Raw genomic sequence first — 72,089 nt, 5'->3', positions numbered from 1 at the left:
GATTTTTAACATCAACATAAAAATGGTGCCAATTAATTTTTCTGGTGCTCTGTCCCCTTTAACATTTATCCAACAGCTAATAATTAAGCACTACTATCAGCCACGTACTGGCAAATACTCCAGGTAATAGAGTTACTACCGAGCTTTGCAAAGTAGGGATCTTCAAACTCTCTGGCAAGCACAATCGACGCCCAGTAGATAATTCAGACTATAAATTCAACCCTACGACTTTGTGTTGTTCTACTCTGCTTCCTTCACTTCTCACAAGCTTCTGCGTGTTCCTGCTCCGAAGAGGATGGTCGCAAGGGAAAAATCACTAACACTCCTTTGTAACGTGGGTCCCTCAACACCCCTCACACTGCTCTGGATGTCCTCATCCACCTCAACCAAAATGCAGCTTTAATACCCAAATGCAGCTGAAAACACCCAAATCTATCTCTGTCCCAGCTCATCTCCTGAGCTTCAGACCTACACATCCAGTTCCCTCCTGCTGCCCTACAGAAAGCTCACCCCACACGGATCACAGCTGAACTGACCATCGACTCATACACCTAATTCCACTTCCCAAAAGCATCCCACTGAATGGTGACACCAGCAGCACAGGGTGGCCAGAAAGTTGTTATATCCTCCGCACCATTCTCTCTCTTTCTCACGCTCTCTCTCTCTCTCTCTCACACACACACACACACACACACACACACACACACACATACACACACACACAGTCAGTTACCAGGTCATCACTTCTGATGAGGGAGGCTTTAACTGTAAATAGAGGAGCTGTTACTCGGGATTCATCAGTTAAGTAGTGGGAGTCTGGAGTCAAAGCTATTGGGGTAAATGTGTTTCTTTAATTCTGCGATGCAGTCAAATGTAAGATCCATGTCCAATGTCCATTTCAGAAGCATTAAACTGCAGGGAAGTACATGTGCTATTTAGAATCAAGGACATACTGTATTTCTTCTCTTTTGTTCTCCAGGAGGATGCCCTGTTATACGGTTATATCTCTTGGCCTTCTGTGTGTATTAAACAAGAGATGAGTGGAGCTCCCTTTAGTTTTAGAATATTTTGCTTTCCCATTTTCACTAGTTGAATGTAGGACTTACATGATTGGTCTAATGATGGCAGACATGCGTGAGGACCCAAAAAATACCACTATAGTCAAGATGTGAGTGAAGCCTGGCTATATTTGGGAAAATCTGTAACATGACACGCCAAGAGCTCACAAGAAGATGAGACACCCAAGAATGAATTTAATAGAACACAGATCTCCCCTACTTGTTTTATATAAAGATTTGACTACTTATTACAGATATAGGATACTCTAATGAAGAGAATATGAAACAAACTGAGTAAGAGAAGCTGCACACAGAGCAATAAAACTTGGATGATATTTTTAATATTAAAATAGGAGATGTGGTTAAGGCTTGATCAAAATATAATCCATCTGAGCTAGCCTAGAGGTAAAACCTTTCTCCCATGACACAGATGATATCATAGTTGAATAAAAATATGAACCAGGCACGGTTCTGTCTTGCCCCCCAAGATTTCAGAGGACCACAGAGGAAGACCCTAATGACATTAGCAGACTTCATTTCTAAATAAATCTGTATCAAGCCTTCTCTGCTTGGCCACGCCTTCTCTACTAGCTCCTGCTCGAGTCTAAATTCTGGTCATTTGTCTGTCACCTGTATTTCCTCCATAGTCTTGTAACTTGCCTCCCTGCTTCTGGTCACTCTTCTTTTAAATCAGTTTTCCATGTTTTGTATTCATCATCACAGATTATGACTACACTATGCACTTGCTTGCTTCTCTGCTATCTCTGCTTCCGTTGTTTGTTCTTAAATTCCAGGAGGGCCCATCTGTAACTTGGCAGTGTTACAGAGCTTGAGATAATGTGTTCTGAACGAATAAACAAATGGCAGTATCAGCACAGCCTTTCTGAGATTCAAACCTGGTCCTTGGACAAGGCTCTGGGGAAGGCTCTGTGGCTCAGTTTCAACATCTATAAAACAGGATCACAATATTATTTACCTTAAAGAAAGGTCTAAAGAATGCCAATTTAATCATCATCCATACTGTTGGGTGTGTTAGAAGGAATACCTGAAGTAGGTCACTTTTACCTTTTATCTTTCTGCTTACAGGACTTACTCTGTGGAGAGAACCACTGTAATCAATTTTCTTTCTCAGTTTTTTTTCTGCAAGTTTACATGCTGTTGTCTTTATAATAACAGAAGTACCTAATATTGGCAAAAGCTGAGTACCCTAATAAAAAATAAAAAGTATAGTTTTTAATTTTCTATGCACTATGCTAAATATTCATCTATATCATTCTCAAGAGAAAAGTATGAAGTAGGTACTACTATTATTGACCCATTTTACAGATGAGGAAAGGGATTTAAAAGGAGATATGATTTGCCCAAGATCAACCATTTAGTGTGTAGAGCCATGACTCTGAGCTCAGGTCTGTCTAGGCTAGTAGCCACTGCATTTTACAGCCTGTGCTCTATACCAGCATCTAAAGAAGGTTAAATAGTTTTGAAGTAAGCAGTTTATTTCCTCTTCACAATACTTAATCTTGAAAAATACATAAACTAATTCTATGTATTTTTGGTAGTTTGAAAACTAGTTACTCTTTATCTTCATCTAGTAACAAAAATGACATTATCTAATGTATAATTTCTTTAAATTCAATAGATCTAATGTTTAAACATTTATAAAGTGTTTTAAACATTTTACTAAGCCAATATATCAGAAACACTAGGAAATGCAACCTTTGTGGAAGTAAATAATGTATGCTAATCATCCTTTTCTGTATTTCTCACAGATGGTATCACATTATATGTCAAATTAACCTCATGATTGTGTTTTTATTTTTAATTATGTACATAAACTATATCTTAAGGAAAAAAACAATACTATTTACCTTAAAAGTTATTAGGAGGATTCACAAAACAAAAACTAATACATGCTGGGCTTCCCTGGTGGCGCAGTGGTTGAGAGTCCGCCTGCCGATGCAGGGGACACGGGTTCGTGCCCCGGTCCGGGAAGATCCCACATGCCGCGGAGCAGCTAGGCCCGTGAGCCATGGTCGCTGAGCCTGCGCTCCGCAACAGGAGAGGCCACAACAGTGAGAGGCCCGCGTACCGCAAAAAAAAAAAAAAAAAAAAAACACTAATACATGTAAACCAGTTAAAACAGTGTCTGCCACACTGGAAGAACACAATATGCTATAGCTATTATAGTTTTTTATAATCATTGCTATAATGTTGCTTTTATCATTATGATTATTATTTAACTCCCCTTAAAATAAGTCCCTCTTACTTAAAGTTCAAAATTCATGGCAAGTATATCAAATCCAACGCGATTGGTGCTATGAACTGAACTACGTCCCCCCAAAATTCAAACGCTGAAGCCCTCACCCACAATGTGATTATGTTTGGAAATAGGCCTTCAACGAAGTAATTAAGGGTAAATGAGGTCATAAGAGTGAGGTCCTACTCTGATAAGATTGGGGACTTATAAGAGGAGAAAGAGGTCTCTCCCTCTCTCCGTCTCCCACCACATGTTCATGAGGAAAGGCCACAGGAGGACATAGCCAAGAGCCTGAGCTGACTAACAGAATCAGGGTCATGAATGATTCAGTACACCCACCCTCCTGCTTTACAGAACCACCTAGAATTCTTTCTCTTACTTCCATGTCTGGATGAGAATACCCTTTCCCTTCTTCACTGGCTATTTAATTCAAACTCATGGAAACAACCTAAGTGTCCATCATCGGATGAATGGATAAAGAAGATGTGGCACATATATACAATGGAATATTACTCAGCCATAAAAAGAAACGAAATTGAGCTATTTGTAATGAGGTGGATAGACCTAGAGTCTGTCATACAGAGTGAAGTAAGTCAGAAAGAGAAAGACAAATACCGTATGCTAACACATATGTATGGAATTTAAGAAAAAAAATGTCATGAAGAATCTAGGGGTAAGACAGGAATAAAGACACAGACCTACTGGAGAATGGACTTGAGAATATGGGGACGGGGAAGGGTGAGCTGTGACAAAGCGAGAGAGAGGCATGGACGTATATACACTACCAAACATAAGGTAGATAGCTAGTGGGAAGCAGCCGCATAGCACAAGGAGATCAGCTCGGTGCTTTGTGACCACCTAGAGGGGTGTGATAGGGAGGGTGGGAGGGAGGGAGATGCAAGAGGGAAGAGATATGGGAACATATGTATATGTACAACGGATTCACTTTGTTATAAAGCAGAAACTAACACACCATTGTAAAGCAATTATACTCCAATAAAGATGTAAAAAAAAAAAAGAGAAATGCAAAACAAAAAAATACCTTCAGGTGTTTCCTATTCCAGCAAGACTACCTGAGCTCCTCTAGTCTAGGTTAGGGATCCATCCTCAGTGTGGCAAGTGTGCCCTTTGTTTCAGTTTATCAGGATACTGATGATGAGTAGCACCGCTAGGCATACTGTAGATGATCCCCTCAAATATATACTTAATAAATATGTCATTTAGATATCAACTGGGATATTCCTGATGTTCTGCTGAGAGATTGACATCACAGCAATGCAAAAACAATTAAATAGAATATTAGATATACCTATTATTGAAGTCATCTGGCAATCTTTTCAAGTTGCTTGGCTATTGGTTCCTTTTCATCTGTCTCATTTTTTACTTGCCCAACCCTACCATCAATAGCTGCACCATCCCCACCACCAAATTTCTTTTACTGCTAAGTCCAAGCATCTTAGCTATCTCTTTTTCTTCTTGACTTCTAATTCATGCCTTGAAGATCTCATGTTCCACTCAAATGGAATTTTCCCAGAGACAGATCCCTCACTATTATGATCCCTCACTTATACATTCTGCCTAGAAGATAATTTTGTGGACCTCACTGGAAATGAAAGGCAGAGGTCAGGGGGATTGAATCCTACTTGGTGTCAAGAAAACAGAACAGGAACTTTCAGGACATTGGCAAATGTAGTAGGCAAATATTGGCAAAAAAGAGATAATGTGAAACAAACTGGAGAAGAAAGCATGCAGAGCAAAAGGGGTGCAAGAGAATCCAAGTCTATTGTTAGAGCAGCTGCAAAGGTACAACCACACCAAACCATTTACTTGTTTCTCAACCAACTCCTCCACTTGATCCAAAATGTGAAAAACATTGGAAAATTTTTTGTTATAAACACAACTATAACATTTTATGTTATAGCTACAGCTGATGTATGTCTTTAAGTCAGATGAGATAGAGAAATTAACAAGCAATTGGGGGGGGACAGGAAGATATATTTAAAGTGTTCTCATTACAAACTATATTTATCTACACAATTAGATCAAGAACAACGTTGATGTCCATCCTTTCCTCCCAGTTTTGTCTTTTGTGAGATCCTTTTTTTTTTTTTTAATTTATTTATTTATTTAGGGCTGTGTTGGGTCTTCGTTTCTGTGCGAGGGCTTTCTCTAGTTGTGGCAAGCGGGGGCCACTCTTCATCACGGTGCGCGGGCCTCTCACTATTGGGGTCTCTCTTGTTGCGGAGCACAGGCTCCAGACGCGCAGGCTCGGTAGTTGTGGCTCACGGGCCCAGTTGCTCCGTGGCATGTGGGATCTTCCCGGACCAGGGCTCGAACCTGTGTCCCCTGCATTAGCAGGCAGATTCTCAACCACTGCGCCACCAGGGAAGCCCTTGTGAGATCCTTTTAAACATTCTTGTGTTTCTTTATTCTCTTTATGATCTCATTCATGATATAAGAATAATAAGGACTTAGTATAGTTACAAGAATAATGGAATGTTTTTCACCATTTTAATATCATACACAATGGTACCTCAATGCAGTGTCAATTATTCTAATTGGAACCAAGTTTTCAAATACAGATACATGTAACATTGGGCAACCCACTTTATTTTTCCCATCCTCTGTTTTCATAATAAAAGGAGTAAAAATATTTTCCTTTTTTCAATTTTAAAATATTTTTTCCCTGGATAATCTTTTTAAACATGTGAGTCAATATACTCTTACAGAAGGGATAACAGCTATGACTCAGGGCCATGGAATAAGCTTCCCGTAATAAATTACTATGATTAGAGCTACCAGACAAAGTGCTTCAGCCCCTGTAGCAAATTCTTCCCAGCTCCTTTCATTAATCAGACTGCTTACCTGGCTTTATCATTACAGCCAGGCCTTTCAACTTGGTGCCTGAACCAATTAATACATAATTTAAATCAGAAGCATATTTAACATTCTATCAGAGTACCATGTAGTGACTGGGGTATATTATCCTGTATTAATTCCATAAGTTTGTTTGTAAAAGTAATTGATTATTACTGGCAATAAGTTTTCTGAAGCAAAAGCTACTTTTTTCTTATTCAACATTCCTTTCTGCATACAACAGACAGTATTATCTGCAAAGTTTAATGACAGGTATCTGTGGGATGAAAAATATCTTACTAAATTCACATACACACTGCTTAAATGATTCTTCTTGAGATTTTCAGTCTATCGCATCAACCCCTCAATATTGGTGATAACACAGAATAAAACTTGCAACAATCCAAAACTTACAAAATAGTAAGTTAAACTACGTGGAACTATTACTGATCCCTATTCCCTGATTCCATGAAGAGGTAAAGTATCCTCCACTCATCATTTTTCCCCATGACCTGCAGGGAGATGTGTCCAAAAGATCATCCATAGAGACCCCAAAGACAAGTTATTTGCCAGGAATGAAAATGAAAACAAAAAGGCTTTGTTGAAAATGCGTCAGGCACTGCCAACTGCTGGTAATAGAATCCTTGATCATCCTTATTCTGGTTCTTGTTGTAACCAAATGGCCACTAATAGCTATTTAGAACCCTAGAGTCATATTAACGTGGTTGCCCCTAACCGGGTATTAGACTTCAGTACAGCATAGGCAAACATCACAATACAAAGATAGAGCTGGCATGGAGGAGAGGGAATAGCAAGCAATAGCATGAACCTCTGATTTGAAAATCCAAGGAATGCATTCATCCTGGACACAGTCTGTGCTTATGCTTTATTGAGTGCCTATGGGTGACGGTATGTGTGTGAAAAAGCAATCATTTGCTAACATGCATCGCAAACATTTCATACTCTACTTCACAACTGGCTGCTTTCATAGATCTGGCCCCAAAAGTCCCTTGCAAAGTAGTTGAAAAATATACAAATATGCATACATTTACATACATATGCATACATACATAAATTTATCTTTATACCCTATCAAGTGTTCAGGAATTTCCCATTTGGGGACAAATTCAATAATAGCCCTTGGCTATATTTATTTATCTTGAGACTTTAGTTATAAATACCCCTGCTTAAAATTTCTTAGACTTTAAAAAAAAATAACTAATGTAATGAATTTCTCTTATATGTGAAACAGATACAAAATGCCTGAACATTTGCAAACATTTCTTTTTTTTTTTTATTTTTTTTATTTTTGGTTGTGTTGGGTCTTCGTTTCTGTGCAAGGGCTTCCTCTAGTTGTGGCGAGCTGGGGCCACTTTTCATCACGGTGCGCAGGCCTCTCTTGTTGCGGAGCACAGGCTCCAGATGCTCAGGCTCAGTAGTTGTGGCTCACGGGCCTAATTGCTCCTCGGCATGTGGGATCTTCCCAGACCAGGGCTCGAATCTGTGTCCCCTGCACTGGCGGGCAGATTCTCAACCACTGCACCACCAGGGAAGCCCTGCAAACATTTCTAAGCATGTTTTAATTATGAGAGCACTCAACACGATGAATCGGGCCAAGAGCACTCCATGTTTTTCTTGGTGGGAATACCTCTGTCAAGAAGCCACCACAGCAGCCACTATGGAAAACAGTATGAAGGTTTCTCAAAAAACTAAAAATAGAGCTATAATATGACCCAGCAATTCCACTCCTAGGTATTTATCCAGAAAAAAAATATATATATATATATTAGTTTGAAAAGGTACATACAACCCCAATATTCATAGCAGTATTATGTACAGTAGCCAAATATAGAAGCAACCTAGGTGCCCATCAGCAGATGAATGAATAAAGAAGATGTGATATATATTTATATATATACACAATGGACTACTACTCAACCATTTAAAAAAGAATGAAATTTTGCCATTTGCAACAACATGGATGGACTTGAAGGGTAATATGCTAAGTGAAATAAGTCAGACAAAGACAAATACTGTATGATATCACTTACATGTGGAATCTAAAAAAATAATGCTAACTAGTGAATATAACAAAAAAGAAACAGACTCACAGATATAGAGAACAAACTAGTGGCTACCTGTAGGTAGAGGGAAGGGAGGAGAGGCAAAACAGCGGTAGGGGATTAAGAAGTACAAACTACTATGTATAAAATAAATAAGCTACAAGGATATACTATACAACACAAGGAATATAGCCAATATTTTATAACTATAAATGGAATATAACCTTAAAAATTGTAAATCACTACTCTTTATACCTGAAATTTATATAATATTGTATATCAACTATATCTCAATTTTTGAAAAACCACCAAAAAACAAAAAAGATTTAAAACATAAAATAAAATGGTCATATGATACAATAGGGAAAGTGTAACATGAAGGGGATATGCTGGGGGACCTCTGGGAAATATTTTTCTTAATTTGAAACAAAATATATTGGAGAAAACTATTCTTTCTGCCTTTGGAGTTTGTAACGATGCTAGGAGCTGCTGTATCCCTCTTGAAACAATGAAGTTTATCTGAGGACAACTGCCAACACACAGGATAACAGAACAGAAAGATGGAAAAGTATGGATTCCTGATGATGTTACTGAGCTTCTGAGTCATCCAACATTGGAATCACTTTACCTTGAAGCTTCCAATTATGTGAGCTAATAAATATCTTTATTCTTTAAGCCATTTTGTTATAACAAATTTATTTGCAGTTGAAAGCATCTTATGTGATACAACAGCCAAGGATCTCTGCTCAATATCTTCCAAAGACACTACATTTCCAGAAGAAAAAACACTTATACAACGTTATAAATAAATAAATAAAGTCAAAGTATAAAATGATTCAAACAGAACAATTTCACACTCTTACTTTTTAGCTAAATATCATAATCTAATTGTCTGCATAATTTCATGCCAATACATTAGAATCCTCTCCTGTACTTACATAGTAACTATCAGAATTCATTCACAGTACACAGTACAACATGGAGATTTACACCTCAGGCTCTAGATTCAGGTACATAGGAATTTGGTCCTAGATCTGCCCCTCCCTAGATATGTAAATTGGGCAAACAAAATAACCCCCCTAAGCTTTAGTTCCTTCATCAAAAGAGTGGGAATAATGATAGTACTTATTTCTCTGCATTAATGTTGGCATGATGAGCTAATTCATGGACCTGCCTCAGCACTTATCATATAATAATGGTTCAATAAATGTTGGCTACAAGAAAAACTGTAATAAGTATACAAAAGTCAATATTACAAAGAAAGACAAGTTCAGGTCTTTAGCATATTAAAAATATCAACCTACAAAGCACAGCTATATAATTTTATACTGCTAATGCTATTCAGAAGTAAGAAAAGTCAAAGAAACTCTAGGAGGACTTTGTGACAGAAACCTAAATCTCAGTTTTCTTCTCAAAAGAGCAAGATCAGACTTAGTCAAATGAGGATTATTCAGATAACAGTATGTTAGTTTTTACAGGTAATATGCTCCATCATTTTAAAAAACATATTATATCTAAAACCTATTGTGTAACACAATTTAGTACATAAGAAAAAAGCAAACTCTGCAGCTTTATTAACATAGGAATCAAAGGGGTTGAGTATTAGAAATACTCAGACATTCAAAGGAGGTCTTTCTAACTCTGGAGGTAACCTTTGGTTGCCTATTAGAAACAAAGGTGAAAATCACGGTAACATAAAATTAGTTTTAAAACCAAAGAGAGGGAAAAAAAAGAAATACATTTCGAATAATCAATGCAATATACTTTCCAAAATCTACTAAACTGTAGAGGTGGGGTGCAGGGGTGCAGGGAGAATAGTCTTCTCAATTGTTAAAAATCCTGCACAATGATTATAGGTTGTTGATAGTAAATATGTATGTGTCAGCTAATATCAAAGCAGAAAAAAGCAATTAACAACTTATTAAATTGGAATTTGATTTAGATTTATATTAAGACTAATTATTTGTTTATTTTTTAAAATGGTTTGCTCCAATAATGCCTTAAATCATTCAAGAAATATTTATTGAGCAGCTATCAGATGTGAGGCCATGGACTCAGCATCCAGGCACTGTGGATGAATGAAACATGACCCCACCTCAAGTACACCACAGTCCACTCAGGAGGACATCTGATACGTGCTATACATGGATACGTTCATAGTGCTACAGAAGATACTCACGCAATGAAATTCGAAGATTTAAGATAACTTCAATTTCATCAATAATGACACCTACAATCAAGGCCAAAATAATTGCTCTACCTAATAGTTTATCAACAAACAGAAATGAACACTAATGGATGAACTAAGCAATTAGTTCCTGGGCCATTAACTAGCATCCAGGTCTGTGTATATATCTCCCTCACCAAAACCCTGGGACCAGTTCCCCACATCCATTTAGTTTTCCCAGCGCCTGGTTTGGTGCCCTACTTGCAAGAGGCACTCAATGTTCCTTGAAAGAATTCAGCATAACATTCTAAAAGCTCATTTGTTTCTTATGGAGGCAGTAAACAATAGCCCTGCCATCTAGTTACCCCTCTTACTAAGTAGCAACGCTGTTATATAAGCTCGTTGACTCTGAGTTTCTTCATTTTTAGAATAGGATGATTTAAGCAACCTCCTAGGGTGGTCATGAAGATGAAATAAGATAACATACATGAATTTTTCTGACAAATAGGCACTCAATAAATGCTATTTCCTTTTTTCTTTTTCTTCACTCCTCCCCCCTCCCCCATTCTATATAAGCAAACATGACAAAGTTTTTTTTTCAGTTAATATACACAAAGGACAATTAACAGTACTGAAGTACTTCTGAGCCAGCTTGCGTTACTTTCAATATTTTTACATCAAACACATTAAATGTGGATAGAATTATTTTACACCTCATATTTACTTTATTAAATTACGAATTACAAACTACTTTAGAAATAAGGCAAAACTATTTTGTTGAAGGAAATTATTGTACATGCAAATAGAACTAACATTCTGTTAAGACAATAAGTATTTTTTACAGGGCTTAACCTGATTTTTCCATGGCTCTGAACCTAAGGATGAATATTAATTACAGAAACTCTTTTTAAGGGACTGACATGCCTGAATTCTGAGCTTGAAGCCATCTTACCCCAGTCATTGAAAACAGATGCAGGCTGAGGGTCTAAGAGAAATGAGTGTGTACCTACTCCTGGCAAGTTGTACTCTTTGGGGTCTATTCCAGTGGCAGTGTTTGGACTCAATGTCAGCATGCAGTACCTGCTCTGTGAAGCTAGCTCCAAACTCCCAGGGAGTGTCAGGCATAATCACATCAATGACTTCATGGAGGGGGAAAAAAACAGTGGAAGAATGCTCTTGGCTAATACCGGGCTTAGAGATCTATGAACATTTTTTCACATAATTATCATACAAATTTATAAAGTAAGCACCCATTTACAAAGGTAATAGAAGACTGAGGCTTTGATGTTAAGTAACTTCTCAAGGTTACAAACCTAGGTCTGTCAGATGGCAAAGGTTACATTTCTAACCAAATCTCATTCTTGTTTACCTTCTAGGGTTTTCTAAAACTACTGCCTGTCAGCAAACTGCTTATTACTCATGTACCTGAACATAAATTGGCTACATCACTGCACACACTGCTTAAGTCCACTGACACTTTTTGTGGTAAGACTTTCTAGATGGAGAAAATGGTGCAATGATGTATGTTCTAGCAAGTTCCTATTTAACTAGCTGCTCTAGAACTTGGCCCGTGAGTCTTCCTGCCTCCCTGCCATGTCATGGCACTTGTCTCCTATAACTGTTTACTTGTATGTCTCTGAGGCTAGACAGAGATTTGTGTTCCATTGGTGTCACTACCATGCCATTGAAATTGACATGTGGGGTGAAATCTACTTACCATCCTAAGTGTTTCCCAAGAACATCTTCAGGGCACCATTAGGGCCTTGTCCAAAGGGCAGATGGTGGCTCAAGACAATGGGATTAACATACACCAGCACACTGGAATGTCCTACAGTAATGCCCTCATGGTCCTTGGCAGGTCGCCCAAGGGAAAGTGTTAAATATTAATAATGTTCCAACTGGATGCCACTGAAAGTCACACGGCAAAAGCTCAAAAGAAAATATTGAGTTGACCAAACATTTCGTTCTGGTTTTTCCATAAGATGTTATGGAAAACACGAACGAAGTTTTTGCCCAACCCAATACTTAACCAGGTATCACTCAGGCCCTGCACACACCTTCCCTTAGGTCTCTGGGGGAAAAGCCTCAAGTCAACTAGGGAGGGACTTTTTTTCTTTTAACCAAAGCTAATAACATTTTCTCAACCAACAAACCAATTGCCTGGTCCTTATATATTAGACCTCTGTGTGTGGGGTTGGGGGTGGAGAAGCATATAACCCTCACTGTGTCAACTGCTGAATCTCACTAGCACCCTTCTGAGCATGTTGATCTGCTCTACTGTTGCTCCCCCCAAGGATCCTAGGACCACTCAGTTCATTCTAGTTCAACAAACATAATTTGCTTACCTTCTTTTGGACAAAAACACTGCTAGGAACTGAGAAATCTAAGATACTGTGCAGTTTCTGCTGTTTGGGACATTCCTGCCAAGTAGATGAATGAGTCATTCTAATATAAGATAATAACTGGTGCAAGAAAATTATGCACAGAGCCTGGGAGAAAACTACCTGTAGGACATGAGGTCTAAATGGAGTTCTGAAAAACAGACAGATGAGAGTGAGTCAAACAAAGAAGAGGGACAGGGAACTCCAGAAAGAAGGAACACCATGATCAAGGCACAGTCATTAAAAAAGCATGAAGGGTGCAAAAGAATCAGACTTTCACATCAAAAGAACGCAGTATAGGGGATGGTGAGACATGAGACTGGAGAGGTAGGCAGGAGCAGAGAGAGATGGGCTTTGTCAACCTAAGGAGGTCAGGATCTACTTCATCCTGTGGACGAAGACCAGCCACTGGAACACATTTAAGCAGGAGAGGGGCAAGGTCATATTTGCATTTTCAACAGATCACTCTGGTGGCCAGGAGACCGTTAGGAGGCTATTACAGCAATCGCAGAGACAGATGATAAGCAGGAATTGAGGTAGACAGAGGACAGAATCAATAAATATTTAGGAGGACCTAAGAGGATCTGGTGACTGTCTAGAGGAGGGGTGAGCAAGATGGCAGTGTCCAAATGGGCCACAGTCATGTCACTGACTGAACAGACCACTGCGGGGGGCAGGGGGCAGGGAGGTGTTATTTGGCTGTACAGTAGGCTTGGCCAAGAGGAGGGGAGCCCATGAACATGTTAGTTAAAGGGATATGCAGGCAAAAACATCCAGTCTGCAGCTTTCTACATAAGGCACAGGAGAAACAGTTTTGAGAATAACCTGCACATAGACCAGAGGTTGCAGACTGGCAGACATGGGCCACATCTGGTTTTGTTTGTCCACCTGAGTACTGACTCATGAGAAGTTCAAAAAACTTTTTGATCCACTTTTACATTGTCATTATTTAAAATATAAGACATTTTACATAAAATCTAAATTTATGACCCCTCTTGGGAGATCTGGCAACACTGAGCCTACATTCCATTGTGGCACCAATTGTGGACCTGGGCAAGCTCAGGTCCTTCTACCTGAGCTTCGCCCTGACTGCTGTCTGCCCTCGGCTAAGGTCAGGATCAGCGACTGTTTATCACATGCTTATACCATTGTTTATCTCAGAGCAGAATTAAGAGAAAAGTGAAACATTTGTTGCATTGCTGTTACTGTAAAAGTTAGAATTAATACATTTACATTATCTCCTTGGTTCCTGAAGGATGTGCATTTGTGATTCCTGTTTTGTCAAGACTTCTGCTTAAGAAAATAAATGCTTCAAAATGCATTCCAGTTTTTTAATGAACTGACACTACCTCCCTGCCTGTCGCCGCTGAGTGTCAATATCTATAAATTAGCAGGTGCTGTTCTCACAGTGTTAGTGAATGTTTGGGGATCGACAGGCATAAACGATTTCTTGAAAGTTTGCACAATTGGAACTTAAGAGAACCTATCAAAGCCCTTTATTTACATATATTTACCATCTATATCAAGCTATTTGGGTGTTAACATAAATATACAGATCAGATATTTTGGTCAAATAATATAAATTTAAATAATAAAACTTCATCCTACAGAATATAAAAACAGATAAAGAAAAAAATATAACCTGAGCTAGCGATTGATAACAATGGCAAAATAAGATTTTGGAATATCCGATATATTCAGTGTTTGCTTCCCATTTCACCTTGGAAAAATGTAAGCATGAATGTAATTTGGTGAAATTCATTTTCATATTTAACTAGGGGAATAATCTCATAACTTGCGCCCAGCTGTGTACCATTAGAACTTCATTATCCACTATTAATTGAGACAAAATAATACATGGATACATTATTATCCATGTTGTTCTAATACCGCGTTTTAGTCAAGCAGACCACTATGTGTTTTTACCTTCATTACTTTCTCTTTTACTTTATCCCCAGAGACATATAAACAGTATGTGAAGAGGATCAAAAGACAATCCACAAGAATGGAAAGGAAAAGGGCATAGGTAATCTGCTGTTCTATGCCGTCCCGTCTAAAATTCCCGCTTCCAAATCCGGTCGTGGTGAAACGACTCAAGCAGTTCTCAAGGAACAAGTAGGGTATTCCTCTTATAGTCACATTTTAATCCAGCTCCTTCTTCACTGAAGTCACCCTGGCATGTTTTGACCTCACTTTTTCTCTTCACTTGAATATAGGGTAACAAATTATAACAGGTTTTCATAGTTGTCAGCACAGGAAGGAATATATTTGCAAAGCTTTTTAAAGATAAGTTTGTATGTTTACGTTACATATTTTTTTTCCCAAAAAGAAAGAAAGTCAAAGGATAATCCTGTTACTTGCCATGTTTGGGATGAAGTTATTGGAAGAAAACAGATTATGACTTAGAAATAAAATGAATATATTCATACATGATCCACACAAGATTAATCTTCTCCAAGAAATTCCTAAAACATTGCCAGACAATCACATAAAGCATTCCTAGTCATGTCAGAGATGCTGGACAAGGTCTCTTGTACATTGTTACACTGAGACGTCTAATTAATAAAAAATATCACACAGCACATGCACCTGAACACAGATCAACAAGAAAGGTCCAGAAATAATGAAAATAGCCTGAAAATTCATTTGACCCACCTGCAAATGCTCATGCTTTTATTCTTCCTTTCAAGTAAGGCTCACAGGTCACAATTACCCTTGGCTCCAAGATCACCTCTCTACCTTTTCCAGTTATGCCATTTTTCCTACTCTCTGCCCCCCCAGAACTTCTGGTTGCTTTGGGATTGGTTCATTTCTACTTTCTTAGGAAACCACTAGCCCCACCACAGCTGTTGATAGCTGAGGCTCCTCTCCTCCTGAGACAAATGACCCACCAAAGGATTGGCAAGGTCCAAGTTCATACAGTTAAAGGGAAAGGACCCTAAACAGTTGCCTTCTTTTACTTTTTTTACTGTCCAGACTCATTTTCTGTCCTCATTTGAATAGCCTCTGTGATCCTCCACCTTCCAACATCTATACAGTCTATACTGTGCATCCCTCTTTTGTAATTTATTGCAAAAAAAATATGGTGGGAGACCATTTCAAGTGAAGATAAACGTTTTTGTTAATAAACAAAGATGTCAAAACATCTTTGACAACCTAAATACCTCCATCACTATCCATTTAAATTGAAAAAGAAAATTCAAATCCTGTCAAATAATGCTGAAACCAAAAATAGCTTGAATGCCCCACTGAGGTCTCAGAACATTGATTTCAGCATACACGATTAACTTCAGTTACACTAACCTGTGACTTTCTTTAAAAATGCACTAATCCCAAATCTCTATTAGTGCCATCAGCTTCATGCTTGCTTCAGTTTCTTGAGCATAGAAGGAAAACACTTTTAATGACTTTTGACAGAGGTGCTGTAAGCCATGCATGTCACTGCAGATGGGGTAATGACAATGAGAAGACAATGGCCATGAATTAGTGAATCAATCAGAGTTGACCAAAGAATGAAGAATCCTATCACAATATAAGAAATGGATGTTGTGATTCATCTGGAATGCTTCTCAACAAAAGAGCTTCCTATTCATACACTACTCTCTACTTTTCTATGAGAAGGAATAACAAAGTATAAATCACATTACACAGTTACTTGTTCTAATAAAGCTAAAAGGCACCTAATACATTTTAGAACGCTTTGGAGCACCTTTTCTGTTGTGCCTTTCCTTCTGAAACATACTGGCAATTGCAATGCTAGCAATCTTGTCACTCAAATTAATAATTATAAGGAAGAAAATAACTTAAAACATAAATTCGCCGCATTAGCCATCATGTTTACATGTCTGTTCAATCCAGTAATTGCCATAAAAGCCAATCTTATTTTTAAAGGCCAAAATGTAAAATAATTAAATTGCTATTGTTAACTCTTTTGAGTGAACAGCTTTATTTTATTGCAAATTAAATAAAAAAACAGTCTGCACCATTCAGTCTTGAATGACATCCTGTTGACAAGGCAAGGAAGGAACAGGTGAGTGTTTAGTTGAAAGATTTCTATAACTGAAATGAGCATCTTGCCAACCAGACTGGGCAACCACAAGGAATAGCACCTGAGAAAACAATCCAAAGTTGCCCGGGGGTGGGGGTGGGGTTACAACCGCCCTGGCTTATTTTGGTAAGGAAAAACTCCTGCTTTATTTTTCCTTAACTCAAAAGTGAATTCCTTCCTTTAAAAAAATTAATTTATAGGGCTTCCCTGGTGGCGCAGTGGTTGAGAGTCCACCTGCCGATGCAGGGGACACAGGATCGTGCCCCAGTCCGGGAGGATCCCACATGCCGCGGAGCGGCTGGGCCCGTGAGCCACATGGCCACTGAGCCTGCGCGTCTGGAGCCTGTGCTCCGCAACGGGAGAGGCCACAACAGTGAGAGGCCCACGTACCGCAAAAAAAAAAAAAAAAAAAAAAAAATTAATTTATAAACTAGGACAGACTAGTTTAACTGCAACAGTAACTATTCTAACTCACCACAAATTCAAGGTAAGCATACTTTGTTCACCTTTAATTCCATGGATTTCATAACTTCCTTTCTGAATGTCTTTGAAACAAGAGGAAAATAAACATCATAAAACTCTTTCCATTACAAATTCTAAAATTCAAGTCCTAACTTAAGTCCTAATACTGGTTTGCAGAATTATGCACTGGCCCAGCCAGCACATGGGGTTGCCACTTGGATAGGCAAACACTTCCTCACACTGACGTGGCTCAGCCCTGAGGAGTTACACAGAAGGGATGAGACTATGTTCTGCTGAAATCCCTTCACCAGTGTTTCTTTCCACCACTGAGTCCATATTCAAAACACATAAGAGGACCACATAAACAAGTTGAGACTTACAACTGATGCTGAAGAGAATAGTCAAATGAATCTCACATCAAGAGTATGATAAAATAAGCCTGGGAGAAAATATTTGCAAAAAAAAACACATCTGATAAAGGACTGTTACCCAAAATATACAAAGAACTCTTAACAACAACAATACAATTTAAAAAAATGGTTCCAAGACCTTAACAGACACCTCATAAAAGAAGATATACAGATAGTAAATAAGCATAGGAATAGACGCTCCGTATCATATGTCATCAGGGAAACAATGAGATACTACACACCTATTAGAATGGCCAAACTCCAGAACAATGACAATACCAAATGCAGATGAGGATGTGAAACAACAGAAATTCTTATTCACTGCTGGTGGGAATTCAAAATCGTACAGCAACTTTGGAAGACAGTTTGGCAGCTCCTTACATAACTAAACATACTCTTACCATATGATCCAACAGTCGCACTCCTTGGTGTTTACCCAAAGGAGTTGAAAACTTATATCCACACAAAAACCTGCATATGGATGTTTACATTTATAGCAGCTTTATTTATACTTGCCAAAACTTGGAAACAGCCCAAAATGTCCTTCAGGGGGTGAATGGATACATAAACTATGGTACATCCAGACAATGAAATATTATTCAGTGTTAAAAAGAAATGAACTATCAAGCCATGAAAAGACATGGAGGAACCTTAAAAGCATGTTACTAAGAAAAGAAACCAGTCTGAAAATTGCTACACACTATGTCATTCAAACTCTAAGACATTCTGGAAAAGGCAAAACTATGACAGTCAAAAGACCACTGGTTGCCAGGGGTTGACAGGGGTGGGGAGGGGGAGGAAGGTATGAATAGGAGGAACACAGAGGACTTTTAGGGCAGTGAAAATACTCTGTATAATACTATAATGATGGATATATGTCATTATACATTTGTCCAACAACGCCAAAAGTGAATCCTAATGTAAACTATGGTCTTTGATTATGATATATCGATTTAGGTTCATTGACTCTAACAAATATTTCACTCTGATGGGGGATGTTGATAACGGGGGAGGCTGTGCATGTGTGGGGCAGGGGGTACATGGAAAATCTCTATACTTCCTCTGAATTTTGCTGTGAATCTAAAACTGCTCCCCCAAAATAAAGTCTTTTAAAAATCATACAGAAGTTAAGAAAATCTGCAACTCTATTTTTGAGGCTATAATTGCTGAGTAATTATAGCATAGGAAACATCTATCTAGCACTTTGTCTTGATCTTTTCCTCTCTGCCTTAAATTATTTAAATGAACATTGTTTCTAGCATACTTTTTAAAACTTTGACTCAAAAAACAATGCATTTGACAGCTCTTAACCTTCAGATGCCATCACTGCACAACTGAAACCTTAGATGGCCAAGATATCTCCTGTTTGCTTATTTTGTTCGCTGTGATCGTCCTGGTACTCTGTAGGAAAATCTCCCTCCATTGTATTAGCACAGTAACAACCTTCTTTTGCATTCCAAGGGAAGGTAAGTCACGATAAATAATGTCAACCTTAATTTTCTGGTATTGTACACTAAGTCACAGAGAAACCAAGTGTAAAGTGCTTTGCCGCACTTTCTTCTATTTTCATTAACAGGCACAGAAGTTTTGAGAGCTAGTGAAAATTCTACACACCATGTAGAGTTCACCCCTTCAGTTTACAGAAACAGAAACTGAGGCACAAAGAGAACAAATGGCTTGTCCTAGGTTACTCATACCACTATGGCAGAAGCAAGCACAGATGCTAACTCCAAGCTGCTAGGGTAGGACCTTTTGTTTCCTATCACCCTTATTTACTTGGCTTATGATATAATGGGATGAAAATGATCTTATGGTTGAAGAAAGCCCAGATTGCAACTAACTTTAGGGTCTTAGAACCTTTTGTGTTGAAAGAGACACTGTAAAAAAAAAAATCCATGTGAGAGGAAGCCAAGGTGTAGTTCAGTCCAAGGACTGACACCAAACAGACCTCTATTCCAGTGCAAGAAGGCTCTAGTCATGTGTCATCTCTGTGATCCAGGACTTGCTCATTCCAAGGGAACTTGGTGGCAAGTGACAGAAAGCCCATTCAAGATGGTTTGACAAATGAAAGGGGAATTTATTGGCTTTTGTAACTGAAAAGCCCAATGTTATCTTCAGGCATGGCTGCATCTAGGGGTTGAAACAATGTCATCAGGCACTTCTCTTTATTCCTCCCACTACAGTTCAGCTAAAAACCATGGTCACTGTGTATGAAACAAAAATAAGAAGACTCTGAAAAGAAATAAGGAGAAGGCAGATTGGCTCGGGACCTTGGGACCCAAGGAACGACACGGTGGTAAGTTCTCTGGGCTTTCTTTTGACTTACATATCCTAGATTTGGAGCTGAAGAAGCCAGAAACTCAGAAAACACCAATGGTGCAGACAAAAAGAGGTGCCCCCCAAAACTTCTCTCAGCCAAAGGACCAGGAAAGGGAAGCTTAACAAGACAGGGAACAGCCCTACTCTAGTCATAGAGTATGGAAAAAATGGCAACCCCACCCATAGTCCTGTCAGCAAGACTAAACGGGATCGTTGCTTTCCAAGCTCACCAGGTTTAATGATGAGCTCAACACCCCTACCAGGGTGGAGTTAGAGTGAGTAGGAGATGGAACTTTCATCCCCATTGGGTAATAACAAGGCCCTCCCCCGCGGTGTCATAGGAGGCCACATGGGAAGCCTGGACTTCCATCCCCACCTAATGGTAAGAAGGTGACTCTCCTGCAGTATTGAGTCCCCACCTCACAGTGTCAATAGAAGCCAAGTGGAGAGAGGTAATGAGGAACCTCTCCTCCTCCCAGCTAGGGTGATGCCAGTGTTGGCCTAGGTAGAACCTGAACTCCTACACCAACCTGAAAGTCATGAGGAACCCCTAGTTTCTCCCCCTCCCCCAAGGCGTCAAGGAAAACCAAGTGGAGAACCTACACTTGCACCTTACCTGGCAGTAATGAGGCAGTGACTCCTTCCCCCACTGACATGTTGTCAGAGGAGGCCTCTTAAAATACAAGACTTAAATATGGTCTCTAGAATCTCACAACTAATACCCCAAATGTCCAAGACACAATAAAAAATCACTCATCACACCAAGAACCAGGAAAACCTCAATTTCAATGAGAAAGGCAATCAATCGATGCCAACACTTAATGGCATTTAAGGATTATAAAGTAGCCACCATATCAATAAAAATGTTTCAATGAGCAATTACAAACACAGTTGAAACAAATGAAAAAATAGAAACTCTCAGCAAAGAAATAAAAATTATCAACAAAGAAAGAGGATATATAAGGAAGAACCAAAAAGAAATTTTAGAACTGAAAAATACAGTAACCAAAATTTGAAAATTCAGTGGATAAACTCAACAGCAGAATGACAGATGATGACAGAATGACAGAGATGACAGAGAAAAGAATCAGTAAGCTTGAAGATGGCAAAATAGATGTTACCTATTGTGAACAACAGAGAGAAAAGAAACTCAAAAAGATGAGCAGAGCCCAAGAAACTATGAGACTATAAGAAAAAACAATAAAAAATGGAGTTCCAGGAAGAGAGGGGAATGATACTTCCAAATGAATACTCCAGTTGCAAAGCACTGAGGATCTTCTGAACTTTTTAATATACAATGATGTCATTAAAACAGAACACAAGGTTATGAAAGCATTTTTACGAAGAAATGGGATCTTTATTCAATTTCTCACTTAGAGCACAGTAATAAAACTGAATTTTGGGAGGCATATTGGAAAATCTATGAAGTAATTTCATGTTTTATGGATTCAGGAAACTATAGTAGAAAGATATAGATCATCTATTATATTTACTTTTTTCATTTGCTTTATTAACCACCTAGATCAAAGAACACTAAAAATTCCAAAACAAAACTACATTCAATGTGACTTGTTTTGAGGAAAAATATGAAGCAAGGTCTACCAAATTGATCCTGTTACATTTTGGAAGGGGTCCATGTTAAGATTTAAGTGTACCCAAGAAAACACCTGGTGACCAGTCTCCTGAGAGGTCCTAAGTCTTAGAAAATTTACTTATGAGTAAATGTGTGATCCTACCTCAGCTTTATCAGATCTATAGAGCTGACAAGATTCATCCAAATGACTCATGCTTCTCAAACTCATAAGCAAATTATACGACCTACTTACAGGTATGCAGAGAAGACATTTCTTAACATTGACCAGAGTGTTTATGGCCTTCACTCATAATATTTTGTTCCTGGTATCAGCAAAACTGGGGGAGAAGACTGTTTTAAAAATTGGTGTGTGTGCACAGAACCACGATACTGTGATTCTGCTATCTTCCATTTGCCCCTTTGCCCTCCTGATATAAACTGACCTCTAAGAATTATATCAATAGATGTTGGAACTTCTGACTTCTAGTTGGGGAGCCCTAAATCAGAGGAAAATCAGAGGGAAGGAGGAGACTGAGGTTAGAGTATTTCTTCCCTTGCTCCCTCTCCTGAGGTTGCCTCTCTCTGGCTAGGACCCTCAACAGGAGGTCCTGCATCTCTCAAGCAAGCTAGTCCATAGAACTCTCTTTCCAGGTTCTGATTACCTCTTACTCTCTTCCACCCTTCAAGCCTAGGGGTGGTGAAAATTTCACTGCTAACTCTGGGCACTTGTACCATCTCTTGAAATTCCTGACACCCTACTCACCCTACTTTTTAATAGCCTCTTAGAAAACGTAGCCCTGAATCATCCAGATTTGCGTGTGCTATCTCTTTTCCGCTGGGACCCTGACTGACAGATAACACACAAGGAGATGGCTAATCTCAACAGACATACGGCCCCTGTAAGACCAGAAATAATCACAGCCCCTTAACAGAGCACCTCCCTTGTATGTGTGACCACCTTGTTCTCTGTCCTTCTGTCCCTGCCCCCCACTTAGGATATTGCTGAGCAGACACGCCAACTTCTGGGTCTTGGGACCGTTCTTTTTCATGAGCTTTGTTGACCTTCCTCTCCCAACCTGGATTCGTTCCCAGGGTCTTCCTCAAGAAAGGGTTCAGTGATTACCCTTCTAATACCGAATCATAATCATGTTCTTCCAGGCTTCCCTCTCTGACATTTCCCACATTATTTGGAATGTGAGGTGTTTCTAAACTTTTCAGTCAAATAATTAAACCTCTTGGTTTACTATCATAGGCAACTAATTATTTTCATGTTTTCTGTGGACTTTACTAGGCTAACATTAATCTTAATTTTCTTATTTTAAAATTTAAAGAAGGATACTGTTACCTCATATACTACAAATAAGAACTTAAAACCGGAAAAATTCATATTCTAATTAAAATCCAATGAAATAAATCTTTTCCTAATGAGGGAAAGACTGAATTCCAAAAGAATATTGACAATTGAGATGGTTAGATTAGAAATGCACATTTACAATTATGGATTTTCATAAAACTGAAATGTTTAAGGTCTCCCACGTAATCAATAGGAGAATTCCACCTAGGCCCACAATTTCGGTTGCCACTCAGTAAGTTATAATGTTTGTTCATGAAAGCTTAGACACAATGCATAGAGCTTCTTCAGGCATGTACACAGAGTATTAGGGGAAAATTTAGAATTCATATAGTTAAATTTTTCCTACAAAGATATAATTCCATGTTAAAAATATTAATACACATATTTCTAATTATAAATCATGTAATTCAGATCAAGGGCCAAATGAAATACTGAATTCTAACTACAAATCAAGAACCCAACCCTTTAATAAATTCTGCTTATTTAACCTTTGCTTTTCTTTATACAGTGAGAAGGGCCACTTCTTTTTTCACCCCTAAGATATTTCTGAGTTATACCTATTTGAAACCTTTTCTTGCACAACTTCAGAGGAAATAGCCCCTTAATGTCTCTCAGTAAACCATGACCTCAAGATACTCCTCATTTTCCTCCAACTTTGACTTTCTTCCAGGAATGCTGAGCCTTTTTCTGGACTGTCCCTTGCACCTGCTTGGTTCAAAACTTCCTCTATAACATGGAAAAACGTAATAGCCAAACATTAATTAGCAATCTAGCAATTAAGTGACCTAAATATGCAGAATTGGTCTTATATTGATACATTTAGCCTGACTTGTTTATACACCATAATTGCAAAATAATGTAATGCAAAAACAAAAACAGAAAAGCTTCTGTCCATTTTTCAATAGTAGAAATATTTACCACTTCAACAACTTTTTATTTTCTTTCTCTCATTTTTTTTAAGCCACAGCAAGATATTACTGACATTTAGGGAAAAAATGATCCCTATTGAACAAGGCAGTTATGCTACCATACAGTTTACAACATTAAGATTTATTTTTGCTTGAGGCGAAGTTAAGATTAAAGAGACGAAGTCGCTAACACCACACAGGCTCATAAAACACTAAGCCATTACTATGACCTTAATATGAAACTTAGGATTTGAGACATCAATATTGCTTTATAATAGTCTCATATTAATTTAGGGTTCAGTTGTAGTTTATCATAGCTCAATTTCCCGTTTTCATCTAAACTACCTTGAACTTTGGTTGCACAAAATAATTTTTTATTTCTTTACTAACTGAGTACTTTAAAAGTTCACAGGATCCAAAGGTGAAAGACAATAAACTGTTTAAAATATCCAAAAAAAAATCCACCTCATACCCTAGTTTGTAATCTTGTTCAGTATCTTTGCAGTGAGTAAAGGGATTGCTGTGTGTACTCAAACAATATGATAACACAAGGATATCATGAAAAATTACTTGGTAACTTTTAAAAATTATATCATTTTTTTCTCAAAGTTTTCTAACTTCACATGTTCACCTATTTATCCAAAAATCACAGCTCTGCCATATATTGTGCAATGTAAGGATTAATATAATTAGGTTAATTTCTTAACCACTTAAAGGTTCAGTTTCTTATCTGTAAAATGGGTCTTTGTGATGACTAAATAAATGAAATAACATATGTAAAATGTTTAACATATAGTTTAACTCACTTTTACTCCCCTCATTCCATACCACATGGGGATCTCTAAAAACTGAGCCAAGATTAAATAATAAAGACTTATAATACTAAAATGGGGGGAAAAAACATCGTCACATCTACTCTGTACCAGGATAAATGTTACAAAAGAAATTATAGTTTTATCCTTCAAACTTTAAGACATTTCGCATATTCCTATACATTAATTTATAGAGATAAATCAATAGAGAGAATTGATTTCCACATTAACTACATTTTATTAATCTGAAAAAATTTCAAGTGTCCTTGGGCCAGTCATTTACTATCCCTAGGACTCAATAGCTTATCTATAAAATGAAGCGTCTGAACTAGATCATCTCAGATGTGTTTCCATTCAAAGCTACAGTAAACTAAGTTTCTGTACAAGCTACAAGGGAGATATCCATGGAGTCCTAAATATAAACTATTTAGAGGATTTCTGAATTAGTTAAGGGGAAGGCTGCTCTAACAAAGGAACGCCAAAACAAAATGGCTTAGATAAGATTCAAGTTCCCTTCCCTTCCAGGTAACTGTCCACCCACTCTAGGCTGCAAGGCAGCTTTGCTCCCTAAGACCATTTGGGACGTCTGGTTATTTGTCTTCCACCATCCTCCAGGCTGGTGTTTCCAAGGGGAATTCCTTCCTAGCATTTCTTGGGGAATTATGTATGTTTTTCCAAATCCTGAATTCTGAGAAAAATCATTGAGAAGTCAGGAAAACAGGAAAAAGTATCAAATTTTACCATGAGAATTAAAACTTTTCAACATACAGAATCATTGGTTCAAAGGACACCAAAGGAAGAGTGGTCACTATTGGTCAGTCTTGTTGGTAGTTGTTGTCCTGTTATGAGTCCCTAGCCCTGCCTGCTGCTAATGATGAGTCCTTCACTCATATAAAATAAATATTAATTCATTTATATATATAGTATACTTACAAATCTTATGTGTGATGTTATAAGAGATAAAAGTTTTGGAACTAAAATAAGTCCTTAAATTGGCAATTTCAACACATGATTTAAGCGACAGCTATAAACCTTGCTGGGAGAGCTAAATGTTACATTATTCCCATAACACTCACCTAATGTTTGCTAGCATTTTCCAGTGTCTGAATATTCCCTATAGGCTAAAGTTCTTCAAAAATATATTAACTAAGGAAATGCCAAAAGAAGACTTGAATGTTATTGTAGAATACTGCAACATTAAATTAGAAACAGATCTAAAATCTGAATTAGAAAAAGCAGTTTAATTCCAGAACAAAACCAAACTCAGGGCAAGCAGACCAAATATTTTCATCACTAAAAGAAGGAAATAAGCTTATGTAAAGAATCATGTACCTTAACAGCCAACTTGAAAATGCTTTTGGATATACTTTTAATAATCCAATCAATGTCAACACAAAATGAAGGAAAGATAATTTATAATTGCATTATTTGTCACAAAACAAAGAGAAGACTATCAGATAGGTCAATTAATGCTTTGTGTGTTTTTAAATATTTTTAGATATTAAATATTTGTGGTACTATTTTTTATTTTTTAAATGATTATCCTTTGGAGTTAATATTGTGTTAATGTTCCTTTCCTTTAATGCTTTCTGTTATCAAATGTCAATATCAAGTAAAGTTGTTTCTATATGCTACTGAAGTATATACACTTGCCACAATATATTGGTTCATAGTAGTAATAAACCATGTTTAGCATTATATCATTTTAACAGAACATCTCTGAAACTTTTAGTTCAATCTCATTATTAAAAAACATTCATTACTGGGCTTCCCTGGTGGCACAGTGGTTGAGAGTCCGCCTGCCGATGCGGGGGACACGGGTTCGTGCCCCGGTCCGGGAGGATCCCACATGCCGCGGAGCGGTTGGGCCCGTGAGCCATGGCCGCTGAGCCTGCGTGTCCAGAGCCTGTGCTCCGCAACGGGAGAGGCCACAACAGTAAGAGGCCCGCGAACCGCAAAAAAAAAAAGAAAGAAAAAAAGTATACGGTTTTGTATTTTTTGCAGCATGAAATGAAATAAGGGATATGGTACAGATATTATAAAGAAATTCAGCAGTTAAAATTTACCAATTGTATAACTGAATAAAATTTTGCCTTACGTAAATATGCAAACAGATAAACTAAATTCAATAAAAAAATAATCGCTTTCATCAAATTTATACATTAATGAAAACACAAAGCAATAAATATTTTCAATTAAATACTTAGAGCTTCTAGCTCCTCTTCTACCTACCTTTATTAATTTCCTAAAATTTCAGGAAGTAATTCATTTCTAAAAAACCTACATTCCACCAGGATCCTCTGGCAAGCTTCAATTTTAATTATGGTTCAAAATTATTAAGAACATAATTTATTTTTTAAGAGAGTAGGTAGAGTCTTCTAATCTGGACAAAACCATTTGTGCCTCAGAGATCTATAATTTATTCATTCTTAGCAGATAATTAACCTATAAGGGTGCCCCTATTTTCCTTAAAACTACAGGAAATTATCATAGATTTTTTTCAATAGTAAATGCATATCCCAGGTGAGGATTTTATACAGCATGTTTTGGTGTGAGATTCCACCTCACCCCTTTTTGGCTTTTACATCAGATGTGTCTTATGCCCTACAGCGACCATATGAAGTAGTTATTATTACACCCAAGATAAGAAAACTGAAGACAGAGATCAGGTAAAATACCCAAGATCACAAAGTTTTTAGATAGGGCTGAGACCTCAATTTCTTGCCTCAATCCCAGGTCTTTTCCACTCTGTTTCTAAGAAAATTTTAGGTGGTACCATGAGTTGACCTGAAGACCAAGGCCATGGAAATGGTGTACAGCAGGCAAATGACACCAGTACACAAAAAGAAGGAAAATGAATGAGGATTCTATGCAGAATCCCTCCATAGGAATCCCCAGTGGAGAGCCAGAGTCACAATTAATAACTAAGATCAACATACAAGCCTGTGATCACAAGACAATAGCAGAGGCATTCATGGTCTATGTATGGAAGGGAGAGGGAAGTACTTGACCAAAGGGGTTTACATCTGCCTCCTAGGGGTAGGACATGGGAAACCTAACCAGGGCAATGTCTCTCCCAGAGGAGATTTACATTCTTCTGTCTCCGTGAAGTACAAATTGCCAGGTTTTTGTTATTTTTTTCTTGTTTCCTTTATTCATGTTATATTTAATATAACAGATGACTTGAAAAGTTCTAATAGTTTTATTTTTTGATGCACTTGAAGACATTAAGGTAAGAAATATATAATTTTGTCAGCTAATTTAATTTGAAAAAAAATGTACAAGAATGATATCAAACACAGTGTAACTTTTGTTAAAATTTTTAAATATTTGAAAATAATGTTATTTTCCAGAAAGGTGATAGTCATAAGATTTTATCAAAAGTGCTGATCAGAGTCCTTAGGAATAATTACCACTAAATGGAAAGACCACTGAATTGTTTTAAATAGACCTTTTTGTTTGTTTGTTTTCTTTCTCTCGTTATTTGTATGTTTACTTTTTATTATGGAAAGCATATACCAAAGAAGGAATAGTAGTAAAATAAGCTTCCATGTAGGTATCACTCTGCTGCACCAAATAATTAAGTCCTGGTTTTATCTGTATCACACTCAGTGCTTCAAACTCCAGATTATTAAAGTAAATCTCAGACATAATATCATTTTACCTGTAAATATTGAAGTATATACTTCTAAAATTTTTTACCCATTACCGTTATCACCTTAAGCATTCACAATAACTATTTAATATCTTAAAACATTTGGTTACTTTTCAAATTTCTCCAATTGACTCATATTTTTTAAATGTGTTTTAATTAAGATTCCACTAAATTCCATACACGGCAATCGGTCAACAGGTCTCTTACATCTTTTTTTTTTTTTTTTGCGGTACGAGGGCCTCTCACTGCTGTGGCCTCTCCCGTTGCGGAGCACAGGCTCCAGCCGCGCAGGCTCAGCGGCCATGGCTCACGGGCCCAGCCGCTCCGCGGCATGTGGGATCTTCCCGGACCGGGACACGAACCCGTGTCCCCTGCATCGGCAGGCGGACTCTCAACCACTGTGCCACCAGGGAAGCCCGTCTTACATCTTTTAATGTAGGTTTCCACTCTTTTTTTTCTTCTCAAAATTTATGTGTTAAACAAACCACAGAGTTCTCCATAGTTTAGATGCTGTTGATTGCTTCTCTCTAGTGTTGTTTCATATGTTCCCCGTCCCCTGTATTTCCTGCAAAATGGCAGTTGAATAGGACTTTCTTGTTGTTTCATGTACTCCATGTACTGCTAAGAAATTCCATCTCTCCGTGCTTTCTTTACCGCTTGCTCGTAGGAATGGGCATCCTTCTCAATGAACTTGCTCATGCATTTATAGAGCAACACTGAGTATCTACTACATACATCCCAGTGCCAAGCACCCAGTTGCAAAGATGAATGTGCCACTGAAGGGAGGTGCTTAAAAGCTAGACCTGTGCTTACAAAGAATGCAGCGTGTTGATCAAAATTTCCTTTGACAAATACAAGGTAAAATAATTTAATTTTCTAGCAGTGGTTGAGTTGCCTCAACAAGTGCTTTCTCTTAATAGATCTTCACCTCAACCCTATGAGAGAGAAGTATTATTCCATGCTTATCCTCCTTCCACAGGTAAGGAAACTGAGGTTTAGAGAGGTTCCATGATTTGCTCAGTTATATTGCAAGTCAGTGGTGGAACAGGCGATTGAACCTTGACTGACTATATTCTGTGCCCTTATATACAACCAGGAGGTGATACTGCCCTGCTGGGTCCCTACTTTCTGCCCAGACTCTCAGTGATAGACAAACTGAGCAATCCTCTAGCTAACTAGTAAGACTTTATAGGCTATTTCTTCTCATGCAATCACTCCTAGGCTATTTCTTCTCATGCAATCACTGGGCTCAATTTAACTGTGACGTGTGGTGACCAACAACGTGTATATACAGAGACCCTAAATAAAGTTTGCATCCATGTCGTGAAGTGTAAGGAGCACAGGCTTTGTAATCATACCAGACGGGTTTGAACTTTGTAATTCGACAATATGGTACATTCCACTGTAAGATTTTTTGGGGGCCAGTATTCCTTTTCTTAACTCTATCTCCTCCTCTCCAGAAACCATATTCTAGAAAGCCAAAACATTTGTTTTGCATAAGCCAAGTATTTGGAATTCAAAAGCTAAGGCCAAAGGAAGCCACAAATACTAGATTCTATCAAGAATGGGTGGAGAACCAGGTTATTCTGCCCTAAAGGGCAAGACTGTACCTAAGGTGTGCAGAGCTCCAGGCAAATTTTTTTACGGTGTCTCTGCCTACATAGAATTCTTATTTAAAAATATATTACAAAATTTATAGTGAGGTATAGTGATTCATCAATGAAGATTTATAATAAAGGATAGAAAAGAGGTACTTCTGTATTTGTTTATCATCTAATCAAATGTAGGTAAAGATTCTTCATCCCGTGTTTAACATGAAAGGCACCCCAAAATCAGCCCGTCGGCACCATCCTGGCAATTCTATGAAAAAAAATACCATACCAGCCAGCAGGAGCCATCTGCCCACTAGGCTGCCCTCCTGGGACCAGCCCAATCACAGGGGCAACGCCATAGGTTAGAGTCCTCGAGCTCCTTAATTGAACCCGTGTGCACAGAGAGGGTCAAAGAGTGCCCCAAGATGGGTAAATGGAACCAGCGCCCACAAGGGTTCCAGTTCAACCTTGCAGTGCCCACTCAGATGGCACTGAGGATGCTACCTGGGCCCAGGCTCCAGATGGGAACATATAAACTTTAGGAGACGGTACCCAAAGCATGGTGGGCCAACTGAGGCACAGATCCTAGAGCAGGAGCCCTACTTCCCCGAACTAAGGGCAATACTGGCAAAGTGTTCCCCAGTCTGAGTAAGAAAAGAAACAAAAGAGACGACTAGAGAATGAGGTCACTTTGGACCCAAGACCCTGCAGACTCCTATCCTAATTATCCCCTTCACTTGGGATGGTGGTTGTGTGGAGGGGAAATCACCTTTACTTGAAGAGAAACAAAGAAAATCAACCTAGGATCTTCTCCCAAAGTCGAAACAGTGGTAACACACACAATTGCATCTGCTATAAGACTTTAAGCAATTACTTAACTACCCCGAATTTCAATTTCCTCATTTATAAAATCGGGACTAATACTTACACCCAAGAATTGCTATAAGGATTTCATGTGTTAATATAGGATACGTCTTGCTTCTATGAGGCACTGAATAAATGCTAAAAGTTATTATAAATATTTTCTTCTAATTATTTAATAACTAAAAATTGGGCATTAAGTATAAGAAGGAGCAAAAGAAATAGAAGAAAAGCAGTTTCTCTGATACCCAGGAATTTGTCATTTAACTGGAGCAATAACAACTTGTAGATATGGAAAACTATTAAGAACCACTAAGTGTGCATCTATTGAGAAGGGTGAATAGGAATGTATTAAAGAGACAGAGAGGAGGCGTGAATAAAGATTATTGCATTTAATCAGAAATAGAACAAGAGAGCTGTTGAGTTCGACACGTTAAAGTGACGAATAAGAACAGTAGAGGGAAGGAAGAGCCCTTGCAAAGAAGACCTACAGACTGACTGAGACCGATGGGCATGTCTTTCGTAATGAAAAATGAGATCCCCAACACTACCGACACAGATTTGGTCCTTCTTTTCTATTGCAACAATTGCCGGAAGCAAACCCAGAAAACATGTCAGCATGCTGAAGGTTATTTCATAGGTTGCAAATAAACATGGCAAGGGCCTTGCTAACACTGATCGTTCAAAAACAAAGCCCTGCCGGCTTTCATACTTGAGGAAGGAAAGCGTGTGAATTTCCTAACTCGGTCAGGATATAAACATATCCATGCTAAGTTTACAAAAGTTTGGAGCCCCAGCTGAAAATGATGCCAAAACAACCAACACAGGTGTGGATATCTGCTAAATCAGTTGCTTGGCACCGTGAAAACCGTTAAGCAATCTCAGGCTGCACAAGTGGAAATCTTTGGGCTCCCATAAATGGAGGATTAGGGCTTTGAAGTAAGGAAGATAATGCCCACATAGCTAGCAGTTCACTTTCCACACAGCTCACAGAGATCAGTAGGCCTCTAAGCACACAGTAGTAGCTCTGGCAACCAAGCAGGAGGAACTCCAGTAGCCATTCCTTCCCAAGGGGCATCCGTCCCTGGTTCCTCAGGGGCTCTGCACAGTGGTGCACTGCTAAATGTTTTAACAACAGGTTCTACGTGAGGAACCTTGATCTGAAGCTTCTATCAATTTCTTTTGTGTAAAAAATCCCTTGGAAGCCAATTTCAAGCTACCAATATTCTGTCACTGAACACAGAGACGGGGAGAGATGAGCACTGTGGGCTTTTGGGGAACCACTGCCAGTGACTCAAAAACTCTGACTCAGCTTCTCAACTCTCCCACTCAGTGGACTGACTTCTTGCACTCTCCTCTCTCCACTCCATGCTCTCTTCTTGCTTCTTTAGTTTTGTGCACTTCCCTGCTACTGGCTCTATGTCTCCCACCACAAACCCTCTAAGACAGAGAGGGGGTCTGATTGAATTAGCCATTCCCCAACTAGCAGGGAACGCTCCACATAGAGTTCTCTGGCTAGACTACCTCCATCTCTATCAACCCAATCAGCTATCGTTGTGTCAGTGGCTGATGCCTGCTACCAAAAAGAGGAGTTTGTCCTGGAAAGAGCAAGAGCCTTCTAGAATGGAGTGGTCTAATCTGGAAGGCACCCTGCATGGATTATCCAGTACTTTACAAGGCAAGCAATTAAGCCCTGATTTGTGTTTGTGTTGGACCAATCACTTTGGTATCATTTGGAAACACCTTCATCTCAACTCTGTTTCTGATGTCTTGCCCAGTTTCACACTGATCAGTGTAACTCGAGGTAGAAGCACTGCAGTAAACCTCCAAGAACTCTGAATGGGAGATCTGAGCCCTGCACCTGGGTCCAGCCAACAATGACTTGGTCTTTTTCTGTGACCTCAGACAATCTCACTTAAACATTCTGAATCTAAGTGTCCTCATTTGTATATAAGAAAATTGTTCTGGCCCGACCAAATCCTAGAGGATGTCTTACTGGAATGAATAGGAGGAGGAGAAAGAGGAGAACTGTCCTCATAGGAGGGGAATTTAATTTCTTTAAAGCAAAGTTACTGTTTTGTTTTTTTTTTTCAAATGTGTGGGTCTTGAGTATGAAATGAGAGCTACTCCGGTTGACGTAGATGGCAACAAGGAGCAGAGGCTAGGGCCTCCTTCCTGCATGTTCTGTGCTCTATCAATCTATGCGACCCTGGAGGGCCTCAGAACACTGCTGGAGAATGACCAGCCGGTACAAATGCAAGATATTTGATACCCAGAATTTTTCCTCCTGTGTCAACTTGGAACAAAAGAAAGTATTTCCCCACAAAAATATTTGGTAGTCCTGGGGGGAAAAAAAAGGATCTCTGGCAAATTATACTATAAGAAGAATAAATTGAGAAGTATTTTAGGAAGTAAGTATTGAGGCTACTGGAATCACAATTTTTAATCTTCTTCTAGAAGCTAAGTCATGAATGGCTCTTACTTCTACAAAAGATACAATAAAATATGTGGTATTGTTGCTGCTGAAGGGAGGAATCGAGAAATAAGTTAATTTCACCCTAACTTCCTATCCTATTTCTCCCTCTGTATTTTTATTTTTAAAAAACATTATTTATTAGTTCTTAAAGGAAAAGCTGAGGAGGCCCAGGATACAGAGAGCGAGGTAGCAGAGAACACCAACCAGCAAGCAGCGTAGCTCCACAGTTAGAATCGTTTTCTCTTCTGGGTCAATTGGCTTCTACTATACTATTTTTTTTTTTTTTTTTCCTGTACGCAGGCCTCTCACTGTTGTGGCCTCTCCCGTTGCGGAGCACAGGCTCCGGATGCGCAGGCTCAGCGGCCATGGCTCACGGGCCCAGCCACTCCGCGGCATGTGGGATCCTCCCGGACCGGGGCACGAATCCGTGTCCCCTGCATCGGCAGGCGGACTCTCAACCACTTTGCCACCAGGGAAGCCCTCTACTATACTTTCATTTACTGTAACTCACACACAATACGATCTGAATTTGAGCAGAAAAATGCCATATATGCAGAAGTGCTGGTATTATTATTGTTATTATTAGCACTATTACTAATATTATTATATTAATCTCCAAAGCCATTCCTTTGTCCTTATGAAGGTGTTGGATATAACTGAGTAGATAATAACAAAGGAGGCTTTAAATGTTTAAAAGATATTTGAGGTGTTGGCTTTCTGTACGGCAAAATTTTATTCCTATTGAGGGTATAAGTCTAATCAAAGTGAAGGTTGGGTAGGGAGACAAATATAACAATGTTATGGAATGTAACCAAACTTAAAAGCTTTTGCATGGCAAAGGAAACCATAAAGAAAATGAAAAGACAACCTACATAATGGAGAAAATATTTCAAATGATGCCACTGACAAGGGGTTAATACACAAACAGCTCATACAACTCAATATCAAAAACGCCAAACAACCCAATCAAAAAATGGGCAGAAGACCTAAATAGATATTTTTCCAAAGAAGACATACAGATGACTTATAGGCACGTGAAAAGATGCTCAACATTGCTAAATATTAGAGAAATGCAAATCAAAACCACAATGAGGTATCACCTCACACCAGGCAGAATGGCCATCATCAAAAAGTCTACAAATAATAAATGCTGGAGAAGGTGTGGAGAAAAGGGAACCCTCTTACACTGTTGATGGGAATGTAAAATGGTGCAGCCACTATGGAGAAAAGTTTGGAAGTTCCTTTAAAAACTAAAAATAGAGCTACTTGATCCAGTAATCCCACTCCTGCATACATATCTGGAGAAGGCAAAAACACTAATTCAAAAAGATACATGCACTGCAATGTTCACAGCAGTATTACTTATCAATACAATAGCCAAGGCATGGAAAGAACCTAAGTGCTCATTAACAAATGACTGGCTTAAGAAGATGTGGTATATGTATACAATGGAATATTACTCAGCCATAAAAAGAATGAAATATTGCCATTTGCAGCAACATGGATGGACCTAGAGAATATCATGCTTAGCGAAATAAGTCAGACAGAGAAAGTTAAATACTATATGATATCAGTTATATTGGAATCTAAAAATAATACAAGTGAATCTATATACAAAACAGAAATAGACTCACAGACATAGGAAACAAACCTACAGTTACCAAAGGGGAAAGGGAATAGGAGAGGGACAAATTAGGAGTATGGGATTAACAGATGCAAACTACTATACATAAAATAGATATGCAACAAGGATTTACCGTATAGCACAGGGAATTATATTCAATATCTTGTAACAACATGTAATGGAATATAATCTGGAAAGAAAATAAATGAATCACTATACTGTACACCTGAAACTAACGAAATACTATAAATGAACTATACTTCAATTAAAAAGAAGAATAAGAGAGAGAGAACATCTTTCTAAATGAAGCTCAGCTGCTATTTGTCATTATTGTTACTATAGAATCAGAAGCAAGTTTGATCGGAGACTCTAGGGAAGGCATGTGGATGGGAAATAAAGGAAACTGTGATGCTGAGGAAAAAAGAGCACTTTGGAGTCAGAGGATTCTGCTTCCCACCAGCCATGTAATTGTGGAAAATCTATTTCAGCTTTCTGTTAACTCCATTTTCTGACCTGTAGCAAAGGCACTAAATTGTGGGGATTAACTGATAAGATGAACACAAAAGCCATGAGTACAGTGCTTAGTTTATAGTATGAACTCAGTCAATGTTAATTTTCTTCCACTTTGCCCCCTTCTCAAAAAAGGGGGAGCTTTCTCCCCTACAAAGTAAAACAAGGGTCAGCATATACAACCAAAAGGCTAAATGAGCCTGCCACCTGTTTTTATAAATAAAATTTTGTTGGAACACAAATATATATATATATAAAACATTGTTAACAACAATAATAAAAGTGCTTTCATGCTATAACCACTTACAGTCGTTTTAAGTCAGATGAGAGTAGAGCGACAATGTTCTGTTATCCACTTCTGCAGTCAAAGGTGGAGGTCATAGCTAACTTGATCATCTACCAGCCTATGTCAGATAGTCATTGCATCAGTCAGGGTCCCAGTAGGAAATGGAATATTAGGAAAAATTCCAGGAAGAATTATTTACAGAAATATTCATATCAAAATTTGTACAGTGGGTAGGGTATGGGAGAACCACCAGGGATAATGCAGAAACCCAGAAGCAGCGGCAGGAGCACTGTCCCCACACCTGGGCCTGAAGGGATCGGGGAGAATGCGACTGCCAAGAGGAGGAAGAACTGCACAGACCAGGGCTGCTCCACAGAAAAGAGAATGAGATGCACACATGTAACCTAGTATTTTCCTAGTATCACATCTTTTAAAATCAGACAAGTGAAATAAATTTCAATAATACATTTTATTTAATCCAATATGTCACTTCAACATTTAATCAATAGAAATATTATTAATGTGGTATTTTATATTCTTTGTGCTTTCACAAGTCTTCAAAATCCAGTGTGTATTTTATACCTTCCACATTTGGACTTGCCACATTTCAAGTGCTCAATAACCATAGGTGGTTAGTGGCTTTCGTACTGAACAGCAGAGGGATGGAGCATGGACTGCCTTGATCTCCTGCTGGGGTAGGGGCGGGAGGAGGAGGGACATTGGCCAAACCTAACCAGAAGCAGATGAGCCCATTGCTATAGTCCAGGCAGGTCAGGAAGTCTGAATGGAATCACTTTTGTTATCTTTAACCATCTAGTTGACTGACAGATATTCCCAAGATCAGAAATGCAGAGGCATGGATGCAGAGAGGTTTGTTAATTGAATATATCAACTATTATATTAAGGTTATCTTATCCTAATTGTACCTATCTGTGTGAAAAGCATTCCTGGAAGTGCTAGGAATGAGTGGATGGGGTAAGAATATGCCAACCAGGCAACATTCCATGAAACTAATTACTTGAGATGATTTGGGCAAGAATATGCTGATACCAGAATTCACTCAACATATTAAGTATCCTCCATGGATGAACCAGGCACCATGCCTAGTTAATGACACTCTTCAACATTAAACAAAAAGGAAAATACTTTAGCCTACTAAAATATCTTGTCTAAATAGAGATGTAAGGGAAGGAGAAAGCCCAAGAAGGTTTTTTCCTAAGCAAAGTTCTTATTTTGTTTTAAGTCAGATCAGTGCTGTGATTATATGAAATATTTATTAGCCTCTCTAATTTACAAACTGAGCTATCATGTTAGCATCAAAGGTAATACATAGGTATATGGAAAGGATGGACTTGGATTCAAAATATCTGAATCTCCTCTACTTGTAACAGACTATGTAAAGTTGAACATCGTCTGAGTATCAGTCTCCTCATCTATAAACTGAAAATATAGGAATACATAGTCCCATATATAGTATGCATCCAATACTTTATTTAACAATTTAATAAGCAACTATTATGTGCCAGATGCTGTACTAGGTACTGGGTGTACTCAAATGAGCAAGATATGATCCTTGTCCTGAGTTTAGCAGGAAATATGGACATATTAACCTAAGGCTCATAAGCCTGGGTCACTTACAAAACATTCTTACTCATTTCATTAGTCTGTCTATAGAGTCCCTTAAACTTTTTCTCTTTAATCTCAGTTCTATATTTTTCTTTTTAATCCTTTTACCCTTAATCGCTTTGTCTTGTCTTACTTCATATTGTCTAAGATCTCCAGTACAAGCTACATATATAGAAGTAACAATAACAGAATTCTTTGTCTTGATCTCAGCCTAAGCAGAAATCGTTCTAAAATCTCACCATTAAGTATACTTACTGCAGGTATTTATTATATACGCTTTGATTCCCAGTTTGCCAAAAATTTGTGATGAATGAATTTTGAATTTTGCCAAATGCTATTTCTGCAGCTATCATCAAGGACTGTGAGATTTTACCTTATTTTCAGGTTAACAAGTTAGCCTGCCGCAATTTCACAGATGTTGGTGGAAGCTGTGAGACTCTTGGGTCAGAGTCAAAAGACTGTTTTACCCATGGCGCAGCAAGCGGCATGAATATCAGCGTATTTGTGTCAGGCCCAAATCTCATGGGAAAAATACGAATGGGTCCAGCCAGATACCTGCACAGGCAGTAGGGTGCATTACAAGGGAGGAACCCTGAGCTTAGGGAACCCAAATCTTAAAATGCCTTCCCTCTGCTCTGCAGGGAGACATTATCTTCATCATACTGGAAAGTAAGCATGCCTGCCTTTCACTCCAGAGAGAAACACTATCTCTATTCTCCAAGGCTGTTCACTTTACAAACATGCTTAAAAGTCACAAACAAAAGTCAGTCAGTGTCTGTTTACAAGATGTGTAGAAACATGAGGATTGTGTTCTAGCAATTTTTCTAATATGGTGAATAATAACATCAATACATTTTCTAGAGTAGAAAAACCTCACATTCCTTGGATAAATTCTACTTTATCATGGTGCAATTTTTATACACTTCTAGATTGTGATTTTCTAACTATTGTGTGTGTTTTGCATCTATGATTTAAAAAGAACTTTATCGGGCTTCCCTGGTGGCGCAGTGGTTGGGAGTCCGCCTGCCAATGCAGGGGACGCGGGTTCGTGCCCCGGTCCGGGAGGATCCCACATGCCGCGGAGCGGCTGGGCCCGTGAGCCATGGCCGCTGGGCCTGCGCGTCCGGAGCCTGTGCTCCGCAACGGGAGAGGCCACAACGGTGAGAGGTCCACGTACTGCAAAAAAAAAAAAGAACTGTACCTATAATTTATATTTCTTTTATTGTCTTTGTCCAGTTTTGGTATCAAAGATATACTAGCCTTATAAAAAAAAAGTTAGGTAAGTGTTTCTCTTCCTGTAGTTAATAAGTATATATGAAAATTTTCTGTTATTTGAAGATTAGAATTAAAATTAGCCCAGAAAACCATCTGTGCTTTGTGTCTTTAGGGGAAAGGAAACTGGATTATTAAATTACATTTCTTTAGTAGTTATCCATTTAATTCTCCTTATGTTGATTTTGGTAATTTTCTTCTCAAAAATTATTCATTTCCTTTAATTTTTCAAACGTATATGCATAAAGTTATTTATAGTATTCATTTATGTTTTTTTTAATCTTCACTCTATTTGTACTTATATAGTCTCTTTATTATACCCATATACCATCTATATATTTCTTCTATATTCTCTCTTAAAAAATTCCAAATGTTTCTTTGTGTCTTCTTTTTTCTTGTTCAGTCTTTCTAGGAGTTTCTTATAGAATTAATTATTTCAAATTACTAGTTTTGAATTACGTTGATCTTCTGTGTGTTTGGGGTTTTTTTACCTCACTAATTTTTCTCTCATCTTTATTATTTCTTTGTATAGTTTTTATGTTCATCTATTCTATTTTTATTCTTCTAGTTTCTGGGATGGAACATGAATCATTCATTTTCAGAACTTCTTTTTAATAAAGTTATCTCTGAAGACTGCTTTAGCTGCATCCACATTTTTTATATATAGTGGTTTTATTCTTGTGCAACTTTTGCATTGTTTTGTTCTTTTTTTACCCCGAAGTTATTTAAGTTTGTTACTAGAGATCATATATAGATACATAGATGTAGAGGTATATATGGTACATAAAGAGAGTTAGAGGTAGAGATATATAGATATTATTAATTTTACTTTTCATTGCTTCCATAACCTTACGTGTTTTTGTATTTTTATATGCTTATTCTATCAGTTTCACTATCACTGAGGATTTATAAGTTATTCCCTTTAGTTCTTGCTTATATAATTTGAGAGTTTTGTTGTATACAAACATATATATTGATTTTTGTGATGGTAGATTATTTCTTTTTAAGATTATTTGGTAGTGTTTCTCTTTACATATATATATATATATGTATATGTACATATTTTTTCTTACTTTAAACTGTATTTCATTTGAGGACCTTAGCTTCCTTTAATTTACATTTGCACACTAGATCTGCTGGCATCCCTGCAATTTCAACCTTTCAAGCTCATTCTGGTTTTGCTATTTCTCTTGGATGCAGGGTTAAAGCTGATTGCGTTTTATAACCAACCTGATAATTGAACTTCTAACAGATGAGTTTAATCAATGTACATTTTTTGTGATTATGGCATTAGTAGTGTATTTGGACTTACTTCCACAATCTGATTTTTTTCTTTTTTACTTTTTTTAATCATATTGTTTCATTGTCCTTTCTTCACTGACTTTCTTCCTGTTAGATTATTTTTATACCTGTATTTTTTCCTTCTGCTCATTTAAAAGCTATAGATTGCATTGCTATTATTTGGTGATTCACTTTATCATATTAAGATTCAAACTAAACTAAAATTTTCTAAAAAGATCTTGAATTATGTAGTACTTCTGTCCTATTCATAGTTAATGAGTACAGCACACTGGGAACCCTTGAACAGCTCCATATCTTATTATTTTTATATAGAGCCTCGCTTTTAACTTCTTTAAACGAAGAAAGAATTTTTTGTAATCAATAGTTAATTGAATTTGCCAACATATTTCATTTATTTCTGGGTTCATTCTCATTTCCCATGCTCCACATCCTTCCTCTATGTTCACTTTTTTCTTGCCAGAGGAAAAAATCTTTTAGTGGATGTGAATGAGAAATTCTCTTACTCTCTGTGCCTCAAATTCTCTTTATTTTCCATCACTTCTGCATGATTTTTGTGTATACAATCCTAAATTTACTTAGATCTTCTCTCAGTACTTCTAAGCCCCATTCTCCCTGGCATCAATGGCTGCAGAGTAAAAGGCTGCTGTTTGTCTCGTTGTTAATTTGCAGTTAATTTATTTACTCTGATAACGTTTAAGATTTTCCTTTATTCTTAATGACCTAGTTCCATTATATGTCTAAAAGTGAATTTATTTTGATTTATACAGTTTTATACTCAGAGTATGTGAGAGATCATCTTAAATCCTAGAAATTTTATTAACAATTATATTTCACATATTGATCTAACATTTCTTCCATTCGCTCTCTTTTTTCCTGGCAACTCAGATAAATATTGGAGCTTCTCAACTAATCTCTCATGTTTCTTAACTGCTCTTTCATATTTGTTCTTGGTACCAAATGACGGATGAGCACTTCAGTTCTACCTTTAAGTTTACTATTCTCTTTTTGACTGTGTCCCTTCTGGAGTCTGTCCAACATATTGCATTTTTATTTCATTGACTACATTTTTATTTCCAAGACATTGGACTGGATCAGCTGGGACATTATTTTATTGCTGTCTGGTTTTATCTCACACTGTTCTGTTCTTTTAACAATGATTTCAAAGTCTTTCGCAGGCTTCTCTAAAATTAATCAGAGCATGAGTTTAGATTCTGATCATCTGTTCATTTGTTTTCTGCTCATTTTATTTGGGCTGTCTTCCTTCTCATCAGATTTTTTTAATGAGTTTGGATATTTTAGTTCATAGGCTAATTTCTAGTAGAAGATCATTTTTATTTGATTTCCCTTTCTTCCTTCCATGCCTTATTCCTGCATGCCTAGTGGATGGAACTGCAGTAGCCTCCACCCAGTCAATACAGAGCTAGTTCTTCTGATGACAGTGACTGCCACGTGTGATACTAAAACATAGCTCACTTCCTTCAGAACGCCTTTCGTGAGGTCCAGCTCTAGATTAAGGGCCACTTTAATGCTCTTCCTCTTGGATACTATAATACAATTGCTATTTACTCTTTTTATTGGGGTAAAGCTGCTTTACAATGTTGTGTTAGTTTCTGCTGTACAAGAAAATCAATCAGCCATATGTATACGTATATCCCTTCCCTCTTGGACCTCCCTCCCACCACCCCTCCATCCCACCCATCTAGGTCACCACAGAGCACCGAGCTGAGTTCCCTGTGCTATACAGCAGGTTCCCACTAGCTATCTGTTTTACACATGGTAGTGTATATATGTCAATCCCAATCTCCCAATTCATCCCACCCCCCTATTCTCCCCCATTATGTCCACACATCCATTCTCTACGTCTGCATCTCTATTCCTGTCCTGAAAATAAGTTCATCTGTACCATTTTTCTAGATTCTACATATATACGTTAATATACAATATTTGTTCTTGATTTCTCCCCCAGCAACACTGTATACTCTGTAAGGGCAAGGACCCTGGCCATCTGCTTCACTGTTACATAACTCAGCACCAAGAGCAATGCCTGAAACAAAGTAGCACTTATTAAATAGCTGCTGAATCGAATGTTTGAATCACTGAGTAACGTGTCTGATGGTGTTGCCGTTGTACCGTTTTCTCAGGACCCATGTGGTTAATTTTGGAGCTCTCTATACATCAGGACTCTCCTAGATGGCAGATGCTGGCCTCTGAATAGTGATTTAGTAAGCATTTGGCTTCTGGTTCAATCATTCCTTCTTTCTTTCTGAGGTATTTTCACGTTGGGTAGACCTGACGGGCTAGCAGCTATGACATCTGGCAGGAGAAGATGATAATATCTCCTACTCTGCGTTTTGTTCCTGTGGTGTAATTACTACGAAGATTATAGATTAAACCTGTTCCTAGTTATTACAATTCCCTCTTTGAAACCCCAAAATGAGGGGTTTCATTCTATACAAAGATCTTTTCATTTCCTTTTGAACAGAAACTAACTAAAATTAGCTCCAAGTCATTACTGGGCTGTCAAAATGAAAGTGCCTTCAGCATACCCACTTCCTGTCAATACTACCTCACAAAACTAGGATCATTTAAGCCTTCTCACAAGCGGCAGTTAGGAAGAACATCGTTGTGTTGTACCTCTCTGGTTTACTGAAGATCATATTGAGATAGTTTGCAAAAACTTGGGACACTGTCTCTTGATGTTTACAATATATTCTACTTTTATTTACATATACTGTTCTGTTTTCAATACCTCTGGTAATTACTACAATGATTAATAAACATACAGATGTTTCCTTTTAACCCACAGAAAAGTTGTTCTTGTTTTGTTTTTGTTTTCTTTCAGGTTTAGTAGTAATTTTTATCCCAATATTTACGCTAAAATTATGCTTTAAAGAAAGCTTAATTTTTATCAAACATGCATGTTATCAAACATGCATCTTTAATGAAGACAACAGTCATCATTAAAGCTTAATTTTTATCAAACATGCATGTTATCAAACATGCATCTTTAATGAAGACAACAGTCATCATTAAAATTTTTTAAAATCCTTTAGAATACTCACTAAAACACTGTCTATCCTAAAATCTATATGCCTCTAAGGCCCTAAAATCTATATGCCTGTAAGATAACACTGAAAAAAATTCAAGCTGTTTCTGCTTTTTTTAATACAATGAGGAAAATATAATTTTTTGTCTCTGAGGTATTTGATTATTTTCCTAAATTTATCATATTTCTGTTCTCTTAATTATGTATAGAAAGTTCACAGCAATGATTTCTTCCAAATATTACAGCCATCTTTACAGTCCTTCATTGTATGTAGAGACCAGTTTAGTATATAATTTATATCCTCAAACCTTAATATATATATTCCATGGTTCCAATTTCTGAGGTTTTTTTTTTACTAGCTGTACATATTTTCATAATAAAACCAGTCATAGTCCTTAATGATTAGATACAGATTAGAGTGATGAAAGAAAACTGTAAGCAGAGAAAGAAAGTAAAAGCACTTATTAATTTCTCTCAGAAGCTGCTTCTTTATGCAGTTGCACTCGGGGAATCAGAAAAGATCACATTTTCAGTAAAATCATATTAAAAAAATTATAATGACAGCATGAATATTTACTGCAATCATGAGACATTCAAAATTCTCAGAAGTTGTAAATATAGATCTGAAGACTATCAGAAATAAAGTATATTTAACTAAAGTATATTATTGATTAAAGTCTATCTAATGTTTAAATGTTGAAGAATATAAAAAGGAAGAGTCAGGTATGAAAAAAACATGAATTTGTATCTCATAATATTATCCAACCACCAAGGTAACGACAGATTGACTACAAACCATGGGGAGAACTGGAATGTCAATTCTTAGACTCCTAAGTGTGATTCTATGATAATAAACACATCATTATAACTTAAAGTAATTTGCTTCTATGCAAAGTATTGAATGCCTACTCTGTGCATAGAGAAAAAGTCACTATTCTTTGCCTCAGGGAATTCATAGAGTAATGGGAAATAAAGGCAAATTCCAATGGTAAATACATTTTTATGAATAAATCCTTAATTCTGCACATTAATAAAAGACATGTGTGCTTCTGTAATTTATAATTACAAACAAGTGATCTTTTATATTAATAATAAAAACCTCCGTTCCAATTAGGCACTAATGTAGAACAGTCACTCACTTCCCATCTGCCATCCCATTTGCTAATGTATACAGGAAGAAGACAATTAGCTGTTGAGTGCCACAAACTAGATATTCTCTTTTGCAAAGTAAGTGTTATGAAATGCTTATAAAAGAACATTTGGTGAGAAGAAATGAGGTTATGAGCCTTTGTTTATTCCACATTAATATAAAAATTTCCTGGTTTCCTAACTAATGAATTATAGAAAATCTTCTGTGGTATCTCCCCATCCCAAGCACGTCTCCTAAATTATGTTGAAATTTTAAATAATGAATCATCACCCACTCCAAGAAAGTTCATGTAGGATAGTAACATTAACGACTACCACGATCCTCTTATTCAGGCAACATTAGCTGACACCTTCATAAGTAGAATGAATGTGTACCACAGTCTTCCCTCAAAGGAAGTCTATACCAGATAATAGGAAAGGAAAATGGAATAGGCAGCATCATCATTTGCCCAGATGCCCACTTCCACACAAGCAAAAGGCTGAACAGAACTTGCAGCACGACTGTTTCTGTAATTTTAGTAATTCATAGCAACTAGCCTTCCCTCTTTAAAGCCAAATTCCCTTATGGACTCTCTAGCTCATTGGAAATGGCTTGATTTACTTTGTGTTGTATATAGAATATGCCTGGCACAAGCAACCTTCATCTTGCATCTAAAAGTTAAAAGAGCCCCCCCTCCAGAAGGGGGTGAGGAGGGATAAATTGGAAGATTGGGATTGACATATACACACTACTATATATAAAACAGATAATTAATAAGGACCTACTGTATAGCACAGGGAACTCTACTCAATACTCTGTAATGGCCAATATGGGAAAAGAATCTAATAGAAGTAGATATATATATAACTGATTCACTTTGCTGTACACCTGAAACTAACACAACATTGTAACTCAGCTATACTGCAATAAAATTTTTTTAAAAAAAGAGTCCCCCTCCCCCAAATATAATCCAACCACCATATGCACAAATATTCATCAACAAGACAGCCACCTAATGTCAAGTTTAGCAACTACATCCTAAGATACATTTGCCAGGTCACTTCAGAAGCTGCCTGCCAGTCTTAAAAACCTCAGTCTCTAGGTGATACCCTTTACCCTCTAGGTCTCGCGTGGAATTATCCACACCTACTTGTTATCATTCTGTAATCTATAGACTAAATGATCACCTAACCACCATCATGACACTGAATATACAACTGTGAAAGAATACTAATGAGCTAGCCGCAGGAACTTCTATTAAAAAGGGGAAAAGAAAAGGCAGGAAAGGGACAGAATAGTCAGGAGTGGGGAGGTGGTAATTTTTTAGTTTCCAAATACCCATGCACTGAAAAAGGAAAAGAAACTGAAGGGTAAGGGAAGCTACCTGTTTCATCTCTGCAACTGAACATGAGGCTGGGGCTGAACTTAGACTTTCTTCTTCTGTAACCTGTTCTATGTTCCTCCCACCTTCTGCCAGCATCAAGATAGCCACCTAATGTCAAGTTTAGCAACTACATCCTAAGATACATTTGCCAGGTCACTGAACTGCAACTGAACATGAGGCTGGGGCTGAACTTAGACTTTCTTCTTCTGTAACCTGTTCTATGTTCCTCCCACCTTCTGCCAGCATCTCACAGGACCTGGGTCTGTGGGATAAGCCAACGTTCCTTCCCACTGGAACTGAGCCCTCAGTGGCTCACTTAAGACTGCAGTACTTTTTCATTTTTTTGCAAAAAGCAGGAAGCACTGTTTCTTTGGCAAGATCAAATAAATTGGCCAACAACATAGTCCTTGTCTCTATGTAGTTCCCTAATGGTATAAGAAGCCCCCAAATATCCAGATAGCCATCTCAGGTTCAACTTTAGTGGGATCGTTATAAAATTCAGACAAGGCTGACAGTGTGCACCATGAGCTGGCTGGTCCTGGATGCCCAAGAGAAGAAGCTTCCCATCCTCTGCTCTCGATTCGTACCACTAATTGGACAGGGAATCACTTGTCCATTTGTAAACAAGTCCTGCCAGTGTTACCTCTTCATTCTCTTTCAAAACCATGCCCTCCTGGCCCCTCTACTGCCACAGCTCTGGTTCAGCTCTTCACCATTCTCCTCAGGGTTACTCATGACAGCTCCAACCATGCCCTTATCACACAGCCCTGTAAGGGACGTTTTACCTGTCTATCTATGAGACAATATCTTATAAGCTCCCTGAGGGCAGGCATTGTATCTTATATGACTTTTTCTACCAGCACATTATAAACTGCTGGACACACATTAATCAAAAAAATTTTTGTAAAATGAATGCGTCTCTCAGCTTTTCTCCTCCCTCTTACCAGTCCAGTCTCACCCTTCTAATCTAGCCTCTACAATGCTACCAAAATATAAACCTGATCACTCATGTACCTGGAGAAAACCCCTTTATGATACCTAAAAGCTTTCAGAATAACGTTCAGGTGTTCATACCTACCACCAGTCCTGTCTCTGTCTTCTGCCTGCCCTGGGGGAAATCTCATTAGGCTCCGACCCTACCAAAGCACTTCTCCACAAACCACGCTCTCACGGGCATACCTCCAAGCCTTCATTCATTCAAGCAGTCCCCTCTGCCTTAGATGCCCTTGCTACCTTGATTCCCCAAACTAATGTCTTTATCCTTCAGCATTCAGGTCAAGTGTCAGTCTCTCCAGGAAGCATGCCCTAACTCTTCAGTCTGGATTAGATGCTTCTCTGGGCTTTCAAAACATTCCAGGCATATGTTTAGCCAAACATTTATCACACTGAATGGTAATTTTCTTTCGACTTATGCATGGCCCCACTTAGACTGAAAACTCACTTAGGCACAGTATTTGGGAATATCAGTTGTTCCATAAATTGACAATGAATATAAGAATGAATATAAGCATGATTTGTCATTTCCAAACCCACTATTACATTGGAGTCTCACTTTAGTCTCATGAAATTAAATGAACAGATACCAGAATCCTTATTATGATGATAAGAAACCAAAAAGGGCATCTTCCACAAGATTATACCATTAGTAAATCAAGGATCTAAGTTTCAAATCCTGGTCCCTCTGGCTTCAAATGCAGTCCTCATAATGTCAGTATTCAAGGATGCCTTAGCACCTCACTGGCACAGAAATTCAGCAACCTCATGGACCAAACTGCCTGCAACTCACTCCACATTCTATGAAGTACTTGGCTATTAACCTCAACATGCCTGAATTATTCTGCTTTTTATTCACTCATCCCTAGTCAGCACTATGTTGACCCTGTCTGTATAGGTGGTTAACTAATATGGTTACAGCACAGTGTTAAGGAGAGCAGAATTAAAAGGTTAGGACATGTCTATGAAGCTAGGTTGGATTAATTTGTCCAACACTACACACACCTTCTTAACTCGCACCAACTTCCTGGCAAACAATGTATCCTTGGCCAACAGAGAATGGTTGAGATAATGTGAACTGATCCTGGCAGATCCAGAAATTTGTTCATTGAACTGTGCATTCTAAAGCAAATAAGAGGATGAAGCAATTCTAGAAGCCAATTACTCTGCATTTCCAGGAGTGTCTTACCAAGCAAGAGAGAGAGAGAGAAAGAGAGAGAGAGAATTTCCTCCAGATTTTGAAAATATTTACTCACTGGACTTCTGACATCTGTGCATTACTGCTACAAAGAAAGTTAACATCACCACACTTTTAAGTCCTCAATATTATCTATCCACACCATTTTTTTCTCTCTCTCTGCTTAAGGTTTTTGTAAAGTGGAAGGAGTCTACACACTGCATTTACTGACTGATTCAAAGAAAATTCCAGAACATTTTCAAAAGAAAAACTATAGTAACAATAGCTCCTATTCATAGAGTATGTACTCGGTATCCAGCACTGGGACAGGGGCTAAATATGTGTTGACAATTACAAACTCAAACTACATAAAGAAGTATTATTTATCTACTTTTACAGGTGGGATAACTGATGTGCTGAGAGGATATAGAGCTTTCCCAATATCTCAAGTCTGCTAAGTAAAAGATCTTAGACTTTGAATAGGTGTTATCTAATTCCAAAGACCATGCTTTATGCCACTGCACCACTATGGCACGTAGTAAATCCTCAATATTTTTGTGTAAATGAACCAGCTGTGGCTGAACCTGTTGTTACCTTAAGATGTGGAAGCTATTCATAAAAATGAAGCTTACTGACACTGCACCAGATATAACTGTCCAAAATACTTTGTTAAGGAACATACTTCAGGCTTTTATCACATTACTTTCACCTCAGTGAAAGTACACCTCACCCAGGACAACCCTGAATGTTTAGTTATGCTACTAGTTTTATACCTAATCTACCTTTTTCATTAAAATCCAGTGAAGCAGACAACTGAGATAATTACTGCACAATCCTCTTAATTAAAAATTTTAGCTTCTAATTAAGAGTCATTGTTTATCTCATCAGGAAACAGGATTCATGACAGAGTTGCCCTTTCGTTAATTTTTTAGGCTTTTTTGAGGACGCAGCATGTGATACTCCTACCCATGTGAGCATTTGTGTTTACACATGCACATATGCTTGAGTATATTAAGGAATGTTTTAATTATATCAAAGGAAAAAATTAATAAAAGCATGAAACCCAATGGAAACTCTCTCGGTGAAACCCTTGACCCAGTACTTATGTCTCAGCTAATTACAAAATGTTCAAAATTGAATTATTTATACCTCAGTTGCTAATCGGATACATAATTATATTCACAAATGAACAAAAGCTGCCTTAAAACTTTTTCTCACAAGTTATGCATTTAAACAAAGATTGCTGAATATCTACTCGAGTTTAGGCAGCATAAAGAAATAATTATTATTTCCCTAGATGCCCATTTCTGGAAAATTTCTTTTCACCATGAGAATTAGGCACATAGGACTTCAGAAGTAAGTCACAGTCTCCTTGGAATAGAGAAAACCCCATCCATTCAGATGTTAAATACAACCATGATACATAGTCCCTTGGGGATCCCAGCTTCATTACTCACTGCTACTGCACTGCAGCCTCCAAGTGCACGTGTTGTCCCGTAATTCATAACCAAACACTGGCAAGTGCTTTAAGTCACTATCCTTTGCCTCAACAGTAAGAGACCATTCTTTAAATCTCACGATGATAACTCATGAATCCATTGCTCTATTAAACTTGGATAAAATTAATTATTGAAATTGGCTTAAGTATAATTTCAATGTTATGCATAGAACCACACTAAAAAGTTCCTATGTGGAAATATTTGGTTTCTATCAGCTATGACAATGACTAGCATGGCCCTTCACAAAACTCAAAGTTGACAACAGACAGTTTAAATAGTTTAAGCTGAGGTGGAAAAAATCCCAATCAAATTTTCCATGCTAGCAGTTATCTGACCTAAAAGGTATGGGGAGGGGGAAGGGGAGGTAGAGGCAACAAATAAAATTCAATTCATCATCTGCAACAGAGGTTGTAAAACCGTCCTCTGAAGAGGAAAGATGCAGGAATTTGGGGAAGTGACAACCTGCCCCCAACAACAACAAAATGCTTTCCTTTTCTTCCTCTACAATTCCCATTGCCCTCTAACCCCAAGAAGAGTGGACACTATAGCTTTCTAACAAACTAAGCAAATACTTACTTAGCACTTACTCTTGGACGATGGGCTAGGATGATTGTTAAGTGTTCAGCATCTTCCTTAAGGACTTCAAAAATCACTTTAAATTGGAAAGGGGACCAAGATCGAGGGATAAAAATTAAACTTTCCCTTGAAAAAGTCTTGAAAGTAATCACTGCTCTCAGTATGAAAACAAGATGGAGATAGAAAAGACTTACAATCTAGGGTGGAGTATTTTTCCTCCAAAGTTAGTAAACACACCTGATTATACATATCAGGCTTCCTTTCTATGAAGCATCATTCCTAAGACATAAAACAAACAACACAAAAGCATAGGTTTAAATATGCATACGAGTCAGACTTCCAAATGAAAATTCAGATCTTTACACAAATTCAGAGGTGCATTTTATTCTGGAAATGATTTGTAGATAGTTCCAGATGTTTTCCCTTCCAGAAAATAGTAAACTCTGCTTAGCATCCGTTCTGGTGGTGTAAGCAATGGCTCTTTTTAAATCCTGTCTGCGGCACCGTAGCCCACTGTTATTACAGCCATTGCTTCACCTGAACCTGTACTGTATATTGATGCTGAAAGAATCTGCTCAGATAAATTACTGACTGGCAGCAGATGAGCTGATAAGGAGAGCACCATTATTTTGCAAAATGGTCAGTGCAGGGTGCTGTAAAATAAAAATATAACCAAGGGATGCTTCACAGACGTAGCACATTTTATGGCAAAGGAGCTGATGAATAATGTGTTTCTGGAGGCCGTGCACTCTACCTTCCTGCACTGATGGCAACACATAGGACAAGGCTATGCTGCTGGAAGTATCCGGCCACTGGGGTTAATTGGCTTGTAAATTCTTTTGGCAGCAGAATACTGATGCCTGGATAGACGGATTATTAAAATAAAGGAGGACAAGGGGCATAAATGAGAAAGATTCTTGGATAGGTGTTGAGGCTTCTCCTGCCTAACTCAGCTGTTAGGAAAGATGAGGATAACTAATAGCACAGCCATCGTTTCTCGAGTACTTACTAGGTTCCAAGCACTGGGTGTGCATACCCTGATGGCTAATTTTACATATCAACTTGACTGGATCACAGGGTGCCCAGATATTTGGCTAAATATTATTTCTGGGTATGTCTGTGAGTATGTTTCAACCTAAAAGTAGCATTTGAACCAGTGGACTCTGTAAAGCAGATGGGCCTCCCCAGTGTGAGTGGCCATCATCCAATCCACTGAGGGCCAGAACAGAAAACAAAGGTAGAAGAAGGAAGAATTCAGCCCTTCCTGCCTGACTGACTGAGCTGGAACATCATCTCCTGCCCTGGATATTCCTGGTTCTCAGGCCTTCAGACTTAGACTAAATTATACCACTGGTTTCTGGGGTCTCCAGTTTGCAGATGACAGATTGTGGGACTTCTTGGCTTCCATAATTGTATGAGCCAATTCCTTATGATAAATCCCTTCCTAGATATTTCCTACTTGTCCTGTTTTTTCTATAAAAGCCTGATTAATATATATATATATTCATTTACTTAATCTATGAGGAATACTCCTATGAAGAAGATATTATTATTCTCATTTTATAAAAAAGGAAACAGCCTTAGAGCAGAGAAGTAACTGGCCCAAGTTATTACACGGCCAAGATAAAGAATTAGAACTAGTACTGCCTGATTCCAAAACCTATACTCTTAACCACTTGGCTCTTCTGAGTCTGATATTCAGAGTATCTTGGAATGAAAATTTACATTTTTCTTAGAAGGCAAGGAGTTGCAGTTGCCAAAACAGAGGCTTAAAATATATGTATTAAAAAGAAAAACAGGAGGCACTTAATTCCATTTTTTAAAAAATCACCCAGAAGCAAAAAAGCAAAAAAATTCCATCCATAGAATAAATCCTTCTAGTTTTAGCAAAATAATTTTTGTGAATTTCACATTATACTTTTAGCATCATTAATGTTAGCAAGCATGAGTTGACCAGGTCAGTCCCCCACGAAAATATAGATAATGTTAAAATACAACAAAGCACATCTAATGGAAACATAAAATAAGTTATTGACATTTCTCTCTGTTTGTAAATATATTTATCCACCTGCACCCCAATTGTGACATGATTTATTTAAAAGGAAGTGGAGACCTTCAGCCAATATGGTATAAGTCTCATGTTCAGAAAGTGGTAAAATTACCCTAGAGAAGTGGGCAATTTGTAACAATTATATAACTTATTTTTATTGACCAAATTGAGAGAAGATGGAAGGATGGATGGATGGATAGACAGATAGAACTAAAGGGAATTTTCATTTAAAAGAAAACATTTCAGAGCCTTAAAACTTACCTATTCCTAATTCCCCAACATACCATTTAGTCCCCACAAGGCAAAGCAGACTATATTTAGCTTAATAATTTCCTATTGCTGCTGTAACAAACTACCACCACAACACAAATTTATTATCTTACAGTTCTGGAGATCAGAAGTCCAAAAATGGATTTTTATGGCTAAATTCAAGTTGTTGGCAGAACTGCATTCCTTCTGGAGGCTCTTGATGAAAATCTGTTTCCTTGGCTTTTCCAGCTAAGAGAGGCTGCCTATATTCCTTATCTTGTGGCCCCTTCCTCCATCTTCAAAGAGCACCACTTTAACCTCTGCTTCCATCATCACATCTCCTTCTCTGACTCTGACCCTCTTGCCTTCTTTTTATAAAAACTCATACGGGGCTTCCCTGGTGGCGCAGTGGTTGAGAATCTGCCTGCCAGTGCAGGGGACACGGGTTTGAGCCCTGGTCTGGGAAGATTCCACATGCCGCGGAGCAACTGGGCCCGTGAGCCACAACCACTGAGCCTGCGCGTCTGGAGCCTGTGCTCCGCAACAAGAGAGGCCGCGATAGTGAGAGGCCCGCGCTCCGCGATGAAAAGTGGCCCCTGCTTGCCACAACTAGAGAAAGCCCATGCACAGAAATGAAGACCCAACGCAGCCAAAAATAAATTAATTAATAAACTCCTACCCCCAACATCTTCTTTAAAAAAAAAAAAAAAAAAAACACTCATATGATTATACTGGGCGCACCTGAATAATCTGGGGTGATCTTCCTATCTCAAAATCCTTTACTTGATCACATCCACAAATCTCCTGTTGCCATATTCACAGATTCTAGGGATTATAGGATGTGGACATCATTAGAGAGCCATTCTCCTGTTTACCACAAACTCTCTGTAAGACAACCACTGCTACGGGCTGGGGGAAGGAGGAGAGCCAGGATCTTCCTTCTCTGAGGAGGCTAACTTATTACTAATCACAAAGGTGGCCAAAGGGAGCTAGACCTCAGGGATCAGCCTCAGCACTTCTCTTGTATATTCACTGCCTTTGGTGATCTCATCCAGTTTCACAGTCTTAAATACCACACACAAGCCAAGGCTTCCAAAAATATCTCTCCTGATTAAATTCTGTATCCAACGGCCTCCTCAAGACACCCACATGTATGTCTAGGAGGCACCTCTGACTCAACATGTCTAAAATTGAGCTCCTGACTCCCCCTTACCCAAACCTGTTTCCCTCACAGTCTTTTCCACCCTACCCCCCTTATTAGCAAATCTCTCCTTCCAGTTGTTCAGACCAAAAACCTTGGAGTTACCCTTGACTCCTTTCTTACTTTCACAGGCTCCTTCCAATCCATCAGTAAATCCTGTCGGCATTCCATTAAAAATGTATCCGGAATCCTTTTTCTCCTCATCTCCTCCCCTGCTCTCACTCTGATCTAAGCCACCAGCATTCCTCTCCTGGGTTTTTGCAATAGCCTACTAACTGGTCATCTTCCTTTCACCCGTCCTACCTATGGCATACGCTACACACAGCAGCCAGCATGGTCTTGATGAAACCTAAGTGTAGTGGATGCTGGGGTTGTGGGGGGGGGGGGCGGGGCACAGCCCAGATCCTGCCTTCAGGATGGAGTCACCTGCTACCCCAGCAGCCGGGAATGATGGACGCCAACGGCTTACATTTGAAATCCCTCTTGGGACTGCCCTCATTCAACAGGCGCTGCCTCGCTGAAGTTTATGCCCTTCCTTAACGTCTAACCAAGGACTAATTAATGTGGGGATACAAAAGCCCCACCCCTTTTCTTCAACTGGGGATGACTCTGAGGGGCTATGCCGGCTCCAAGACTCCCTGCGGATCATCTGAAGTCTCCGTCTCGACTGTACCGCATTGCAGCTTCTTCCTCTGCCTGGTCCTGCCCAAAGCTCCCTCAGAGGTGTTGTTACTGAGAACATTTCCAAAATAAATCTACTGCACACAACCGTACATCTCAGAGCCTGTTTCCAGGAGAATTCAACTTAAGACACTCCATCAGATTACATTGCTCCTCTGGTCAAAACCCTCCAATCATTCTCCATTCATATAAAAACCACAGTCCTCACAATGACCTACAGGTACTAATGGAAATGGGCCCTGTTGCCTCATCCCCTACTACTCCTGTCCCCGCTACACTGGCCAAGAACATGCTAAACACACTCCTTCCACTCCTCTTTCTGGAATGCTTTCCCTCAACATATTCACATGGTTTACTCACTCACCTCTTCCAAGTTTGGGCTCAAATGCCATTTTCCCAGAAAAGGCTTTCCTGACCATTCTATGGCACTAGAATTGCCCTGCAATCCCATACTCCATACCCTAATTTGTTCCTCTCCATAGCGCTTACCCTGTCTAACACCCACTATAAAACACTATTTACTATGTGTATTATCTTTCTTATCTCACTATAAGCATTTTGTCTGTGTCTCTTTCATTTACTGCTGTATCCTCCATGCTTCAAACAGTGCCTGGTACATAATAGGTTCTCAAAATACTCGTTGAATGAATGAATGAGTGCTGACTGTATGCCAGACACCTCCGGGGGCATATTTACATATATTATCTCATTTAACATTTACAACAACTCTGAGAGAGAAGTATTATGGTATCCATTTTTCAACTGAGAAAACAGAGGCTCATATAATTATACCAGACTATCACATATGTAAGAAATAATAGAACCCAGATGTGAGTCCCTGTTGGTCCAAACTCAAAGCCATATTCTTTCAATTAGACTAGATTCAGGTACAGGCATTAAGCACATAAAGTGAATGACCTGCTCAGAGAGGCTGCCTTACTGTAACTATGTTACTCTCTCCCCAAACAAATCTAATCTCAACAGAAAAGAAAATTCTAAAAAAGAGGTGGAGAGACTGAGTGAGACAGAAATCATGATCAACCATTTTATAAAATGCCATGTGTTTACTGTTACTGTATATACTCTACAAAATGTTTAAATTCCTAGCTTTATAGTAATGCCTGATGTATATGCCCAGAAGGGACTAATTAATATGCAGGTAATTAGTTGTAAACACAAATCTTACCAAAAGCGAATTACATTGTTAGTTGTATTTGGACTAGTAGGGGGCGGGCAAGGAGTACATGTGTAGATAGAAAACAAAAGTCTGGGTTTTGTATCTGAGTTAATAGAAAAAAATAACTCAGTCACTGTCGTCCACTTAGGAAAAGAAAGCTTTATGAAGGAAGTGGGATTTCAAGAGCTTTCTGAACTCCAGAGAGGAGGAAGTTTGGCAAGTTGACACCATGGTCTTATTCAGAGCTCAACACCCATTAACTTCAGAGAAAGCTTCTAGCCTGGATCACCCAGGCAGGGTGCAATGCAAATGGGAAATGAGTCTGACCCCACCACAAAAACCTTTACTTCCACACACATGTGGGTCTGATGGAATCCACTGACATAAAAGGAAGGTGAGAAAGCTCTAAATTGGCTTTTACCATCTAAGGATGTTCACACACAAAGCATGCATTGTACCCACTAATGAAAGACATGTGCTAGAGTGGTTACACATTGCAAGTGAATGAAAGCTAATGACATGAAACTGCCACGGTGCCTCTAGACTGACCCCTGTAAAAGCTCAGGCCTGACTTGTAACAGGCAGAGCTAAACCAGTTTATCACTGAATTATGCATCATTTAATAAAGACTGGTGTGACTCAACCTGCCACGAATGCTAAGAGCTTGGGGAAATGTCCTCCAAACTCCCCTGTCCTTTTCCCAAGCTCATCTTTAACCCTGCAGTATCAGATGGACCAAGCGAAGTAGAAGTCTAAACTTTATAAACTATACTAAATAAACTTGAGGTAATCTGACTCTGTGGTTCCTAGGGTCCCTTACTTGAAAATTACTGCTCTGGCAAAGTTAACTCCTGTTTCTGTAACTCAGTGAAGTGTGAATTAAGTGGGAGAGGAGCTGTTCTCTTTTTTGAATCACCAATGGCATCTCAAAACTGTACTTCAAAGTATGTTTCCATATGCCAAATACAAGTGCTGATTTTACTAGTGTCATTTACAGAGCCATTATCAAAATATATTTTAAGTTAAATAAAAATGAATCCTATAGGCTTTTAGGCTCTGTCTGTAGTTTTACATTCTTGAGAAAAAAAATCCTGCTACCTCCATCATTGTCATAGAAATGGAAAAATCAACGCATTACAGGAAGATGTTTCAATAGGAGTGAATCATGCAGGGCTGAGAATAGGGACATCCACATCAATTTATAGACCGTTGGTGATAAATGATTTAGCAAAAATTCAGCTGAAGTCAAGGAAATCATAGTAATTTCTACCATCAGCCTCATACAAAAGCTTTTCAGTGATAGCCAAAGTACATAGTTAGATATGCTCTAGAAAGTTAAACTTCCCAAAATCTCTCTTTATTTTATTTATCTTTTCAGGATACAATCTTTTTTATGAGAACAAATTTGTACCACTGTGGAAACATTCAGGTCCCTTGAAATTTTATAATTCCTTGACAATGACCAAGGATCATGTTTCTCTTTAACTGAAGCAAAAAAATGGATGATGCTAAAATGCATTTATTATTAAGTTCGGCAACCATAGATTATGTTGAAGACTGAAGCACTTGCAATGCTCCTTCATCAGGGAAGACACTCTATTAAAAATCTGCCCATTGTGCTTTTGCATTTCATTCCTTCTTTTTCTTCCAGCAAGGTAATGAAAGCATCAAGAGTTTCTGAAATATTGGATAAAGAAAATTGAAAGCAGCATTCACAGCCCGGAAAACTGTTACTAATCATTAAGGGTTTGTCCCCATCCTTTTATTAGCCTTTATTTCTCTTGAACTACTTTGTTATGTTTTAGGGCAGGAAAAAATATCTGGGATGAGAGACAGAGACTATTCTAAGCACTTTACACATATTAACTCAATTTGTACTCACAATGACTTTATGAGAAAGGTCCTATTACTATCACCATCTTACAACTGAAGAAACCAAGGCACAGATGCAAATCAAGGCAGTCACACTCCAGAACCCATGCACTCATTCACGCCATACTGTCTCCAGAAAGGCATCAAGGAAAACCTAAAGCTTTCATTTTAAGACTAAACTAAAAAGAAATTCTTCAGTCTCTGTGCATTTTATTAAGGTCCCAAGGTGAGATTACACATTTCAGAACATTTCTCTCAAGTGAAATAATGTGGATCCTGAATTCACTTCAGAATTTTGTTCAAAATACAAATATTCTTTTTTTTCAAGATTGTTTTAGCTCTTTATTTTTTTCCCATTTAAATAGATATTATTTTTTAAATAATTTTTAAGTTCACAGCAAAAATGAGCAGAAAGTACAGAGTTTTCATATACTCCCTGTCTCCACACATGCACAGCCTCCCCTGCTCTCAATATCGTGCATCAGAACAGTACATTACAGTCAATGAACGTAGAGTGGCACACCATTATCACCCAAAGTCTACAGTTTACATTAGGGTTAACTCTTGATGTACGTTCTATGGGTCTTTAAAAATGCATCATGGGCTTCCCTGGTGGCGCAGTGGTTGAGAGTCCGCCTGCCAATGCAGGGGACACGGGTTTGTGCCCCGGTCCGGGAAGATCCCACATGCCGCGGAGCGGCTGGGCCCGTGAGCCATGGCCGCTGAGCCTGCGCGTCTGGAGCCTGTGCTCCGCAACGGGAGAGGCCACAGCAGTGAGAGGCCCGTGTAACGCCAAAAAAAAAAAAAAAAAAAAAGCATCATGACATGAATCCACGATTATCGTATCAAATAGAATAGTTTCACTGCCCTAGAAGTCCTCTGTGCTCTTCCTGCTTATCCCTTCCTCCCTCCTAACTCGGGGAAACCACTGATCATTTTACTGTCTCCGTTGCCTTTTTCAGAATGTTATTTGCTGAGAATACTTTTCAGATTGGTTTCTTTCACTTAGTAATATGCACTTCAGTTTCCTCCATGTACTTTCATGACTTGATAGCACATTTATTTTCAAGGCTGAATAATATGCCATTGCCTGACTGTACCACAGTTTATTCATCCATTCACCCATTGAAGGGCATCTTAGTGGCTTCCAACTTTTGGCAATTATGAATAAAGCTGCATCCTTGTGCAGGTTTTTGTGTGGACATAAGTTTTTTGTTGTTGTTGTTTTTGCGGTACGCGGGCCCCTCACTGCTGTGGCCTCTCCCGTTGCGGAGCACAGGCTCCGGACGCGCAGGCTCAGTGGCCATGGCTCACGGGCCCAGACGTTCCGCGGCATGTGGGATCCTCCCGGACTGGGACACGAACCTCTGTCCCCAGCATCGGCAGGCGGACTCTCAACCACTGCGCCACCAGGGAAGCCCTGGACATAAGTTTTTAAGTAATTTGGGTAAATACCAAGGAGCAAAATTTCTCTATCAAGTTGTAAGAGTATATTTAGCTTTGTAAAACACTGGCAAACTGTCTTCCAAATTACTTGTTGCACTCTGCATATCTTTTTCTTTTTTGGATGAAAAGCATTTTGTTTACTATCATTCTTTATGTTTTGAATTTTATTTTATTTTTTTATACAGCAGGTTCTTGTTCTCTACATCTGTGTCTCTATTTCTGCCCTGCAAACTGGTTCATCTGTACCATTTTTCTAGGTTCCACGTATATGCATTAATATACGATATTTGTTTTTCTCTTTCTGACTTACTTCACTCTGTATGACACTCTCTAGGTCCATCCACATCTCTACAAATGACCCAATTTCATTCCTTTTTATGGCTGAGTAATATTCCATTCTGTATACGTATCACATCTTCTTTATCCATTCATCTGTCGATGGGCAATTAGGTTGCTTCCATGACCTGGCTATTGTAAATAGGGCTGCAATGAACATTGGGGTGCATGTGTCTTTTTGAATTATGCTTTTCTCTGGGTATATGCCCAGTAGTCGGATTCCTGGGTCATATGTTAGTTCTATTTTTAGTTTTTTAAGGAACCTCCATACTGGTCTCCATAGTGCTATATCAATTTACATTCCCACCAACAGTGCAAGAGGGTTCCCTTTTCTCCACACCCTCTCCAGAATTTGTTGTTTGTAGATTGTCTGATGCCCATTCTAACTGGTGTGAGGTGATACTTCATTGTAGTTTTGATTTGTATGTCTCTAAAAATTAGTGATGTTGAGCAGCTTTTCATGTGCTTCTTGGCCATCTGCATGTCTTCTTTGGAGAAATGTCTATTTAGGTTTTCTGCCCATTTTGGGGTTGGGTTGTTTGTTTTTTAAATATTGAGCTGCATGAGCTGTTTATATATTTTGCAGATTAATCCTTCGTCCGTTGATTCCTTTGCAAATATTTCCTCCCATTCTGAGGGTTGTTTTTTCGTCTTGTTTGTAGTTTCCTTTGCTTTGCAAAAGCTTCTAAGTTTCATTACATCCCATTTGTTTATTTTTTGTTTTTATTTCCATTACTCTAGGAGGTGGATCAAAGAAGATCTTGCCGTGATTTATGTCAGAGTGTTCTTCCTATGTTTTCCTCTAAGAGATTTATAGTGTCCAGTCTTACATTTAGGTCTCTAATCCATTTTGAGTTTATTTTTGTGTATGGTGTTAGGGAGTGTTCTAATTTCTTTCTTTTATATGTAGCTGTCCAGTTTTCCCAGCACCACTTATTGAAGAGACTGTCTTTTCTCCATTGTATATCCTTGCCTCCTTTGTCATAGATTAGTTGACCGTAGGCATGTGGGTTTATCGCTGAGCTTTCTATCCTGTTCCATTGATCTATATTTCTATTTTTGTGCCAGTACCATATTGTCTTGATTACTGTAGCTTTGTAGTATAGTCTGAAGTCAGGGAGTCTCATTCCTCCAGCTCCGTTTTTTTCCCTCAAGACTGCTTTGGCTATTCAGGGTCTTTTGTGTCTCCATACAAATTTTAAGATTTTTTGTTCTATTTCTGTAAAACATGCCATTAGTTATTTGACAGATATTGCATTGAATCTGTAGATTGCTTTGGGTAGTATAGTCATTTTCACAATATTAATTCTTCCAATCCAAGAACATGGTATATCTCTCCATCTGTTGGTATCATCTTTAAGTTCTTTCATCAGTGTCTTATAGTTTTCTGCATACAGGTCTTTTGTCTCCCTAGGTAGGTTTATTCCTAGGTATTTTATTCTTTTTGTTGCAATGGTAAATGGGAGTGTTTCCTTAATTTCTTTTTCAGATTTTTCATCATTAGTGTATAAGAATGCCAGAGATTTCTGTGCATTAATTTTGTATCCTGCAACTTTACCAAATTCATTGATTAGCTCTAGTAGTTTTCTGGTGGCATATCTAGGATTCTCTATCTATAGTATCATGTCACCTGCAAACACTGACAGTTTTACTTCTTTTCCAGTTTGGATTCCTTTTATTTCTTTTCTTCTCTGATTGCCATGGGTAGGACTTCCAAAACTATGTCGAATAATAGTGGCGAGAGTGGACATCCTTGTCTTATTCCTAATTTTAGAGGAAATGCTTTCAGTTTTACACCATTGCGAATGATGTTTCTGTGGGTTTGTCATATATGGGCTTTATTATGCTGAGATAGGTTCCCTCTATGCCCACTTTCTGGAGAGTTTTTATCATAAATGGGTGTTGAATTTTGTCAAAAGCTTTTTCAGCATCTATTGAGATGATCATATGGTTTTTATTCTTCAATTTGTTAATATGGTGCATCACATTGATTGATTTGCGTATATTGAAGAATCCTTACATCCCTGGGATAAACCCCACTTGATCATGGTGTATGATCCTTTTAATGTGTTGTTGGATTCTGTTTGCTAGTGTTTTGTTGAGGAATTTTGCATCTATATTCATCAGCGATATTGGTCTATAATTTTCTTTTTTTATAGTATCTTTGTCTGGTTTTGGAATCAGGGTGATGGTGGCCTCATAGAATGAGTTTAGGAGTGTTCCTTCCTCTGCAATTTTTTGGAAGAGTTTGAGAAAGATGGGTGTTAGGTCTTCTCTAAATGTTTGATAGAATTCACCTAGGAAGTCATCTGTTCCTAGACTTTTGTTTGTTGGAAGATTCTTAATCACAGTTTCAATTTCATTACTTGTGATTGGTCTGTTCATATTTTCTGTTTCTCCTGGTTCAGTCTTGGAAGGTTATACCTTTCTACGAATTTGTCCATTTCTTCCAGGTTATCCATTTTATTGGCATAGAGTTGCTTGTAGTAGTCTCTTAGGAGGCTTTGTATTTCTGCAGTGTCTCCTTTCTCCTTTTTCATTTCTAATTTTATTGATTTGTGTCCTCTCCCTCTTTTTCTTGATATGTCTGGCTAATGGTTTATCAATTTTATCTTCCCAAAGAACCAGCTTTAGTTTTATTGAAATTTGTTATTGTTTTCTTTGTTTTTATTTCATTTATTTGTGCTCTGATCTTGATAATTTCTTTCCTTCTACTAACTTTGGGTCTTGTTTGTTCTTCTTTCTCTAGTTCCTTTAGGTGTAAGGTTAGATTGTTTATTTGAGATATTTCTTATTTCTTGAGGTAGGCTTGTATTGCTATAAACTTCCCTCTTAGAACTGCTTTTGCTGCATCCCATAGGTTTTGGATCGTCGTCTTTTCATTGTCATTTGTCTCTAGGTATTTTTTGATTTCCTCTTTGACTTCTTCAATGATCTCTTGGTTATTTAGTAACGTATTGTTTAGCCTCCATATGTTTGTGTTTTTTACGTTTTTTCCCCTGTAATTTATTTCTAATCTCATAGCGTTGTGGTCAGAAAAGATGCTTGATATGATTTCAATTTTCTTAAATTTACTGATGCTTGATTTGTGACCCAAGATGTGATCTATCCTGGAGAATGTTCCGTGTGCACTTGAGAAGAAAGTGTAATCTGCTGGTTTTGGATGGAACGTCCTATAAATATCAATTAAATCTATCTGGTCTATTGTGTCATTTAAAGCCTGTGTTTCCTTATTAATTTTGTTTGGATGATATGTCCATTGGTGTAAGTGAGGTGTTAAAGTCCTCCACTATTACTGTGTTACCGTCGATTTCCTCTGTTATAGCTGTTAGCAATTGCCTTATGTATTGAGGTGCTCCTATGTTGGGTGCATATATATTTATAATTGTTATAACTTCTTCTTGGATTGATCCCTTGTTCATTATGCAGTGTCCTTTCTTATCTCTTGTAACATTCTCTATTTTAAAGTCTATTTTATTCTGATATGAGTATTGCTACTCCAGCTTTCTTCTGATTTCCATTTGCATGGAATATCTTTTTCCATCCCCTCACTTTCAGTCTTATGTGTCCCTAGGTCTGAAGTGGGTCTCTTGTAGACAGCATATATATGGGTCTTGTTTCTGTATCCATTCAGCAAGCTTGTGTCTTTTGGTTGGAGCATTTAATCCATTCACATTTAAGGTAATTATTGATATGTATCTTCCTATTAACATTTTCTTAACTGTAATGGGTTTGTTTTTGTAGGTGCTTTTCTTCTCTTGTGTTTCCCACTTAGAGAAGTTCCTTTGGCATCTGTTGCAGAGCTGGTTTGGTAGTGCTGAATTCTCTTAGCTTTTGCTTGTCTGTAAAGCTTTTGATTTCTCCATCAAATATGAATGAGATCCTTGCCAGGTAGAGTAATCTTGGTTGTAGGTTCTTCCCTTTCGTCACTTTAAATATATTATGCCACTCCCTTCTGGCTTGTAGAGTTTCTGCTGAGAAATCAGCTGTTAACCTTATGGGAGTTCCCATTATGTTATTTGTCGTTTTTCCCTTGCTGCTTTCAATAATTTTTCTTTGTCTTTAATTTTTGTCAATTTGATTACTATGTGTCTTGGCATGTTTCTCCTTGGGTTTATCCTGTATGGGACTCTCTGCACTTCCTGGACTTGGGTGGCTATTTCTTTTCCCATGTTAGGGAAGTTTTCAACTATAATGTCTTCAAATATTTTCTCAGGTCCTTTCTCTCTCTCTTCTCCTTCTGGGACCCCTATAATGCGAATGTTGTTGTATTTAATGTTGTCCCAGAGGTCTCTTAGGCTGTCTTCATTTCTTTTCATTCTTTTTTCTTTATTCTGTTCCACAGCAGTGAATTCCACCTTTCTGTCTTCCAGGTCAGTTATCCATTCCTCTGCCTCAGTTACTCTGCTATTGATTCCTTCTAGTGTACCTTTCATTTCAGTTATTGTATTGTGCATCTCTGTTTGTTTGTTCTTTAATTCTTCTAGGTGTTTGTTCTTTAATTCTTCTAGGTCTTTGTTAAACATTTCTTGCATCTTCTCAATCTTTGCCTCCATTCTTTTTCCAAGGTCCTGGATCATCTTCACTATCATTATTCTGAATTCTTTTTCTGGAAGGTTGCCTATCTCCACTTCATTTAATTGTTTTTCTGGGGTTTTATCTTGTTCCTTCATCTGGTACATAGCCCTCTGACTTTTCATCTTGTCTATCTTTCTGTGAATGTGGTTTTTGCTCCAGTGGCTACAGGATTGTAGTTCTTGCTTCTGCTGTCTGCCCTCTGGTGGATGAGGCTATCTCCAAATATTCTTTTGCTAGGGTAAAGGTGGCTTATTTCTTTTAAGAACCCAAAAACATCATAACTAAGAGACAGGATGAGATGCTCAATCTTTCAGCTTCATTATTTTCAGGGTTTAATATCATGTTTCAAAATTACCACATCACAGAGTCTCAAAGCTGATGGCTCCAAAGCAGGTTTTGACTATCTCCATCCCAATCGTATTTGGGAGGAAGTAAGATAAGCAACCAGAAAAGATAAACAAGGCATGTTCTTATGCAAAAACTGAGTGAATCCCAAGCTAATCATTTTAAAATTCAAATGTCTACACTCAAAAAACAGCAAAAAGGAAACAGAAAATAAAATTTGGCAACAATAAGAGTCCTTTCTCTCCACTCTGCTCTACTCCGTCTGATTTATCCCAACTTTTCCCATCCCACTTCTGGATGCTTGACCACCTAGCAGCTCTGATTTCCATCTGCCATATTTGAAAGGACTTTACACATCTTTTAAGCATTCTGATTGTTTAAATGGAAAATTCAAAATCAGTACCTCCAGGGACTCTTCAGAAATCTGAAGGGGGAAAAAAATGTCTAGAATAGACTTCTAAAAACGAGTATTTATAGGAAATTCCAGAGTGGAAAAAGTAACTCAAGTCCACCAAACAAGTAGAGAGTTGATTCATCCTCTACAGTAAATATTATTTTCTTTGAACATTTTGCCCTATATTATTACAAAGAATGAAAACAAAGATGCATGAACACGTTTGCACACTTTTTACTTTATAAGGATTGGCGTTTTGGCAGAAAAGAGCAAGGATCCTAATGAAGGTCCTGGATCCTGGGGAAAGTAGGTGGATGACCACTCTCTTGACTTCTATTTGGTGTCTGTAGATGACCCAGAAGTGATACCAAAGAGAACAATCTCTCTCCAAGGTGCTGGAGGCCTGCGGCACTCTGTTCTTTATTTTACCACCTTCAGATCAAGTATGGTACTCTGCACTTTGCAGATTGATTACTGTTGACTGGTTTATATTGTCTGGCAGAGGTAGAGGGAAATTTGAATGTTAATGAACAATTTAATTCTCCAGAGGATGTCTGAATCATCTGGAGAATTTTGGTAGTGTAGACATAACAGCCTTTGAATACAACTGTGATATAAGTAATTTCAAATAACATTAGGGGTAGTTTAGAGCCATTTCTTATCACCCAAATCACTTTAGAACAAATCTCGACAATGATCAGCAATGATACATCATGGGTGGCATGCCAATAGACGCCCAAATGTGACACATCAACCATGAGTTAATGTTTCTCTGATAGATGTGATTTAAAGATAGACCACTATGGCCTTCAACTACCCATAAAGATCCATTTTATAAAGTATTATTGTTATTTAATCATGAGTGTGGCAGTAGGCTCCAAGTTTTTATGTATGCCCAGAAGCTATCGCTAAAATATTTCAGATAATGTAAAATCATGTACCTGTGGAAACGGTAATGCTAATAGTGCCATGGCAGAGCAGAAAGTTTAAAAAAATAAAGCCAAACTGTGCGTGGGGGCTCTGGTAATTGGAAGAGTCAATGGCTATATGATTCAAGAAAATAGTCTCCCTCGAGAAGGAGACTGATTGTCCTGCATTTACACAGCAGCCAACCAACACTAAGCAGACTTTCCTTTGCATATTATTGGTGCCAGACCGATGAGGCAGAAAATTGCATCGTGTCATTTAATTTCCCAATCTTTGTTTTCATTGTATTAATCTTTTGGCTTTGCTTCACTTTATAATTTGAAGGCTCAGCAAGAAGCAAACCAAATGGAAATTCAGCTTACTTTCATGTCTAGCTCAATGTGTTTGGTGCAGTTTCCAAAAGTTTAATTCTACGTAATACTGTCCATGAATAATAATAGGCTGCTTCTGCATGCAGACTTATTAGTGTTTATTAAGGGTTGCCTTAAGGTTTCTGGGAAGTGTGCCCAAAAGTCAGTCACCAAAACATGATTAAGAAATTGGTTATAGAAGGAGAACAGATAATTTTTAAAAACAGAAGTATATCATCTAGTTGAGAAATAAGAACTAAAATCCTCAAAACTGATTTAACCTAAGTGAACTTGTCTTTCTTTCTTCCTTCCTTCCTTCCTTTCTTTTTCTTTCTTTCTTTCTTTCTCTGTTTCTCCTTTCCTTCCTTACTTCTTTCCTTTCTGTTATTCCAATAAAGAAAAGTAAATAAATATGAAACAAGCAGAAGATTCAGATTCCAGTGAGTTACACCAGAAGTTAGTATCTTGGAATATAAATAAAAGACATTCACAGTTTGAAGGGTGAAATTGCAGTCTAGAGATCTGAATTGTTTGGACCTTGGAATCAGACCAACCTGGCTTCATATCCTGCCATCTCTATTTTTGGTGAGCTATCTAACCTTTCTGAGCTTCACTCCCTTGTCTGTAAAACAGAGAATCTGGAAGAAGTATCTGACAGGGCTATTAGGAGGAGAAAATGTGACATGCATGTAAACACCCAGCACCATGCCTGCCACCTAGGACACCCTCAAGAAAGTACATGTGGCATTGCTGTGGGAGCTGCTGGCTGTCACTACTGCTCCCATCAATATGTGCTCAACAATAAGTAAAGGAAGGTGTGTAACAATCAGCCAGGTCCCTTACCTCTATCACAGTAATGCTCGTGTCACAAAGACTGAATTTGAGAATGCTGGGATTTGGAGTTTTCTTTTCCTCCTGACTTGTGTTTTTTGTAATGATTGCAAGCTTGTAATATATAACTGGCCTCAAAACTGGAATATACCTACTACATAACGTTTTCATTGCTACAAACATTCTATCAACCCATCCACTTCACCAAAGATATTGAACTATTGATTCTTCTATGTTTATAGTACATCTAAAACATGGTTTATAATGAGGCATAAATAACAAAGAAATGCTAGAGAACCATGAAGGAATGCATGAAATCACATCTAGATACACAGCAAGGTCACTTCTCAGATACCACAATCGCTAAGTCCCTCTTCAAGGCAACATTTAGTAAGTCTTACAAACATGGATAAGAAGAAAAAAAATATAGAGAGAAATTCACTACACTTTCTCAAATAAAAATAAAGTTCAGCTGGAACTCACTTTCTGGTTAAAATTGTCTAGTTCTTTACTGATCACCAATTCCTATGATAGATCCCAACTCATGTGACACACCAGCCCTGTGGGATAAGTAAGACAGGTATTATTGATCCATTTTAAAGACAAGAAAAATTGCGGATGGGGAAGGTTATGTGACACATCCAAAGATATATAACTACTAAACAACAGATTTGAGGCTTGAATCAAGTTCATCTGACTCCAAATCCAGGGTTCTTCACACTTTCATGTTGGTGATGGACACTTAGCAACTTAAAACTCCAGCCATCTCTAATCAGAGAAAAATACAGTGGTTCAAGAAACAGTCCCAGTAGCCATAGAAATGGACCAGTAAAGGCTACTTTTTAAAGAAGAACATTAACCTTGACTTAATTGTTTGAGTTTAAAGATAAATCGCTCTGAGAAGAGATATGGGTGGAATTTTGCTGTTTACTTCTGTAAACTTTCCTTTTAAAAAAAACTGCAGAATCATACTTTTTTCTTTTTAGTTCAAAGATAGGAAACTCTTTTTTCTCATTTTCCTCAGATTCCTATCATGCTGCTTGTGCCAACCAACTCATTACAAATTGTAGAAATTACATTCCTGCCTCATCTGAGCTCCCCAGGCATCCACAAGCAGTGACTTAAACTCCCTGGGCTTCCTCTGACTTAGACCTCACTTTTCCAAGAGTCCCTGGAAACAATGTCGAATTATAAGAATTTGCACTCCTAGTCAGCTCAAAATACCTGCTATGCCTACTTCTCAAAGTGAGTCATCACTGTTATAAAATGAATTGGTCTTATATAAATGTCAATTCTGGGTTATATTTGTTAAGAAACTCAACCTGTTTCTAGTAGCTTGTTTGAAATCAGAGGATGAATGAGCTTCTGTCATATGGTATGACGCGGGATAAATTTATCGAGCTTATTTTTTGCCCAACAGTAAAGGTGCCTTAGGAAGTTAATTACCAGCACTTTGTGCTAACTGACAAACAACTTCTTAACTGCACAAATGCTATCCCAAATAGTTAATCATGAAGCTAATACAGATAAGGTAGAAGTGTGCATACATCATCAGGACAAGCAAATTATAAAAAGTAAAAACAGGTCATTATGATTTCTGTAGCTAATGTTTAAGGTTACTCTTTAATGCTATTGCCAACTACCTTTTCAAAAATATTCCCCAAGATTTTTTAACTGTTAAGGTATATTTTTATTAGCTCAATTCATTTCCTATTAGTCTTGGAATTTAGCAAGGCTTCATGGCAAAGCAGGTCTGGAAGAGATCTTATTAACTTTCCCTCAGAATAATAAGTCCCATATGGAATAAAGAAAGAAATCCAACTCCCAAAAGACACAAGTCATTAGAGTCAATAGAGGGTTAATGTGATTTTTAATAGGCGGCCATTACAATTCTCAGGACCCATAATGTTGGTACCACACTGGACATCTATTCAAACATAATCAGAGTGGTTCCTTTATTATCCGCCTCCAAAGAAAAAGTAACATTTTCTCCCTACAGTCTCAGATTTTTTAAAGGAATTACATAAGGCCAGTCATCCCTTTTCTTGTAAATAAACAAGACAATCATGATTGTCTTTCCTGGAAATTTTTCACTAGTTTTTTTTTAAAAAAAATTCATTCAGTTGCTCATTAGAAAATGAATTTGAACTTGGAACTAAGACTAGTGGCTCCAGTGTGAAAAGTAGTAACATAAATTGATATTTTATGTGATTTTATATCAGGGATACATGCCTGTAATATACAAAAATATTTTTCCACCATATGTATTGCTGAATATCCATACTTCATCTATAGCCTCCGCTGAAAAGCATCAAATCTAGGAAGAAAAAAATGACAACACAATTCAAATAATTAATTCAGAACACGAAGGATGATTTCCAATCTCCAACATTGAAACTGGATGAGAAAATAAAGATTACCATTTGGGAGGGTCTCTGGAGGGTAAAAGTATAGGGAAAGAAAACTTGTATTGGGGACGATAGGACAAATGCTAGTATCAGATTCAGAAGACCTGGGCTTGGACCCCAGCTCTGACATTAACTAGTTGAGTGACTTTGTCCAAATCATTTCACTTCTAAGAACTTTCATTTCCTTGCCTTTAAAATGAAATGCCAGACATGATTAGGGACAACAAATAGATTTCACCTGAAGTTCCATAAATAGTCAACAAGTAGTAGCAGCCTGGAAGACAGATTGAATCCAGGTTCAGCAGGACTGTTGTGTTCAATTAGTAATGTCTGCCATGGAAGGGGAAGGTGAGGGTATGTGGAGCACAAATTTACCATTACCAGATTAAATGGTTCTTAAAATTCTCTGTCAAGTCTAATATTCTGTGATTTTGTACACCTATAACATAGATTATTTTTCTTGTCAAGGATTTCTACTTGCCACAGATGATTAAATGTCCATTTCAATTCACAGCAGAACGATCCAAGCCACTAACTTTGTAAATATTGAATAGGATGATGCTCAGCTTGACAAGAGAGAGACTCAAAGAAAATGCATAAGGAAAGGTGGGCACAATAGGACTGAAGACTCCCTATGAGTCTGAGAAGTTTCTAGATGGAAAAGAGCCTGTTACCCCTACTTGCTCTCCCTCACAGACTAACAGGCAAACACCTAACTGACTCCACAGAACAGGAAAATTGTTTAAGTTGGTTAAGATTTCCCTGGAAATGATTCATTTTCCCCCAATCCAATGACACAACAATATTCATAGCCTATAATGAAGTACAAAGACTGGATAATGCAGATTAAAGTATCACCAACTTCAAGGTTTACCAATAAGCTGATTTGCAAGACAACAATATTTCATACCAGGTGCTATATTATCAATGTTTAATAAGCACTTCATAAGTTTTGGCAAGCAAATGAGAAATGGATTACCAAAGAGAGGTGATGAAATATTTATAATTCACGACAGCTACTATTACACTGTAGCTGTTCAAAAAATCTTAACAGTAAATTGAATGGAAATATAATACTGTAATGGATGTGGAAGTGTTCAATCGGCCATTTGTAATGAAATATGGAAGTGTTTAAAGAGAGTAAATACATTTGTAATGGTTTTTGATTAGCTATAACTATATATGATTCAAGCATCCATTATGAACAATGTGCAGATATTATGATGGCTTATAATATTTATGATAACGTGGCATCCTTGGAGAAGTTTCTCGGAATGCTTACATGTATTACTAACTTTCAATAATTAATTCTGTGTCACTACTTTGGAAAAACTTCTTTTACTTATCATACTCTCCTAAGAATTTTAAATTGTTCACTACTTTGGAAAAACTTCTTCTTTTACTTATCATACTTTCCTAAGAATTTTAAATTGTATTTCTTTAATAAATTTAATAATAAATAAATTTCACCCTTATTTGTGATTAGTGGTACCGTTTTTCATTTTTTATAAATCATTAATTTGATCTGTTTTTCCACATATAAGACTTTCTATTTATAGCAAATGGGCCAAAAACAACAAAAAATTATATCATATATATATATATATTCTACCAGAAAAGAAACTATCCTTTAAAATTAAGACAAGTGTGTAGAATCATCAAAACCTCCAGTCTCCCTGTATTGTTTAGTACAGTTATCATATCTGTAACTCAAACGGCCCTTCATTCCTTCAACAAATACTTCCCACTTCTGCTTACCACCCTGTAGTGGCTTTCTGGTTGCCATGGGAAACAGACAACAGGCTCCACGGGCTCCACTGGGCCCACAGAGGGTGACAAAGCTCCTGCCCACCCCTGCAGCCTCATATCTCACCCCTCCATTCTGGCTCTCTAACCTCTGGCTGCCCCTGCCTTTTTTCAGGGCCTCAAAATAAGTCCGTCTTGTTGTTGCCTCAGGTGCTTCACATATATTCCCTCCTGCCTCCCAGCCCCACTCTTTCTTTAGAGCTTAGCTCACCATCACTTCCGCACAGGGCACTGGTGGGGGGTCAGGCTCTCCCACGATAGGCTCCCACAGCACCTTCCCCTTCTCTGAGCAGCTGGCACAACAACAACTCAATAATTAAGGCTCTGGTCTATTTTCTGACTCTATTAATAACTAGAATTTCACTCTCTAAAAGTAAGTCCTCCTAGTACAATAGAAATATTCTTGTGCACTTTACCTCTGCTTTATAGCAGGCAAAGTGACAAACAAAAAAGCGGCACAAGGACAACAGAACTGTGTCAGTCAGGGATCCTCAGAGGAACACCACCAATAGATATAGCTACTTCTCTCTCTCTCCAAATATATATATATATATATATATATATGCAATATCCAAATATGTATACATATACATATACATATTTTTAATGGTTTTGTCAGCTGGCTGTGAAACAGTCAGGATTCAGACACTGGCGGGTATGATCATTTTCCAAACACCCAGCAGACCACTCCCATATCACAGCACCTGCGCATGGGCAGACTGGCTCATTCTGGCTTCTCCAAGAAATAGATTGGATTGGTAGGAGGGGTCTGAGATGCAGCTTCTCCCCTCCTTTCCCACAGTGGAACATCTCCTGCTTCACTTCCCAGGGTATTCCAGGCTGGTGTCCTGAAGTGATCAGATGACCTGCTCTGTGACCTCAGGCTTACCAGAGCCTGACATACACACATACACATATACATACCTAGACAGACTGACAGATTTAAAGGAATTGGCTCATTTGCTTTAAGAGGTCAGTTGGCCCCTGAGTTGTAGGGCCTGGCAAGTCCAGAATTCATAGGGCGGCTGGCAGGCTGGAAGCTTAGGCAGGGTTTCTACGTTATAGTCTTGAGACAAAATTCCCTCTCCTTCAGAAGACCTCAGTTTTTGCTCTAAGGCCTTCAACTGACTGGATGTTTGGAGGCAGCCTTCTCATATTATGGAGTGTACTTAAAGTTAACTGAATCACTTTGCTGTACACCTGAAACTAACAAACATTGTAAATCAACTATACTCCAATATAAAATAAAAATTAAATTTTTAAAAATTAACTAATTGTGCATTTAAATCTCACCTACAAGATAACCTTCACAGTAGCATCTAGACCAGTGTTTGACCAAATACCTGTGTAGCATAGCCTAGCCAAGTTGGCACATCAAATTAACCATCACAAGGACTCTGACAGATAGTATTCTTTTTTTTTTTTTTTTTTTTTTTTTTGCGGTACGCGGGCCTCTCACTGTCATGGCCCCTCCCATTGCGGAGCACAGGCTCTGGACGCGCAGGCTCAGCGACCATGGCTCACGGGCCCAGCCGTTCCGCGGCATGTGGGATCTTCCCAGACCAGGGCACGAACCCGTGTCCCCTGCATCGGCAGGCAGACTCTCAACCACTGCGCCACCAGGGAAGCCCCAGATGGTGTTCTTGGTTACAAAAATTCATTCCTTCCCGCCCCAGCGACAGGAATATATTTTCCTGCCCTATGAATTGACTACATGACTTGCTTTAGCAAATGGGACATATATATGCTCTTTCTGCAACGA

Source organism: Pseudorca crassidens, chromosome 13 (assembly GCF_039906515.1).
Source record: "Pseudorca crassidens isolate mPseCra1 chromosome 13, mPseCra1.hap1, whole genome shotgun sequence".
Lineage (NCBI taxonomy): Eukaryota > Metazoa > Chordata > Mammalia > Artiodactyla > Delphinidae > Pseudorca > Pseudorca crassidens.
Note: the sequence above shows the minus strand (reverse complement) of the source record.